We start from the raw sequence: 72,089 nt of genomic DNA, 5'->3' as shown, positions 1-72,089 counted from the left end.
TGAGAGAGTTCAGTAGACTGCTTTCTATAATCTCTGTTTAGCCAGGACCAGGTAAAGAGTTAGAAGGGATGAGGGTTCTGAAAATGGTAAGGAGCTCTCCTGTGTCCAGCACTGGGACAGAGTATGGCCAAAAAAGTACTTTCTGCTGTGCAAAAAGGGTGGGGTTGAGCCAGTCCACTCTGTTGTTCCCAAAGCCCACTCTGTAGGCTCTGGGTGAACTGGTTCTAGAAGGCAGGCAGGCCCAGAACTGTCCATCCTGAGCCCTCCTACTCTCTTTTTTATAGAGGGAAACCACTGGAAAACACTCACCTCCAGAGAAATTGATGGAATGGAGAAACTGTACACCCTGCAGAACTCAGATTAGGCTATCTCCTGCCTTAGTGCTGGGTATGCTCCGTGGGCCAAAGCAAGCTGCCGCCGCCTTCACTTTTAGTGAATTAGGAAACTATTTTCACACTAGCATTTAGAAAAAAAAGTCCAGAAAGCCTAGGTTATTAGGTGCCCAACTGTTTTCTTTTTTTCCCATTCTCTCCCTTCCCTATGCAGTATGTCCCTAAGGAAAGTTCTTCACTGAGGAAAATCAGCTCACTGGAGCCCTGGGGATGGAGTCATGGGAAAGCTGGAGAAACTTTCAGCCCTTCTCTCCTGAGGCTAATCAAGTTTTGAAACTCTTAAAAGTTTTGGGTAAGGGGTAAAATGGGAAACTACCTCATCAAGAGTTATTCAACATCCAGGATGCCTTCCTCCCAGGTTTCAAGTCCTGGTTATCTACAACAGTTGAAGTCAGCCTCTGCTCTCATGGTTACCTGAAGGACTGACAGAACGCACTCATGGTGAGAAGTGGCAAGCACTGCTCAAGATTGTTGTAAAGCGAAGTAAAATCCTGTAACTCAGTGCAAAAGTTTACTATTGAGACAAAACAGGCTGTCTAAAGCGTCAGGAAAAGTTGGGGAAAGTTTCTTAGGGAAATTACAGGATTCAAAATATACTGGGGAACTTAGAAAATCACACACATGTCCAAGAGAAGATGCATGCTCAGAACAGGCCTGGAAAGACTCTTATTCTTTACTTCTGGGCTCAGTGCAAGCCTAAGTGTTGGAGAAGTGTCCAAGCACAGAATTAATCTGCAAAGATGAGAAGTGTTTGGATTTTTTTTTTGTTTGTTTTATTTTCTTATTATAACTTTTGGATTAGTTTTCGGGGTTTCATGTTTGGATTTTTGTTCCTGGTACTCAGTGAAATTCAGTCAACCCATTAGTTGGACACAACCTAATGGGACAGAGATTTCAGTGACCACGCATGATCAGAAATTTAGATTTTGTAACAGTGTTCAAAAGTCACTAAACAAGCAGATGCTTGTAGCCATCAGCAAACCAAACCAAACAACAACAAAATTACAAAACAAACAAAATACCTTAGGAAAGGGAGAATTTGGTTTCAAGAGTTATGATACAATACTGTCTGAAGGTCTGGCTTTCTATAACAAAAAATCACAAGGCATATGAAGAAACAGTAAATATGGCCCATTCAAAAAGAACAAAATAAATGGACAGTAACTATCTCAATGAAGGGTAATGATATTTTGATATTTTGGTGACTAAACAAAGACTTTAAAACATTAGCTAGAACATATTCCAAGAATATAGGTAAACATGGATCAAGAACTAAAGGAAATTAGACAATAATGTATAAACAGATGAGAATGTCAATTATAAAAATGGAAACACACACGCAAATAGAAAAATCTCAAGCTAAAAAGTGCAAATGAAATGGAAAATTCACCAGAGAGGTTCAACAGCATATTTAAACTAGCAGAAGTAATTGATGAAATAGAAGATAGAACAATTGAAATTCCCCAGTTTGAGGAAATGAAGCAAGACCTAAATGGCTGTTAGGACACCATCAGCATTTCATCCTACACATATGGAATCTCAGGAGAAAAACAAAGAGAAATGAGCAGTAAAGATTATTTAATAAATAAAGGTCTAAAACTTTCTTAACTTGTTACAAACATGAATCTACACACTGAAGTTACCTCACAATCTCAAACTGGATAAACTTAGTGAGAGCTACACCAAAACACATTATAATCAGTCAAAAGACAAAGCACCCTGAAAGGAGTGAAAGAGAAGCACCTTGCCACATACAAGAAATCTTCATAGGATCAGTGTTCAATTTCTCATAAAAATATATAGGCCAAAAAGTATCAAGGTGACATACTTTAAGTGCTGAAAGAAACAAAAATGTCAACCAAGAGTTCTGTATGCAGCAAAGCTGCCCTTCAAAAAAGAGGAAAGTATTAATACCTTAAAAGATAAATGAAAGCCAATGGTGTTTTGTTGTTTATGTTATTTTTTTTGTTTATTTGCTTTTAAAGCAATAGACCTGTTCTAAATGAAATGCTAAAAGGAGTCCTTCAGATTGAAATGAAAGGACAAAAACTTCAAACCATATTAATATATAAAGATCTCCACTAAAGATAGCATATGAAAACCAATTTTATTGTGGTTTTGGTTTTGGCTTTTGAAAAAAATTTCCTACATAATTTAAAAAGCAAGTGCATTAAAAATTATAAATCTGTTTTATGAAGTGCATGACATATATGATTTGTGATGACAACAGCAACATAAAGGAGGGGGATGGAGCTATGCATTCCAGAGTTTTATATACTATTGAAGTTAATTCAGTACCATCTTAATCCATATTGTTATAAATTTACTATAAGAAACATAATATCTGTTTTAGTTAGCTTTTTTGCTGCTGTAACTAAAAGACCCAACCAGAACAACTGTAGAGGAGAAGTTTATTTAGGGTCTCACAGTGTCAGAGGTCTCAATACATACACAGCTGACTCCATCCCTCCAGGCTCAAGGCGAGGCTGAGCATCATACTGGAAGAGTGTGGTGGAGGGAAGTGGCAGCTTCAGGGTACAAGTCCCAACACAGTGAAAGTCTGTAACTTAAGAAAACCATTCCATTTACAATAACAACCAAAATAAATACCTTAGGATAAAATTAAAGAAGGAGGTGAAAGAATTATACACTGAAAACTATGAAAAATTGCTGAAAGAAATTAAAATAGACTATTATATAAATGAGCCAGAGAGATGGCCTTTTGTGTATTGGCCCTTAGTTTCCTTCTTTATTAACTACAGATTGAGACTTGTTAACCCAAAAGTCTGCTGGCACCAGATTGCTTTTTACCTGGCCAGTTATTAAAAAAATCCTATCTTTGACCATTTTGTTTCTTTATTTTTTAAGAATAGAGGTTTATTTAGCTGATGGTACTGGAGGCTGGGAAGTCAGTGAACATGGTGGTGGCTTCTGGTGAGTGCATTCTTGCTGTGTGGTAACATGCAGAAGGCATGGCATGGTGAGACAGCAAGCATGATACTCTTAGTGTCACTTTCTCTTCGTATAAAGTCACTAATGCCATTATGGGGGTCCCCACCCTCATGACCATCTCAAGCCTCCATCTGCAAATATCATTAACATGTGAATTTGAGGATTGAGTTTCCACCACACAGTCTTTTAGAGGACACATTCAAACCATATCAGTCTGTTCCTTGTCCCACAGATCGATGCTCTTCTCACTTACAGTGTACATTTATTTCATCATAGCCTGAAAGTCTTAACTCCTTCCTGCACCAACTCAAAGCCCAGGGTACCATCTGAATCAGATATGGATGAGACCCAGGGTAGGATTCATCTTGAGGTAGATTTCCTTCAGCTGTGAGCTTACGAATTCAAAACAGTTATTTATTCATTCCAAATTAAAATAGTAGAACCAAAAAAAAAAAAAAATGAGCAGCTCTCTGTTGCTGCCTTTAGCATTTCCTTTTTAATAAAAAATAATTTTTTTCGAAAGAAATACGTTCTTTTTATTTTTACAGACTGCATTTTGAATAAAAATTAAAATTTTGACCTTGCCAAAAAAAAAAAAAAAATAGTGGAACCAGCATAAGATGGACATTCCTTTTCCAAAAAGGAGAAATAAACAAGAAAAGAGGAACAGTCCAAACCCAACGGAGGAAAATGTATTGTTTTAAAGCTGGAGAATAATCTTTCCTGACTCTGTTTTGCTTCCTGTGCACAGTGGTGTAGGGGATGGGCCCACAAACACTCAGGCAATCCCACCTCCATGGCTTTGCTGGGCTCAGATTAGACTTCACCTCTCTCAGGTGAGCTTTGCCTCTTGGTAGCTCTACAGCTCTGGGTGCATGGCAGCAACCCTGCTCCCATAGTTTCACTAGGCATTGCCCTACCAGAGACCCTTTCTGGTTGCTACAACTCTATCCCATGTTTCCACACAGCATTACCTAGGTGGGGACTCCCTGGGGACCCCTGAAACAAGTCTGCCTTGTTTTAAGAATAGAGGTTTTATTTAGACCATCCCCAAGATCTTGTGAATTCTGATTTGGAAGCCCTGACTGTATAGCTCTTTCATCCTACAGGCCTGCAGAATTAATGCCACATGGATACCATCAAGTTTTAATATTTTTTCCCTCCGAAGCAGCAGGTCAAGCTGTAGGTGGAGCAACTGAGGAATGCTGTATCAGAATGCAGGGAGCAGGCTCCAGGTAGTACTGAGCATCAGCCTGTGCAGAGTGCCTTGGGCTGTCTCCTGAAACCCTTCTGTTCTTCTGGAGCTCTGGTCCTATGAAGAGAAAGGTTGCTTCAGAAATTTCAAAAATGCTTTCAGGGTCTTTCTTCCATCATTGTCTTGATGATCCCTTTTGACTATACTAACCTCCTTAGCAGAAGTCACTTGGTCACACCCTTTAATTTCTTCTCCTAAACATGTTCTTTCATTATCTAGTATATATCCAGGCTGAGAAATTTTCAAATCTGCTGTTTCCTTTTTAATTATAAATTCCATCTTTAAGGCATCTCTTTTTCCTCTAGTTCACTCTTAGTTAAAGTGACCACTACCATCCTGAATGTTTTGTTGCTTGGAAATTTCTTCTGCCAAGTATCCTCATTTATTACTCTTAAGGTTTGAATTCTGTGTAGTCCTAGGGCATGGACAAGGGTTGTCTTTACTTCAGTCTCCAGTACCTTGTTTCTTAGCTCCATTTGAGACCTCATCATAATGGCCTTTACTGTCCACATTTCTATCAATAGTCTGGCTGTGATCATTTAGATAATCTGAGAGGTTCCAGATTTTTCCCTAGGTTTTTTTTTTTTTTTTTTGCTCTGAGCTCTCACCACACCCTTACTTCTGTGTTCATGGCAATTTACTTCAAAACTGTTCCAGCCTCTTCCCATTACCCAGTTATAAAGTCACTTTCACATTTTTAGGTATTTGCATAGTAACAACCCCACTTCTTAGTACCAATTTTCTGGCTTTGTACATTTTCTGTTGCTATTATAAAATACTTGAGCTTGGGAACTATATAAAGCATATTTGGCTCATAGTTCTGGAGATTGGGAGATGATAGAGCATGGTGCTAGCATCTGCTTGGTGTATGGTTAGGGTCTTCTTACTGTATCATAACATGCAGAGGGTATCACATGATGAAGCAGAGCAAGAATTCAGCTTAGATCCCTCTTCCTAGTCTTATAAAGCCACTAATGCCATCATGGAGGCCGTACCCTTATGACCTCATCTAGTCCTACTTTTGTCCCAAATCCCAAAGACCCTACCTCTAAGTACTATTATTATTTTTTCTTTTGGTACAGGGAATTGAACTCAGGGGCACTCTACCACTGAGATATATCTCCAGTCTTTTTTATTTTTTATTTTAATACAGGGTATCACTAAGTTTCTGAGGGCTTCACTAACTTGCTGAGGTTGGACTCTAACTTGTGATCCTCCTGACTCAGCCTCCTGAGTTGCTGGGATCACAGGTGTGCACCATGGTGCCCAGCCCCTAAATACTGTGAACGTGAATTTGGGGACTAAGTTTCCAACACAGGAAATTTGGGAGGACATACTCACACTATAGCCCTAAATATACTCTTTCCATGCAATCCAATGACTATGCTTTTTGTTACATACTAAATGAGTTGAAAATTTATGATAACACAAAAACCTGTATATGAATATTTACAGCTGCTGTGTTCACGATTGCCAAAAATTGGTGACATCCAAGATGTCTATCATGGGTTGAATTATGTCCTTCAAACTTCATATGGCCAATGCATTCTCAGTCAAGTTCTATCAGATCTTTAAAGAAGAAATAATACCAATTCTTCTCAGATTATTCCATGAAATAGAAAAGGAAGGAACACTGCCAAATCCATTTTATGAAGCCAGTGTCACGTGAAGGCCATCAAGGAAAGAAAACTTCAGGTCTATATCCTTGATGGATAGAGATACAAAAATTCTTAATAAAATATGGGAAACATACATTAGAAACACATTAAGAAGATAGTGCACCATTATCAAGTGGGTTTCATACCAGGGATGAAAAGTTGGTTCAACATATGCAAATCAATAAATGTAATTCACCACATAAATAGACTTAAAGATAAGAATCACATGATTATCTCAATAGTTACAGAAAAAGCATTCAACAAAGACCAGCACCCATCACATTTAAAACACCAGAGAAACTATGGATAGAGGAAACCTACCTCAACATTGTAAAGGCTGTACATGACAAATCCAAGGCCAGCATCATACTAAATGGAGAAAAATTCAAAACATTTCCTTTAAAAATAGGAACAAGAGAAGAATGTCCACTGTCACTACTACTATTCAACATAGTTCTTGAAACTCTGGCTAGAGCAATCAGGCAAGAGAAGAAAATTAAAATAATACAAATAGAAAAAAGAAGTCAAATTATCTCTTGTTTCCTGATGGCACAAATATATTTTGAAGACCCCAAAATCTCCATCAGAAGACTTGTAGAGCTGAAAAATGGATTCACCAATGAAGCAGGATACAAGATTAATGCTCATAAGTCAATCACTTCCCTATAGTTCATTAATGAATCTGCTTAAAAAGAAATTAAGAAAACTATCCCATTCACAATAACTTCAAAAATACTTGTGAATTAATCTAACAAAGGAGATGAAAGATGTCTGTAATGAAACTCATAAAACACTGGGAGAGAAAATTGAAGAAAACCTTATAAGATGGAAAGAACTCCCAGATTCTGGGATAGGCAGAATTAATATTACCACAATGGCCATACTACCAAAAGTGTTATACAGATTCAAAGTAATCTCCTTTAAAATACTAATGACATTCTTCACAGAACTAGAAAAATAAATTGTTCTAAAATTAATTTGGAAGACCAATAGACCCAGAATAGCCAACCAATTCTGAACAAGTGGTGTGATTCTAGAGGTATCTTAATATCAGACCTCAAGTTATAATGCAGAGCTATATAGCAAAAACAACATGGTATTGGCACCAAAACAGACATGAAAGCTAATGGAATAGAAGATATGGAGGCAAACCCACATAGATAAAGTCATCTAATATTCAACAAAAGTGCCAAAAACATACTTTGGAGAAAAGATAGCCCTTTTGACAAAGGGTGCTGGGAAAACTGGGTATCTACATGTAGAGGAGTGAAACTTGATGCCTATCTTTCATCTTGTACAAAAGTGAACTCAAAGTAAATCAAAGACCTAGGAATCAGAAACTCTGCAACTACTAAAAGAAAATGTAGGCCCAACACTACAACATATTGACACAGGTATTAACTTTTTTAAAACAAGTGTCCTACTAAAGTGCAAGAATACAACTAAGAATTAGTATATGGGATGGTGTCAAATTAAAAAAAATTTGCACAGCAAAGGAAACAAGAGCAAGAAGGGAGAGATTACAGAATGGGAGATCTTTGCCACCACCTCCTCAGATAGGTTATTGATATCCATACTATATAAAGGATTCAAAAAACTAACCCCCAAATAAATAACCCCATTAACAAATGGGAAAAGAACTAAACAGACATTTCATAAAGGAAATAAAAATGCGGAACTGGGGTTGTGGTTCAGTGGTAGAGCACTTGCCTAGCACGTGTGAGGCACTGGGTTCGATTCTCAGCACCACATAAAAATAAATAAACAAATAAAGGAAATGAAAATGTAAATAAATATATGAAAAATGTTCAACATCTCTAGCAGTCAGGGAAATGCAAAGCAAGACTACATGGAATTTTTTATATCACTCCAATGGCAATTATTAAGAATATAAATAATAATAACTGTTGATGAGGATGTGGGGGAAAAAGGTACACTCATGCATTTTTGGTGGGACTGCAACCACTCTGGAAAGCAGTATGGAGATTCTTCAAAAAACTCGAAGTAGAACCACCATATGATCCATCTTTCCCACTCCTCAGTATACATCCAAAATATCTAAAATCAACATGCTACAGAGATACAGCCACATCAATGTTTATAGCAGCACAAAATTCCAGGCTAGGAACCAACCTAGGTGCCCATAAACATGAATGTAATAAGAAAATGTGGTATATACTTACAATATGGCACAAAATTTGTATATATACAAAATGTGGTGTATATACACAATATGGTATACATGCACAAAATACTTCTGTTTTTTTCTTATATCCATAATACCATTTTAGTCTAGTTCTATATTTTTTAAAAAATTTTAACTATTAATAATTTTTGACACATTATTTCATCATAATGTATTACTTTTTCCTTTTTTTCTATTTTATATGATTTTGTGTACATGTATGTAGGTATGTGTGTGTGTGTGTGTGTGTGTGTGTACTCACTGCTTGAATAAGTTTTAAAAAAAGTATATTCTTATAATTTTACCTTCACATTAATCGCTTCCTTTTACACTTGTTTATTATTTAGCCTAGATTTGTGTTAGGTGGGGCTTAAGTATACATAGGTTCAAGTTGATTAGATCTTGTAGTTGCTGATTTATTCATACCTTGGCCCCTTCTTCTTCCCCTTTTCATTCTTTTCCCTTACTAACAATTTTTCCTATTCCTACTTCCTCTATTTCTTTGTTATCACTCTCAGTTAATATTTTATTCCTTCTTTTTTTATAGTCAACGTCTGCTACTTACCTCCTGCCTCGCCTCTGATCACTTAAAGAAAAATTTCAAACTTTATTCCATGTTGCTACCCTATTTTCTCTTTATTTAAGAAACTGTAATCCCACTGAACAATAGAGTTAGGTAGTGTCTGCAATTCATACCCCATCCATGTTGAGAAGATTATTAATACAGTGAATAACATAATACACACTTGATGTTGAAGGCTGGATCTAGTTCACAGTTTCGTATTGCTGTTACTAATGTTAATTATTGACCCCACCATTCTTATTAGGTGGCAATTAACATTACGAACATCCAAGTGGACTCTAGACATTTACCTTTTTATGTCAGTTATAAACATTGGTACTACTCTTAGTTTCCCCTCCCTCTAAGAGGGGATGGAAAGTGACTGGAATACTTCAAGCCTACAGAGTAGAGACCCTGCTGCTGAGGAATTCTTACAACCTAGCCAAAAAATTATAACTCTCACCTACACAAGATTTAACCCCAAACGAGCCTAACATAATTTAAACTCACGGAAGTGGGGAGACAAAATCCTCAAAACAAAAACCAGGATCCAAGGAGGAGCAACCAGGACCAATGACTTGAAGTTCCCCCAACCTTTATATCTGTACATATACACCAAAAACAGAGAAGTCTCAGAATTTCAGAAAATTTTTAAAAGTTACACATGTGAGGACATGCATATTAAAGAGGAAGGGGAATCCATTTAATTGATGCACAAGTGCAGGAACTCAGAAAACATGAAGAAATAGGCAAACAGACCTTTCCCCAAAATTCAGGACACAGAATCCCACACATTCAGAAGTGGATGAGATTCCAGAGAGAGGTTATAAAAACTGATTATTAAAATGCTAAATGAACTAAAAGAAGAGCTAAGAAATAACCAATACAGGAGATAGAGTACCACTTCAACAAAGAAATTAGTGAAGAGAAGTCAGTCAGAACCCCTGGAAATGAATGACACAACAAATCATATTAAAAGTTAACTTGGAAGCATGACTGCAGATCAAATTATGTAGAAAATAAAATTTCAGCCTTTGAAGCCAGAGCCTCAGTTCTTGAAGATAGGATACATGAATTTGAGTATATGGAATACAATAAAGGGAAAAATAGCAGAACATGATCAGAATATATAAGAAGTATGGAATAACATCAAGAAACCAAACGTAAGAATCATTGGGATAGAGGACAACAAGGAGATACAAGCTAAAGGCATTAAAATCACTTTCAATGAGATCGTTGCAGAAAACTTTCCCCACCTCAGAAATGACATAGACATACACATACAAGAAGTTTACAGAACTCCAAATAGGCCAGACCAAAAGAGAAGTTCTTCAAGTCACATTGCAAACAAAATGACTAATATAGAAAATAAGGGGAGAATATTAAAAACTGCAAGAGAGAAACATCAGATTATAGTTAGAGGCAAACTGATGAGGCTCACTTCTGATTTCTTAATATAGACACTAAAATAAAGGAAGGCCTGGGATGAGATATTTCAAGCTCCAAGAGAAAAAAAAAAACTGCCAACCAAGAGTGCTATACTGAGCAAAACTCTCTTTTAGTTTATAAACTAAAGAATACACGACAACAAGGCCAGTACTACAAAGAATCATCAAAGACAAACTGCACACAGAAGAACCCCAAAACAAAACCCAAAACTCTCAAATAAGTGAAGTTCAATGAAGACTAATAAACTAAATAAGAATCAAGACAGAATTAAATATAACAAAAAATCAAAGTGACAGCAAACCACAAATACATATTCATAGTAACACTGAATATAAATGGTCTCAACTCCCCAATTAATAGCCATAGACTAGCAGAATGAATCAAAAAACAAGGTCCAACTGTATGCTATTTTCTAGCGACTCATCTCATAGGCAAAGATGCTCACAGGCTAAAGGTAAAATGATGGAAGAAAAGCATTCCATGAAAAATGGATTTCACAAACAAGCTAAAGTAGCTATCCTCATATCTGACAAAACTAATTTAGAGCCAAAATTAATCAGAAGGGACAGAGGAGGCCATTACATCCTGGTGAAGGGAAAAAGTCCATCAAAAAATATACCAAGAGTAAATATATATGCCTCAAATATCAGTGCACCCAGTTACATTAAAAAATATTTTTTGACATTAAATCTTAGTTAAATCCCAACACAATTATACTGGGTGATTTCCTTATCATCAATAGGTGATATCACACACCCTTCTTATCAAAGCACGCAATCAATAAAGATATATATCCAACCTAAATGCTATTGTAAATCAAATGACATTACATTTAATAGACATTTCCAGAATATTTCACCCCCAAACTGCTGAATTCATTTTCTTCTCAGCAGCTTATGAAACCTTTTCCAAAATACATCATACTCTAAGTCAAAATACAAGTCTTAGCAAATATAAAAAAATTGATATATCAGTTCATAATGGAATGAAACTAGAAATCAACAGTAAGAAAAATAATAAAAACCACATAAACAAATGGAAATTAAACAATGCTTTTTAAAATGAAAAATAAATCAATGAAAAAAATGAGACAAGAAATCAAGAAATTCTGAGAAACAAATGAAAACAAAGATGCAACTTATATCAAAATCTTTTAGACAGTACGAAAACAGTACTAAGAGGAAAATTCATTACTTTGCATGCTTCCATTGAAAAAATAGAAATCCCAAGTAAGTAAGTTTATGCTCCACCTCAAAGCCTTAGAAAAAGAAGAAAAATTAACTCCAAAGTCAGTAGAAGACAAGAGATAATAAGAATCAGAGCTGAAATTAATGAAATTGAGAATTAAAAAAAATACACAGGATCAATGCCAAAAAGTTGGTTCTTTGAAAAGATAAAGAAGATTGATTAACCCTTAGCCAAACTAACCAAAAGAAAGGGAGGGAAGGCCCAAATCAACAAGATTAGAGATAAAAAAGGAGATATTGCCAGAGACATTTCTGAAATCCAAAGCATCATGAGAAACTATTTTGAAAATTTATACTCCAATGAACTACAAAGAAAGAAAAACTACAGGTTGATATATCTGATTAACTTAGAGGTCAAATACTAAATAAAAAGTTAGCCAAAAATAATCCAGCAATTTTCAAAGGAATTGTCCCAGACCTTTCCCAGTAATTTTCCACCAACACTGGTAAGTTTATTTCTGGGATTTATTTGACTACAGAATATTTTTCTCATTATTTAGTATACTATGACAGCATTATACAGTATGGCTTCTTCAGTGTTAGTTTTTTTTATTATAAACAAATGGGGTACAACTTGTTTCTCTGATTGTACACGAAATAGAGGCATACCATTTGTGTAATCATACATTTACATAGAGTAATGATGTTTAATTCATTGTTATTTTTCCTTCCCCCCACCCCTCCCATCCCTCTTTTTCCTCTATAAAGCCCCTCTTTTCTCCATTCTTGCCTCTCTCCCACGCCCCATTATGTATCATCACCCACTTATCAGCGAGATCATTCGTCCTTTGTTTTTTTGGGATTGGCTTATCTTACTTAGCATGATGTTCTCCAACTTCATCCATTTCCTGCAAATGCCATAATTTTATTCTTCTTTATGGCTGAGTAATAATCCATTGTATATATATACCACAGTTTCTTCATCCATTCATCAATTGAGGGGATTCTAGGTTGGTTCCACAATCTGGCTATTGTGAATTGAGCAGCTATGAACATTGATGTGGCTGCATCACTATAGTATGCTGATTTTAAGTCCTTTGGGTATAGGCCAAGGAGTGGGATAGCTGGGTCAAATGGTGGTTCCATTCCAAGTTCTCTAAGGAATCTCTATGCTGCTTTCCAGAGTGGCTGCACTAATTTGCAACCCCACCAATGTATGAGTGTACCTTTTCCCCCACATCTTCACCAACACGTATTGTTGCTTGTATTCCTGATATTTGCCATTCTAATTGCAGTGAGATGGAATCTTAGGGTAGTTTTGATTTGCATTTCTTTTATTACTAAAGATGTTGAACATTTTTTCATATATCTGTTGATTGCTTGTACATCTTCTTCTGTGAAGTGTCTGTTCATTTCCTTAGCCCATTTGTTGATTAGTTTATTTGTATTCTTGGTGAATCAATAGTAACAAAAATGGAATGATATTGGCACCAAAATAGGTAGATCACTGGTGCAGAATAGAGGACAAACCCAAATAAATACAGTTTTCTCATACTGGACAAAGGTGCTAAAAACATGCAATGAAGAAAAGACAGTCTGTTCAACAAATGGTGCTGGGAAAACTGGAAATCCATATGCAGTAGAATGAAACTAAACCCCTATCTCTCACCCTGCACAAAACTCAACTCAAAATGGATCAAGGACCTTGGAATCAGACCAGAGACCCTGCACCTTATAGAAGAAAAAGTAGGCCCAAATCTTCATCATGTCGACTCAGGATCAGACTTCCTTAACATGACTCCAAAAGCACAAGAAATAAAAGCAAGAATCAATAACTGGGATAGATTCAAATTAAAAAGCTTTTTCTCAGCAAAGGAAACTATCAGCAGTGCGAAGAGAGAGCCTACAGAGTGGGAGAATATCTTTGCCACTCATACTTCAGATAGAGCACTAATCTCCAGAATATATATAGAACTCAAAAAACTTTACACCAAGTTTTAGATATTTTTGTTCAGGGTAATGTATCTAAGATCCATTCATTTTGTGTTTATCAGAAGTTCATTACTTTTCCCTGATGATTAGTATTTCCTCATGCAAATATTGTATAGAGTCTTCATGTTGATGACTATTTATTTTAGTCATTATTAGATATAATGAAATTAGGGAACTGTGAACATCACAATACAAGTTTTTGGAAAACACACTTTCTCTATTTTAGGCAACTGCCAAAAAGTATAATTGCTAGATCTTACAGTAGGTGTATATTTAAGTTTATAACAAACACACTTCTCCAAAGGGATTTGTTGTTTTTCATTTCTTCCATCTTTTCCACTTTCTACAATGATCATTTTTGGTGAATAACTTGGAAGGTATCTGGGGAAACTGAACCAGGCCTTCAATGAGGGAGTTTGGATATGTAATAACTGTTTGCAGAGAAAGGTCCTGGACTCCTCAGGTTTCCTCATTTTCCAGCAACCTTCTTTCAAGTTATTGCAGTTATCATCACATTGGTGCCAAACTATCTGAGTGGCTGATAGCACAGTTTCCATGAAAATGAGGACCTGTGAGATGTGTCTTTAGTTCAAGGATGATTATCAACAACTGATGCCGCATCTATTTCCTACCACTCCAACCCTTGACACGGTTCTGTTGAAAGATCTTGGGGGTCATAGGCGTGGCATGTCTCCATGTACAGTTGCTTTTAATACTAATCATCAATATATCCTTAGATTCAGATTATAGAGAATACTGGGGAGATTTCATGGTGCTGGGACACAATACAATAAAGTTTAATATTAATACTTAGATGAAATTATACATAAGCAATTATGATTTGCTCAAATTTGTAAGGAGCCTGTGATTTCTTTAGTATACAAATTCTCTAAAAGTTATATATAGATATATGAGAATGTATTCCTCTGAGCTTTGATGTGGTGTTTGGTCTTCATTACTTTCTTAGTGTTTATGATTAAATTTAAGGATTTTTTTCCACTTAATAAAAAAAATAGGTTAATCATAAGTACAATTTGTATTCTTCCTATGTCTAGTTTTTTTGTTTTTTGTTTTTTTTTTGGGTGCTGGGGATCGAACCCAGGGCCTATGCTTACAGGGCAAGCACTCTACCGACTGAGCCATCTCCCCAGCCCCTTCTTCCTATGTCTAGTTCTTTAAAGATCAAAATAGAGTTTTAGTTTGCCATTGAGTACATGAAATAGAATAAATATTAACTAGAAGCTGATTCCTCTATTCTCTGCTAGTTATAACAAAAACTTTCCACTGTTAATAACTAACATTAGAGTTCTTGGAAAGGGTAACTTCTATAGAAACCTAATGACGTATTCTTTCAAGGAAATTAAAAGTAACCAGAGCATGGTGCCCTCTACCTTGTTGGGAACTGTTTTTTTATTTTTATTTTTTATATAAGCTATCATACAGTAAAAACATGTTTCTTGAATGAGATCATTAATTATACTCCTGAGGATTTTTTAACTTAACATTTCATTGTATTAACCATGAAATGATGTAATTAATACCAAAGAAAAAACATACAAAAAGATTCTATGAACAATAAAGACTCAGATTCAGCCTCAGAACACTTGGTGTCTCTATGTGCTGTTTCTCCACCATGCCGATGCCTCCCATCCACCTAGGACCCCCGACTGCTGCTAGGGCTTGACCCCAGCAAACTGACATGTTAGTTTCAGTTCTATGCTGTACACAGGGCTAATGCTGAAATATTCTGCCAAGAGGCTGGGGCTAGTCTCTATATAATCTCATTTAAAGAGGTTATAAATTATTGCAAATATTTGAAGGGTCATTTGATAAGAAAAAAATTTAATATAATTATTTAAAAAAACATAGCAATACAAATGTACAGACTTAGATTTGAGGATATTTAATGCAGTATCACTGATGGTCTATTCTGGAAAAAATAAAATGTTCATCAGCAGCATACTAATTAAGAACATAATTAGTATAGTCATAATATACCAATATTTATTAAGTAATCACTTAAATGTGATTGATATGTAATTGCTAATTTGGAAAGGTTTAATGCACACATGCTTACAAACACACACATGTTTGCATATATAGTTGTCTATTGGTGTCTGCAGAGGATTGGTTCTAGGACTCCTGGAGAGATGATGATTCTCAGATGCTCAAGTGTCTTATGATACGTATAGAATTTTTATAATCTATATGAATCCTCCCATACACTAAATCATCTCAGGAGTATTTATAATACCTATTATTATGTAAATGTTATGTAAATAGTTGCTAGACTGTGTTGTTTGGGGAATAACGACAGGGAGAATTATCTGTATATGTTTAGTAAAAGTATAATTTTCTTCAAATATTTTTGATCCATACTTAGCTGAATCTGTGGATGTGGAAACCATGGATATAGTTACATGATTATCTTGATGTACCTAAAAAGACTGCATAGAAATAATCATGCATATATACAGAAAACCTTAAATAATATTTAGTTCAAGGGACAGATCAGGAGGATCAAGCAGATAGAGGTATATTTACATTTTGCATTGCATTGTCTTAATTTTATTTTCAAAATATGACCTGTGCTAATCTTAAGATAAATGACTTCTTTCTCAAAATATGAAAGTAAATATTTTACATGTAATTTTGCCACTTTACTCAGCATCCCGATCATTCTCACTTTCATGTATTTTGTGTCACTCCCAATATTGGTTCTTCGTTTTAAACCCTTGGATTCAATCATCTTAGAGAGGTGGAGCGCTTGAAGACTTACAAGGAAAACTTATGGCTGAGCAGCTGCAGTTGGAATGGGCTATGTGAAGCTGGAGTAGTGGCAAATCTCCTCTCATTTTTCTTGCACTGTGAGTCATGCAACTATAGACTGAGGACATCTGATAAGAAGAGTGCAGATATCACGTGAGAAGATAGATTTTATAAAAGCTTGGAGATGCAGAGAAGTTTTGAGACCTATTCATCTGGTAGTGTCTACATTTTTTTTTTTTTTTTTTTTTTTGCAGTACTGGGGATCGAACTCAGGGCCTTGTGCTTGCGAGGCAAGCACTCTACCAGCTGAGCTACCTCCCCAGCCCAGCGTCTACATTTTTGATATTTGTCTTGAAGTCCCAAGTAGGGTACATCAGCTTGGGTAGCATAGGTTATGTAGGATTGAATCAGGGGAGGCAGATTGGATGGTTAGCACTCCAGCAGGGTTGTTTGGTGGTGGCTTAGAGCCTGAAAGGAAGGCAAAGCCTGGGTATTGAGAAGTTCCTGACATGGGAAATCTAGTTTGCTGATTAAGCAACTTTTCAGTGTTCTTAGACTTGATTAGCCTCAGGAGGGAAGGGGGAAAGTTTTGTTCATCTTTTCCTTCACTACATCCCTAGTGTGTCTCTGAACTTGCACAAATTGTTCCTCAGTGAATAACTATCCTTGGAGACAGATAAAGGGGAGGAAGAAGGAAGCAGAGAATAAGAGAGAGAGAGAGAGAGAAGACTGAGCTTCCCCCAGCACTAGAATTTCTGGACTTTGTCCAAAACTCTGAGCGTGGGCAGTGTTCTCCACTATGAATGGAGACAGCAGCAGCTTCCCTGTCTCCTGACCACAGCTCTGTGCTAGCCAGGCAAGAGACAACCTAAGGGAGATCCCCCTTCTCTGGAGGTGAGTGTCTTTCAGGGGTTCCTCCCTGTGAAGAAGAGAGTTGGAGAACATCACACTGTGAGGACTGGGCTTGACGGCCTTCTGGAATGAGGCACTTGCAACCTGTAGAGAGGTTGAGGGAAGCTGCATACAGGGTGAGCTCTATGCCAGCTCCTCCGCAGCAGAGGACAGATCGGCCCACTCTCTGCCTCGTGTGGCAGGCGCAGTGCTCTGCCTTTACCTGTTTTCCTGCCTCTCACTTCTGCCTGTTGTTCCGGTGTCTGTTTGCCATTTTGTAGGGGATCTTCAGCAACAGAGACTGCAGGTTGATGGGACAGCACTTTTGAGAGGAGTGAACGGAAGAAAGCCTGTCAGGCTGAGTAATCTCTGTTCACGCTGATTTTTTAATCTAAATTTTTCATTGATGTATTCATTTAAAATATTTATAGAGTGCTTCTTGACATTGGTGATACAGGAAAGACAAAGTGAATGAGATAGAGAAGAATCTGTGAGGTATTTTAATTAAATTTGGGATTTTGAATATAAATTAATAAACAAGTATATGATTTGAGATATTGATGAGATCCAGAGGTAAGAAAAATACCATGTAATAGAGGTCAGAGAGTGAGGGTGAGCTATGTTGTGGAGAGGATGAGGGGGGATGGGCTATGAAGAGGAAGCATTTGTGGGAAGGCCTGAATGAGGTGAGGGAAGGAGCCCAGAACGCTAAGGAGCTTGGGGCCCTTGTTTATGTTTTCTCATACTCTTCAGTTTTCCAAGAATTCTGGAGAAAATAGGTGGTCACAGAAGAGTTGGTGTGGAATTTTACAAGTTGCTCTGTGGGACTGAGATGAGAAGCAGCGTTCTCTCTGTCTTGCTCTAGATTACATGAGGAACCAGGACTCAGAACTAAATGTTGGGGAATAATTCTAGTGCCACGATGTTTTATCTACTTGGCTTCCCTGGCTCTGAAGACCTACACCATATCCTTTTTGCTATCTTCTGCTTCTTCTACTTAGTGACGCTAATGGGAAACATGGTCATCATCACGATTGTCTGTGTCGACAGACGTCTCCAGTCCCCCATGTACTTCTTCCTCGTCCACCTCTCTGTCCTGGAGATCCTGGTCACAACCATAGTTGTACCTGTGATGCTTTGGGGACTGCTGCTCCCTGGGATGCAGACAATATCTCTGACGGGCTGTGTTGTCCAGCTCTTCCTGTACCTTGCGGTGGGGACCACGGAGTTTGCTCTGCTCGGAGCCATGGCTGTGGACCGTTACGTGGCTGTGTGTAACCCTTTGAGGTACAACATCATCATGAGCAGCCGCACCTGCAGCTCTGTGGTCATTGTGTCGTGGGTGTTTGGGTTCCTTTTTCAAATTTGGCCAGTTTATGCCACATTTCAGGTTACCTACTGCAAATCAAATGTGGTGAACAATTTCTTCTGTGATCGAGGGCAATTGCTCAAACTGTCCTGCGATGATACTGCGTTCACAGAGTTTGTCCTCTTCTTAATGGCCATTTTTGTTCTTTTTGGTTCTTTGATTCCTACAATTGTCTCTTACACCTACATCATCTCCACCATCCTCAAGATCCCCTCGGCCTCTGGTCGGAGGAAAGCCTTCTCCACCTGCGCCTCCCACTTCACCTGTGTTGTGATTGGCTACGGCAGCTGCCTGTTCCTCTACGTGAAACCCAAGCAAACGCAGGCGGCCGAGTACAACAGGGTGGTTTCCCTGATGGTGTCCGTGGTGACCCCTTTCCTGAACCCTTTCATCTTCACCCTCCGCAACGACAAAGTTAAACAGTCCCTTCGGGACGGAGTGAAACATTGTTGTCAACTATTCGGGCACTAGCCTTACCCTGGGGCATTTCACATGGCGAACACTTACTGTGGACTCTAGCACAATGTAGGAGGGATTTACTTATCTTTGAACTGCATCATGATCATTATCATTATTAAATAATCCGTGTTTAATATAAGACTTCTAAGTTATGACTTTTTAACATGGTTAGTTGTCATTTGAAATTTATTATTTTTGATATATATATACACATATATACTTTCTCCAAGTTACATTTAACATGAAACATTAAATATTTTAATATAAAACTAATATGTGTGATTTCTAAACAGGAAAGATAAGGAACAGTATTCTCTGACTGCAGAATTGAATGACTCCTTGATCCCACATTCCTGAATCCGCTTCCTGAAATCGTTCTTTGCTTCGGGTGGACCGTGTAAAGCTTCTTATGCCTTTTCTGCTCAAGCATGCTCTCTTGATTTTGTTCTAAACGCCCTCTACCTGTAGTACTACTCGTTTCCTTGGCTGGTAGGGTTAAGAGAGTAAAGCCATTCCACAATTCTGGACATTTTTACAATACCAGAGGTGGTCGTTTTTGAGTATCTACACACCTCTAGGGCGTGGGCTTTCTCAGACTTTTGGAGGAGGAGCTAGGTCGGGAGGTAGTCCTTTGTCTTCTAACCCCAGAGTCATGCTGCTGCCACAAAGCCTGTGGGCGATGGAGTTGTATTCTGGGAGCTGAAGGGAGAGCTGGGCTTGCTGTGTCCCCAGGCTGAATAGGGCAGTGTGAGGGCAGAGGAAGAGGCAGCCTCTGGTCCCTCTCCCTGTTTCCCAGTCTTCCGTCTCCGGAAAGTCCACGACACTTCTTTGCTCCCTTCCCATTTGCTTGTTCCCTCCTGCCCACTCTCTTTCCTGATTTCTCTTTGTGTTGTTCTTTTGGTGGCTCCAACTCTGCAAGGGGTTCCTGGGCTCTTCTTTTCCTTCCCTCCTCACAAGCCCCAGGCCTCTGTGCCATGGTCCAGCTTTCCAGTGCTGCTCTTTCCAGCATGACCCAGTCTCACCCTTCCCCCGGTTCAGTTCATGGTGTTCCCAGTCAGTGCTTCCATTTCTTATGACACAGACACAGTTTCATCCAGTACAGCATCTACTAACGGCCACATATTGATACTGAGTGAAATGTCAATATGTGACTGTTTAAAAAGTATTTTATTCATATGTTGAAATTGTAAGCAGCTGTAACAGGAATGAGTATTTTTTCTGCAGTGACTAGAAATGATCTCCAGGTTATACTGTTAAGTGAGAAGAACGAGTACATTGAATTTAATATTCAAACTTTTATGTTAGGGGTAGAAATGAGTTGCATATTCATAGATGCCGTGTTTGCTTGCGGAAGGTAGGTTAAGAAAGTAATAATTGATTGCCATGGGATTGTGGTAGTGGGAGTGGGCGGGGTGGGGGCAGCAGTGAGGTTTTCATTGTATGCCTTTTAATATTCTTATTTTTGTAACTATATGTATGTATTTCCTATATGAAATAAAGAATTGCATCTCTTACACATCTTAAAAGATGAATTCATTCAATTTCCCACTTGCTTTAAAGACCCATAAAGACTTATTTGATTATACACATATATTTCTCCAACTGGGGAAATATTTGGTTAAGTGGAGGCTAATGTGAAATCCAAACGTGTTGGGAAATCTCTTCAGCGTTTAACATAGAAACTGGGAGCTCAAGAGGAATATTAATTTAGGCACAGTGGTGCACACCTGTAATCCCAGTGGCTTGGGAGGCTGAGGCAGGAGGATAGAGTTCAAAGACAACCTCAGCAAAAGTGAGGCACTAAACACTTCAGTAAGACCCTGTCTCTAAATAAAATACAAAATAGAGCTGGGGATGTGGTTCAGTGGTTGAGTGCCCCTGAATTCAATCCCGGATACCCATCCTCCCCCAAAAGAAGAATATTAAGAAATGGAAGTGTGTGTATATGGGACTATGTACTAACATAACCTTATTACCTAAGTTACAATGTCTGATATGGAGAAAATATCACTCTTGGAAGAGGAGAAGTAGGAAGTCTGTTCTGACATACAGTACCTACTTTATTTGTGTACTAGGAACCAGTATCTTGACTCTCTTACCTTCAGCTTTCAGGGCAATAGTTTCTTACTTCTCCATAATTCCCTAAATTTACTAAGTAAATACTTGTTTAGTATAGTACAAAACTAGAATGATATTAGCAAATGATATTTCATATTATTCCCAGAAGCACCTCTAACATCTGGCCCTAGGCCTCCCCTTTTGACTTCATCAAAAAGGACCCACTTGACATCCAAGCCCATGCTTGAACAACCCAGAAATTCTGGGGAGTTACTAACCATTGGGTAAATTCTTGAAAGTAGAAGACAGTAAATAATTTTTCCCTTTAGCAGAACAGTCATGAGATACAATTTATACATATCTTAGAGTAGGTAGACCCAAAGATCAAGTAGTAAGTTTCACTTAGTAACATCAAGTTTACAATGCAAACTTTTATTGGTTTTATAGGCTTCTCAGCTTCGCATCCTTTGTCACTCATACCCGCTCTCATGCAATGTATTTACTAATGCAGTGATGACTCTTAAGTTCTTGGCCTGCTGGGAACCTAACTTAAAAAATAATGTTTAAGTATGGTACTTAACTTTTTATTTGTAAACAAAGAAGAGATCATTTCAGCCATAAAACATCCGTATATACATGAATGGCGTGAAAATACATTGTGTACAACCACAGAAATGAAAAGTTGTACCCCATTTGTGTACAATGAATCAAAATGTATCTGTAAAAATAAAAAAATATTTTAATAAAAAAGGAAAAAATCTATATAGGTTATTTCTATTACTACCCTAGTATCTGTGAATATAGATGGTAACCGACTTACTCAAGATTGCATTGTTAGTACAGAGGTCTCTAGAGTTCATCCCTTAACTGCTATCCTAAACAACCTATACTACTAACTCATGAAATGCTAATTGCATATCTTTGTCTGAATTACTTGTTATTCATTCTTGTATTAGTCAGGATAGGCTAGTTATGTTACAGTAACGACCAACCTTAGCATCTTTGTGGTTTGTGACAACAAATGTTTATTTTTGTTCCCATTATTTTTCTACAGGGTCAGTTGCCCCTCTGCTCCTTGTAGTCTTTAGTATAGCCCAGGCTAACGGGGCAACCTCTAACAGGGTATGGACTGGTTTCAAGGCAGTAGGAGAAGAGTGTAATCAGCTGTTGTCAGATTTCACTGGGCAGAACTTGTCATGAAGCCAAGACTGCTGTGCTTCCATAATGAATTAAAGAATGGAAAAAATTCAGTACAACAGTACTTTAAATCATGTGTTTAAAAACTCGGCACCTGGTGAAACAGGGTATCTATATGAAAAAGGATATTTTTCAAATCTTACTAAGCAAAAATTATTTCAAAATGACTTAAAGACCTAGATATGAGACAAAACTATACTACTCTCGAAGAAAGCAAAAGTGGAAAATTTCATGACATTGAACTTGACAATGATTTCATGACTATTATTCCATAAGCATAGGGAGCAAAATAAAAATAAATAAATTGGACTTCATTAAAATTAGAAATGTTTGTATATTAAGGAAAACGTCAAAAGTGAAAAGGCAACTGACAGGATGAGAACCCTGTATCAATAAGAGAGTTTATCCAGAGTATTTAATTCATTCTTACAATTCAATTATAATAAAAGACCATGTAATTTTTAAATGAGCAAAGTATCTGAATAGATATTTCTCCAAGGAATATATACAAATCAGCAACAAATTCATTAATGACAAAATTAATCATTAAGGAACATGCAAATCAAAATCTTGATAAGATACCAGTTGATACACAGCAGGATAGCCAGAATCAAAAAGTTAAATCATGGCAAGTGTTGGCAGAGATGTGGGAAAAAATTGCAAAACACATGCGCTACTGATGGGAAGGTATATTGGTGCAGTTGCATTTCCCAAACTGTCAGTTCCTCCAATAATTTATCATAGAAGTACCATATGACCCAGAGATTCTACTCCTAGGTTTATTTCCAAGAGAATCAAAAATATATACTTAAAAACTTGTTCATAAATGCTTATAGTGGCATTATTTGTAATAGTCAAAAGATGGAAGCCACCCAAATGCCCATCAGCACACACAATAGAGAATTAATCAGCCACAAGAAGGGTTACTAGTTATGCTAGTTAGCTTTTTGCCATTATAATACATATCTGAGAGAATCAACTTCTAAACAAAAAGGTTTTATTTTGGGTCATAGTTTTGGAGGTTTCAGCACCCCCCTATCATCAGTTGAACCCATTGCTTTTGGCCTTTGGTGTGGCAGCACATCATGATGGAAGCATATGGTGGAGAAAAACCACTCACCTCATGGCTAGAGAGCAAGAGAGGAAGAAGAAGGGTTAGGGTACCACAATCACAATCAAGGTCATTACCCCAGTGACCTAATGACTTCCCACTAGGTGCTGCCTCTTATAGGCTCTTCCCTCTCCCAATACCACCATCACGGGGACCAGCCCTTTAACACATGGACCTTTGGGGGACACTTAAGACCCAAACTCTAACCCCAATACGTGCTATGATATTGATGAACCTTGAAAACCTTATTCTAAGTGGAAGAAGGCAGTCAAAAAAGACTACGTATTATGTGACTCTCTTCATATGAAATCCAGAATGGGAACATCTATGGAGACAGAAAGTTAGCCAGTTGGTTGCGCAGGGTTGTTGAATACAAGGATAGGGCAGTGATAGACAATGGTACAGGCTTTCTTTTGAGGTGATGGTTGCACATATAACTGTGAATATATTGAAAAACACTGAATTATGCATTGCAAATAACTGCATTGTATGGTACATGAGCTATATCTTAATAAAGTTATTAAAACTAGATGTAGTATGTTAGATGGTAGGAAAGTGCTAAAAGGAAAGAGAAATAGGAATGAAAGAAAATATCTGTTAGGGGGAGTGTTGAAATTTTAAGTAAGGCTATCCAGGAAAGGTTGAGAGGCGCAAAGTAGTGAGATACTTAGAAATCTGTTAAAGAACATTCCAAGCATAGTGAGTAATAAGTGGAGAGATCCTAAGGAAGATATAGGAAAAGATGCTGGAATGGAGCCAACAAAGGAGAATGTAAGGGAAAATGAAAATGAAAAGAAGTAACTGGAATGTAGTCATGTTCAGCCTAGTCAGTCTTTTTTAAAAACTTGTACTTTTTTAAATAGTGAGTTGGAAAACTTTTGATGTGTAAGAGACAAACACAAAACTCCAGTGGCATAAAGAAATAGTTTTTTCAAATTATATGGATATTTTTTGTTTTCATTAGTTATACACGACAGGAGAATGGAACACAATGTAGAATCCCACCATTCGTACAGTTATATATGTATGTGGGGTAATAATGTCTGATTCATTCTAAACTTTTATTTCATGAATTAGTGTTTCAGTCAATCTAGGCTAAGCTCAGCTGGTGGCGCAGATGACCTCATACAGGTTCAATGACGAGTCTAAGGGTTGGGTGGGAAGTGACTGACTACACCTAGGCCCACATTTGTAGCAATGAAAAGAATGGCTTTGATCTCTACGTGGATTGACCACAGAATTCTTTTTTTTTTTCTTTCTTTTTTTATATTTAAAACTTTTTAAAATTTATTTTTATTGTAAACAAATGGGATACATGGAGTAACAGCATACCATTTGCATAATCATACATTTACATAGGGTAATGATGTTTGATTCATTATGTTATTTTTTTCCTTCCCCCCCTCGCCCCCCCTTTTCCCTCTACACAGTCCCTCCTTCCTCCATTCTTGCACCCCTCCCACCCCTCATTATGTGTCATCATCCGCTTATCAGCGAGATCATTCGTCCTTTGGTTTTTTGAGATTAGCTTATCTCACTTAGCATGATATTCTCCAATTTCATCCATTTGCCTGCAAATGCCATAATTTTATTATTCTTTATAGCTAAGTAATATTCCATTGTATATATATACCACAGTTTCTTTATCCATTCATCAATTGAAGGGCATCTAGGTTGGTTCCATAGTCTGGATATTGTGAATTGAGCAGCTATGAACATTGATGTGGCTGTATCTCTGTAGTGTGCTGATTTTAAGTCCTTTGGGTATAGGCCGAGGAGTGGGATAGCTGGGTCAAATGGTAGGTCCATTCCAAGTTTTCTAAGGAATCTCCACACTGCTTTCCAGAGTGGCTGCACTAATTTGCATCCCCACCAGCAGTGTATGAGTGTACCATTTTCTCCACATCCTCTCCAACACCTATTGTTGCTTGTGTTCTTGATAATCGCCATTCTAATTGGGGTGAGATGGAATCTTAGTGTAGTTTTGATTTGCATTTCTCTTATTACTAGAGATGTTGAACATTTTTTCATATATCTGTTGATTGCTTGTAGATCTTCTGTGAAGTGTCTGTTCATTTCCTTAGCCCATTTGTTGATTGGATTATTTGTATTCTTGGTGTAGAGTTTTTTAAGTTCTTTATATATTCTGGAAATTAGTGCTGTATCTGAAGAATGAGAGGCAAAGATATTCTCCCACTCTGTAGGCTCTCTCTTCACATTACTGATAGTTTCTTTTGCTGAGAGAAAGCTATTTAGTTTGAATGTATCCCAGTTATTGATTCTTGCTTTTATTTCTTGTGCTATGGGAGTCCTGTTAAGGAAGTCTGATCCTAAGCCAACAAGGTAAAGATTTGGACCTACTTTTTCTTTTATAAGATGCAGGGTCTCTGGTCTGATTTCAAGGTCCTTGATCCATTGTGAGTTGAGTTTTGTGCAGGGTGAGAGATAGGGGTTTAGTTTCATTCTGTTGCATATGGATTTCCAGTTTTCCCAGCACCGTTTGTTGAAGAGGCTATCTTTTCTCCATTGCATATTTTTGGCACCTTTGTCTAGTATTAGAAAATTGTATTTATTTGGGTTTGTGTCCGTGTCCTCTATTCTGTACCATTGATCTACCTGTCTATTTTGGTGCCAATACCATGCTGTTTTTGTTACTATTGCTTTGTAGTATAGTTGAAGTTCTGGTATTGTGATACCCCCTGTTTCATTCTTCCTGCTAAGGATTGCTTTAGCTATTCTGGGTTTCTTATTCTTCCAGATGAATTTCATAATTGCTTGCTCTATTTCTGTGAGGTACATCATTGGGATTTTAATTGGAATTGCATTGAATCTGTATAGCATTTTTGGTAGTATGGCCATTTTGACAATATTAATTCTGCCTATCCAAGAACATGGGAGATCTTCCCATCTTCTAAGGTCTTCCTTAATTTCTTTCTTCAGTGTTTTGTAGTTTTCATTGTAGAGATCTTTTACCTCTTTGGTTCGATTGATACCCAAGTATTTTATTTTTTTTGAGGCTATTGCAAATGGAGTTGTTTTCCTCATTTCCCTTTCAGCTGTTTCATCGCTTGCATATAAAAATGCTGTAGATTTATGCGTGTTGATTTTATAGCCTGCTATTTTGCCGAATTCATTGATGAGGTCTAGAAGTTTTCTGGAGGAGGTTTTTGGATCCTCTAAATATAGAATCATGTCATCCACAAATAGTGACAGCTTAAGTTCCTCTTTTCCTATTCGTATCCCTTTAATTTCTTTAGTCTGCCTAATTGCTCTGGCAAGAGTTTCGAGGACAATGTTGAATAGAAGTGGTGAAAGAGGATATCCCTGTCTTGTTCCCATTTTTAAAGGGAATGGTTTCAGTTTTTCTCCATTAAGAATGATGTTGGCCATAGGCTTAGCATAAATAGCCTTTACAATGTTCAGGTATGTTCCTACTATCGCTATTTTTCTAGTGTTTTGAGAATGAAGGTGTGTTGTTTTTTTTGAATACTTTTTCTGCGTCAATTGAAATAACCATATAATTCTTATCTTTAAGTCTATTGACATGATGGATTATGTTGATTGACTTACGGATGTTAAACCATTCTTGCATTCCAGGAATGAACCCCACTTGATCGTGGTGCACGATTTTCTTAATATGTTTTTGGATACGGTTTGCCAATATTTTGTTAAGGATCTTTGCATCTATATTCATCAAGGATATTGGTCTAAAATTTTCTTTCCTTGATGTGTCTTTTCCTGGATTGGGTATGAGGGTGATATTAGCTTCATAGAATGAGTTCGGTAGGGTACCCTCCTTTTCTATTTCCTGGAATACCTTGAGAAGTATTGGAATGAGTTCTTCTTTGGTCTTGTAGAACTCGGCTGAGAATCCGTCTGGTCCTGGGCTTTTCTTGGATGGTAGGTTTTTAATGGCTTCTTTTATTTCATTGCTTGACATTGATCTGTTTAAATCGTGTATGTCCTCCTGGTTCAGTTTGGGAGGAGCATGTGTCTCTAGAAATTTGTCAATGTCTTCGGTACTTTCTATTTTGTTGGAATACAGATTTTCAAAGTAGCTTCTCATTATGTTCTGTATCTTAGTGGTGTCTGTTGTGATATTTCCTTTTGCATCATGTATTTTAGTAATTTGAGTCTTCTCTCTCCTTCTCTTTGTTAGTGTGGCTAAGGTTTTATCTATTTTGTTTACTTTCTCAAAGAATCAACTTTTTGTTATGTCAATTTTTTGAATGGTTTCTTTTGTTTCAATTTCATTGATTTCAGCTTTGATTTTAATGATTTCCTGTCTTCTACTACTTTTGCTGTTATTCTGTTCTTCTTTTTCTAGGGCTTTGAGCTGTAATGTTAGGTCATTTAATTGTTGACTTTTCATTCTTTTCTGGAATGCGCTCCATGCAATGAATTTTCCTCTTAGTACCGCTTTCATAGTGTCCCAGAGATTTTGATATATTGTATCATCATTCTCATTGACCTCTAAGAATTTTTTAATCTCCTCCCTGATGTTTTTGTTATCCATGTTTCATTCAATAGCATATTATTTAGTCTCCAAGTGTTGGAGTAATTTCCTTTTTTTACTTTGTCATTGATTTCTACTCTCAGTCCATTATGATCTGATAGAGCACAAGACAGTATCTCTATTTTTTTTGCATTTCCTAAGGGCTGCTTTGTGGCATAACATATGGTCTATTTTCGAGAAGGTTCCATGTGCTGCTGAGAAGAAAGTGTATCTGCTCGTTGATGGATGGAATATTCTATATAAAGTCTATTAAGTCTAGGTTATTGATTGTGTTATTGAGTTCTATGGTTTCTTTGGTTAGATTTTGTTTGGAAGATCTATCTAGTGGTGACAGCGGTGCGTTAAAGTCACCCAGAATTATTGTGTTGTGGTCTATGTGATTCCTGAAATTGAGAAAGATTTGTTTGATGGACAGGGATGCACCATTGTTTGGGGCATAAATATTTACTATCATTATGTCGTCCTGATTCATGGTTCCCTTAAGCAGTATGAAATGTCCTTCTTTATCCCTTCTGACTAACTTTGGCTTGAAGTCCACTTTATCTGATATAAGGATGGAAACCCCCGCTTTCTTACTGGGTCCATGTGCATGGTAGGTTTTTTTTCCCATCCTTTCACGTTTAGTCTGTGGATGTCTTTTTCTATGAGATGAGTCTCTTGCAGGCAGCATATTGTTGGGTCTTTCTTTTTAATCCATTCTGCCAGTCTATGTCTTTTGATTGATGAGTTTAGGACATTAACATTCAGGGTTATTATTGAGAAATGATTTGTATTCTCAGTCATTTGGCTTATTTTTGGTTTTTAAGTTGGCTTGGTTTCTCCTTTGAGTGGTTTTCTCTAAGGTACTACCTCCCTTTTCTGACCTACATTGTTGTTTTTCATTTCCTCCTCATGGAATATTTTGTTGAGAACATTCTGTAGTGCAGGCTTTCTATTTGTAAATTCTTTTAACTTTTGTTTATCATGGAAGGATTTTATTTCATCTTCAAATCTGAAGGTTAGTTTTGCTGGGTATAGGATTCTTGGTTGGCAACCATGTTTTTTCAGAGCTTGAAATATGTTGGTCCAGGCCCTTCTAGCTTTTAAAGTCTGGGTTGAGAAGTCAGCTGCTATCCGTATTGGTCTCCCCCTATATATAATCTGATGCTTTTCTCTCATGGCCTTCAAAATCCTATCTTTATTTTGAATGTTAGGCATTTTCATTATAATGTGCCTTGGTGTGGATCTGTTGTGATTTTGTGCATTTGGTGTTCTGTAAGCCTCTTGTATTTGATTTTCCATTTCATTCTTTAGATTTGGGAAATTTTCTGATATTATTTCATTGAATAGGCTGTTCATTCCTTTGGTTTGTATCTCTGTGCCTTCCTCAATCCCAATAATTCTTAAATTTGGTCTTTTCATGATGTCCCATAGTTCTTGGAGATTCTGTTCATGATTTCTCACCATCTTCTCTGTTTGGGCAACTTTATTTTCAAGATTAAATATTTTGTCTTCATTGTCTGAGGTTCTGTCCTCCAAGTGGTCTAGTCTGTTGGTGATGCTTTCCATTGAGTTTTTTATTTGGTTTATTGTCTCCTTCATTTCAAGGATTTCCATTTGGTTTTTTTTTTTTTTTTTGAGAATCTCTATCTCTTTGTTAAAATGATCTTTTGCTTCCTGTAGGTGCTCTTTCAGCTTATTGGTATTATCTTTCGTTGCCTGCATTTGCTCTCTTATCTCATCCTTTGCTTCGCGAATCATCTTAATCATGCATAATCTGAAGTCCTTTTCTGACATTTCTTCTAACATACTGTCATTGGATTCTATTACCATAGAATCTAGATTTGTTTGGATCATTTCCTTCCCTTGTTTTTTCATGTTGCTCATGTATCTTCCCCTCTAGCGCTGCAGATCTGGGATATTGCAGATTTCCCCCTATAGGCTTATAGTGGCCATATAGGTTTCCAAAACCCTTTCTTTAAGGGGAGATCAATATTAGCAGTGCCCAATTCAGACACTATGCAATCCTAGACCAAATAGCCCCTGTGAGGACATTAACAATATTGTGATAATAAAAAGAATGAGTTCAAATATTATCTTCAGTAAAAGAGACAGAATTGCAATAAGGTCTGCAGTTTTAAATGGAGGACAAAGAGGATGCAGATGGATGTAGAATGTGGCTGTTAATGGGATAAGAAAAGAATATACAGAAGTTCCAGATAATAGAAATGGTGAGAGTGTCATCGAAAGAAATTGGATGTTAGCATGCAAAAAAGGGAGAAAGAGACTCTGAGGGAACAGGTAAACAAAAGGAAAAGAGAGCAAGAAAAGTAAAGGAAAAGAGAGCAAGAAAAGTAAAGGAATACAAACTTAAATTTTTTCAATAAAAAGAAAAAAGAAAAGCTACAGTATAACAGTCATATAGTAATGAAACCTCCCAGTCTTCAGTAGCCTGATGCATGAGAGGTACGCGGCAATGAGCTTCCAGCCTCCAGCAGGCGTTTCAGGATGGGATTTCCCCCACCTAAAGATCAGAGCTATGGCTTCCAGGATTACCCAAGATGGCCGCTTTGGCTCCCAAATGTGTTGGCAAATGTGGAGGTACTGCTCAGGGTGTGGCCATCCTCAGCAGGAGGTCCTGGAACGGGATGTAGTTGGTCAGGCAGGGGTCCTGGAGGTCAGGTGTGTTTGGTGTGGTTGTGGGTTCCTGGAGGCTGGGTGCAATCAGTCGGTCTGAGGTCCCGGTGATAGGGTGCAGTCAGTTGGTCTGGGGGTCCTGGTGGCAGGGAGCAGTCAGTCGATGTGAGGGCCCCAGAGGCAGGGAGTAATCAGTCGGGATGAGGGATCCTGGAGACGGGGCTCAGTCAGTCCGGCCAGGGGTCCTACGGGGCCTGGCTGTTGTCTCAAAATGGCAGCAGCCACATGTAATCAAACCTGCAGGTACTGTCACAGTGAACTTCCAGGCAACAGCAGGCAGCTGGTGCTCCACTGGCAGTCAGCGATCAGTTTGCTGACTGTTGTCAGACGATTGGGAGGTGAACCTCGTGGGTTGGGTGATGAATAGGTTTAAGGCAGGTGATGGACAGATGAGAGGCAGGCAAATGGCCAACCACAGAATTCTTGAGGTACCCTTCTCTGACTTGGGCAGATTTTATATCCATACTATAAATGAATACACAAGTTCTGAGAAATCAATTGGCTTTCCTACATCAGCTTCTAGCAAATCAAAAAGCTACTTTTTGAATAAAGATCTCAACTTTGAGTCCTGCACAAAGTGCTTCTCCTAATGTTTATTGCTTTTAAGATATATAGAGGGGAGCTTATTTCTTATGTACAAGAATTTTGTGAAATGAGTATCATGGCCCCATTTTATAGGTTAGGAAATTAAGAGATATATACAGATTCACACAGCACATTAGAAGCAAAATCAAAACTCTAACCCAATGATTAACTACATAATCATTTTTTAAAGACCCTACCACTGCTGCCTAATAAAAGTTACATTTATCTACTCTCCTGAGGATCCTGAGACCCCTCTCCAAAAATGAACTTAAATTAATGTCCATGTGTCCCCTGCATACTTTTTAGTCTTACTCCCTATCCCACCTCAGTGGACTTTATCAGAACTTGCAAAGAAGTATCTTCTTATCTTTGGGGAGACTGGGCTTTTACTAGGGAAATTAATAGATGTCTACATTTCCTGATCTTTGAAGTCTGCAATTACTGTGTCATAAAACAGAAGTGTGGCAATTACAGTTCTCTTTTCTCAAAATAGAAGGATTGAGATTTCCTTCCGTTGTCTGAGTTCTGGGACTTACCTCTGCTTAGAAATTCAGTTGATTCTTTTCTTGGCTGTAGACTCAGTCTCTCCTTGCTCCTCTCCTGTGGCACTTGTTTGTTAAAACCACCAGAGAACTTGTATTTCCACAGGATACCAATATAATTTCCATATCTACTCCATTCCAAACTCAGATTATTTCTGGTAACCTCCTTCAAGCAACTTCTCACAACTAGTGTATTATCTCATTTATGAAAATTTTAAATGACTATGCTAATGAACCAACAATTATAAAACCCAGGAATATAGAAACAGAACTTACTGTTGTAATAAAAGATAAATTTTACAATGATTTATTTTGGGTAATCATATACATAGTACTTATTGTGATATGTTGTTCTTAGATGTGAATGGTAATAATTTCCATTAATTTTATATAGTCATCCCCCTGGTTTAACTCTTATAATTGAAACAACAGATGAATCTCTTTTTCTTTTCATGTCTGGAGATGTGTATGTAGCTGATATTTTCTTATGAATACATAGAGAAGCCAAGACTTTTCTAATTTTTTCTTGCTGTTTTTTGTATGGCCAAATGAATGCCATTTCTCTTTTCATGTGATTTCTGTTTATCCCCGGTATGCCCTTCTTCTCTCCACCTTCCCCTTGCCTTCACCCAATGTTTCCTGCATGGCCCTTCTCTTTTTGTACTCTTTGGCCAGCTGGATGAGTGGTGGATCAATAGGTCAACCGGTGCAAGGTTTCTTTGTGTCAGTAGGCTATACCTGGTTATCAGGTTTCTCAAGAATGGAATGGAAGACTATGCCATGATCTTGGGGGCTCAAGTGACATCATAGAAGCTGAGTTCAACCTTCTTCCACCCATTCAGTCCTCTAAATGATGCTAATACCTGCTTAGTCTGTGGGTCTTCCTTGGTAGTATGTCATAACCACTGAGTATAAAACAAATTGTCGACAGGCTAAACCTTGTGGGTCAGTCAGAAGTGCTTAGTTCTGTAAAAAACAAACCTCATTTCCATACCAGCTGTGTTATCTCCATAAAGCTGACCCTGTCTTCTGGAGATGGCCAGCATTCAGTCCCTCAGAATACAGAACATAGAAGTTCATTATCTCAAACAGACAAGGATTTTACTGGTGGACAGATGGATAAAAGAACCATTAACTAGATGTCCTGTGGGAAGCGAAAAGTGTTGCAGGTTCCAATCTCACAGGAAATGTGGTTTGTGGGAATGGCTCAGACACGGGAGTTTTCCTGGTCGTGTGTATGCTAGTGTATGTATGAAAGGGGAGGGTGCATTAGCCCTGGAGCTCTGCCAATAACCTGTCCAAGACTGACACAGTGATTCGATGTTCTGCATTTCCCAGACCAATCCTGATTGTAACCATTCTCTTTTGTTTTCTATTTGTTCACGTCACAGAGAACTGCAATCATTCCGGATTCTTCTCACAGATCCAGCGGTAGCTGATGTCACATAATGCAGCATCAAAAGTCTTTGTTAGGCCTATGGTGGCACAGTTGAAGTTCTGACTCTGATGGGTGATACTGAAGGAGAAAAGAAGGTGTGATCAAGGCTTGTTATTTCAATTTTGCCTTTTACAGATTTCAGAGTCTCATAGAAGTTTGATGGGCTGACCAGTTAGTTCCACATACACTCCTCCTCTGCACTGGGCCTTCCATTTCAACTCAGACCACCTCTTCTAAGCCTCGCTTCCCCAAATCCAGCTCTACACCCACCTTTTCCTTTCAATTCCTCTTTTCTGTGTGTTCATAGATTCCCAGAGTCTTGGACTAACTCACTGGTGTCTTTGGTCAGAAGCATCTCATTGGCTGTCTCTTTTATCAAAGAAATAATGTTTTAAAGAGCATTTGTGTGTGGAAGGAGGATACTAGGGAATTGAACCCAGGGCCTCAGGCATGCCAGGCAACCATTCCACCACTGAGCCACATTCCCAGCCCCAGAAATAATATTTTAGTATTATATGATTGTTTGCAGCAATATGGAAAAAAGGAGGAAAGAAATTTCTCATCCATTCCAAGACTCCAGCTGGCTTTTGGAGAATCTTGGTGGTGGTGTCTGTTGGCCTTTCTTCCACCAATTTTTCTGTCATTTAGACCTCCCAGTCTAACTGCAAGGAGGCTGGTTTCATAGAAAAGGCAGATGAGTTTTGAGCTCAAGCGATCAAACTGTGGCCGTCCCACCAAGTGGCTATGTGACACTCAACACATTTCTAAGCCTTTCTTATCTTCTGTCTGTTGAGCTTTTTCTATGGCATCTTGGTAAATACTTTAGGAAATAACATATATTAAGTGCTTAGCGTAGAGTCGGATATTTAGAAGATACTGAATGAATATTAATTTTCTCTCCTCTTAGGGAAATCCAGCTGCAGGCTTGTTCACGATCTGACTCAGCATTTTCATATGAGCCCTGAGAATATGATGTTCTCTACCAAAGTTTATCCCCATGGAATGATTCATTGGAGATAGCTCTTGGGAGTTAAAGGATCACAGCTTCAAGGGATAGAGAAGTTGCTTATAACCACCTTTATATAGGTAAAGGATCTACATCTAGGGAAACTTGCAAGCACTTAGCAAGAACATATGCGATCAGAGATCAATGAGCTACAGCAAAAAATATTTCTATGTATGTGGATTTGTTTGGCTTTTACTATGAACAAAATTATTTGCTATATGAATACTCTTCTCTCATTTCTTCTATTTTTATTATGCAAAATACTTGATATTTTCCCATAATGAAAAATTTATAGGAAATGTGTTTCTGGGATTAGATGGGTTGGAGGAAAGGAGAAAACTAGAACAAAGAGTTGAGTATCAGTCTTTGAACTAGTCCAGGATGAATCTCAGGTGTGGTCTTTTGAGGCAAACTAAGATCCCCAGAACAATGCAGGATGGTCACATACTTGCCACTGAACACAGAGTTGTTGATCCAGCGCCATTTTTTCTCCACAGAGTGGTATGTTAAGCCAATAAAGTACTTCTCAACATCTGCTATGTGCTGGAGATACTCCTGGAAGTTAAAAAGTAAATAAACAGTTCAACAGCAAGTTCTTTATTGCTGCTTCCTCAAGGAAATCAGACACATGATTGTGTCTGATTCAGGGAACTAGGAAAGCTGTTAGGGATAGGAGACTGGGTTTTACTGGCACTTGCCATAATCCTAGAGAAGAAGTTTTCAAGCTTTGTAGGCATCAAGATCACCTAGGGAACTTATAAACACGCAGATTGCTGGGCTTCTGGTTCAGAAGGACTGGTGTAGAGGATGCAGAATTTATAGTTCTAGCAAATGACCAGGTGATGTTGATATTACTTCTAGAGTCACATTGAGGGAATGGTGAAGGGTGACCTGTACAGTCAAAAACAGCTAATTTCATACACATTTTTCTAAGTTGGCATGCCCCCTGCATAGGATTGTTTTCATGGCCAGAAATTCTATATTCCAAATGAAGCTGAATCAGATGATCATGAAATATGTTGACTTGAGGGTCGCCAGCAAACCACTTGGGTGATGAACATTTTCTGGGGTTAGTGTGGAGTGTAAGCAGTGGACAATGCCAAGGATGGAACTGGGGCAAGTAAAGGGAAAGAGCCATCAGCTTCTGTCTCATTCCTCTCTTTTCTCATCTTCCTTTCATTCCTCTTTTCTCCCCTCTGCCTTGCTCCTAATTTTCTACCTGAAGGTGTCTTTCCTTCCCACTGGGTACTTAGCCCTGGAGAATCTACAGCATTCTGATCCTCGTCCAAAATCAAAAGGCCCTCTTACAAATTCTTCTCAACCACAGGAGAACTTTTCAGAGGAGGGGTGGAGAGGTAAAGGGGAGAGGAAACAAAAATAGTATTTATAGCACAGTGCCTAACACCCAGTAAATGCTTAGATCTGAAGGGAAAGCAATGATAAACTAAATTATAGTATGGTCTAAAGTCAGAGGGATCTGAGTTCAATTCCATGTTCTGTCATTTAGGTGTATGACCTTGGTCATGTTACTTTTCTGTACCTTAATTTCCTCATTTATAAAATATGGATAATAGTACATCCTCAGGATTATTTGAGGTAAAAGGAGATAATAAAACAAAACAATTTGCATATTGTTATTTTGATTCTCACAATAATAATGCAAACCCTATGATCTGATTCTTTGTTTTTCATATTACTAATGTTAATTCATATCTCCCTTTTTCACTGTGTAAACTGGGATGATATATTAATATGTCGTATCTGAAATATTCTGTAATTTAAATATAACTTTGTATATGCATTAGCTCTTTGGTCATTCCCTGCACTTTAAGTGCCTTGGCCCATCCCTAGGATAGCAGCCTACTCTTGTGTCTTATTAGAAAGAAACAGTCTGAGTTTCTAGCTCAGATGAAGCTGAAGAACTTGCCCCATAGCTACTGGGAAGTCTCCCAACCCTAGGTTCAGAGCTTGAACCTCTCATCCAGCCACCTTTCCATTCCTCACCAATCATCCACCCTCTGCTCCACCGCACCATTCCCCAGCCCTCTCACCAGTTTCTCTGGTGTGTTGACAATCGCCAAAGTGGATCCTTTTGTTACACAGTCATCCCTGCTCTTGTTCCAAGACAGTTCAGAGGTGGACAAGAAGAAACATCTTCTTTGATGAAAATCCCAGTCTTTGGGGCAGACTGAAGAGATGTGGGGGGAGCAGGGGAAAGAGAGAGAGAGAGAAAGAGAGAATGAATGAGATTAGTGGACTGGAGTGTGAACCCAGGAATTGAGTTGTAAATTAATGGGACAGTCATGAATAATGTTTTTTTTTTAAATAATAAATATATTGATACAAAAATGTTCTCAGTCCAGGAAGAAATTCTATCCAGTCTTGTCTCTGTCCCTATGGAGAACTCTAAGGGAATGAATTAGAAGGTCTTTATGGCCCCATTAAACAAAAGTGCTCTATTAAGAAAGGAGGCAATGAGAAAAGTGTGTAAGAATACAGTACATAAAAACCTGGTGGGTGGTGAGGAGGTTCAAACCATGAGCTTTACCTGTTCCATATCTGCTTGTGGGAATTAAGCCATTGTTACTATTCCCAAAAGACCGTGGGACTGAAATGGAGAAGAAAACCCAAAGGTTACTGTGTGGTGAATATGACACACAATCATCAGAGTATGAGCTGTTGAGTCCCTATGACTCTTTGTCTATGAACTTTGGAGATGACAAGGGGTTCTTGGTCACTCTGAGGATGTTTCAGATACCTTTTCTCTTTGAACCTTCTATCTAACTAGAACCACTATTTGTTATGCTCAATACCCAGGTCCTATTTCATGCCTGGCTTCCCTTTGTTGGGTGTAGCACTAGGTGTGAAATGCTGGGGGCAGAGGGAGAACAGGAAGTTGAAGAGTAGTGGAGGAATTTAGTATTCCAGGGAAACTCTCACTCTTCGCTTATTTATTGCTTTGACAATGTCATCCCTCAAAAGCTGTTTGGAGCACTTCTACTTCTGACTGCACATGGTGTCTGAAACTCTCTACCAAAATTCTTAATCCTGGGCAACTCTTGGATGCTTCTCTCAACACATCCTCAGCTTTAAGGATAGTGACTCATAGAAACAAGTTTAGGGACCAAGGGGGTGTTAGTAGACAAGAAAGAAGCAGGGAGACATTCCAAAGATTTCCTATAAGCAGAGAAGGGTCCATTATTAGTACGTATTAAATACAACTATGGGAATTGATGGGCTTCCCAGAGGTCTCAGTTTTTCCCTGGGAATACTGGCTGTCTTAGCAAGTAACTACAACGGATTGGAGGCTGGTCAAACCTATTCTCAATGATCCATTATGGATAAAGACTACTTTAGTTTACCCAGATAGCAAATTGTTTACTTAAGATTATATTCATAAAGCAGACATCAGTAGTCACTTTTTATTAGTTCCCTGTTCTATAGACTCTTTGTAATATCTAGTAGTCTGGATTTCATCAGAAACTACTTTGGGATTATAACTGAAGGAACCCAATACATTCTTCTTGAGTATTTTCTTCATTGGGTGCCTCAGGTTATACAAAGACAAATGAGAAATGATCTTTCTCCTAAAGATGTCAGTGGTAACAGGTATCTTAAGAGGAAGCAGAGGGAAGCTTTGGGAACGGCTTCAAGAGGAGGTGGCTTTAATGGGAAGAACTTTGTCTTACTTACTTATCCCGTGTTACTTCTGGCATTGTGTCTTTGCTTGTAGATGATGACCTGTTAGTATCTCCTGTATTTATTATTCTACTATTTTTGGTCTAGCATAATATTTGGCACAAAAAGTTACTTAATATGAAAATTTTGAGGGGCACATGGTTTTTTAATAAACATTTCTCATAGATGTGCACCATTTCAGAGTCGATGAAGCACATTCACATTATATTACAGTGATTCCATGCTCAGGAAGAAAACTGAGAATCATAATTTCTGTCAAGGACTGGGGATACAGCTTAGCAGTACAGTAGGTGCTTTGCATGCATGAAGCCCTAGGTTCAATCCTTAGCACCACAAGAAATTTTTTTTTTTTTTTTTACTGAGTCTGGTTTTGTTTATTTCATCTATAAAAGGAAGAGTATTAGTTAAAAGGCCTTTGTGGACCACTTGTGCAACAGAATTTCTGGGAAAGGAGACCTTGAGGAAATCTCTAAGAATTCAGCACACAGAGGCTGGATGGTAGAGTTTACTACTGTGCACATTACCTGTTCCGTAGCTGCTCGTGGAGTTGAAGCCATCATTACTTGTGCTAAGAATCTGTGGGACTGCAAAGAAAATCAGCTATTGGCTCAGACCAAATGTGGATACACAATGAATGCAACAAACAAGCCCAAGGGCAGGCTAGGACACCATGACCATTAATGGGGAGTACCAAACTGACTCAGGTCAATGGAGATGTGCATGTGCTTTTGAAATGTCTTCACTGACTCGTACTCATATTTCTGTTCTTCTCTCTTAAGTGATAGGAATTACACCTTCAGATTGGGTCAGGAGGAAAACACCTCTTACCCAACTGCAAGGACCTACTCACATTTCCTTCCTCATTTGTTTTCCCCACTGGTGACAGGGACTGGAGAAGATTCTACTTGTTGAATTGCAGTAAAACATTGTGATATGAGGGATTTTTTTTACTAATTAATTCATTTGGATATCTATATATGTATATGTATACAGAGAGAAATTTCTACCCCAGTTAACATAGCCTTACCATTGCATTGAACTGAAACTGTATTTTCAGATTTTAGCAACAATAACAAGCCCTGCTAAGTACTTCAGCTCAGATTACCCAGGTAATACTCTAGTAATGAAAGTTTTATGTAGGTCACTTCTTTATCTCCAAGGCAGACCCAGGAACCTTACCCGTTGTGTGAGCTGGAGAGTAAGAGGGGAATTTCCATTTGTTTTCAGGCTGGGTTAGTTGCCCTCAGGTGGAAACGTTTGGGCATTTAACTTTTACACTCAACCCTGCACTCTAAAAGAAGAGTCAAAGAGCAAAACAATAGGAAGGTCGTGGGTAAGAGCTTGCTCAAATACTCACAATACAGCAGAAATAAGGTCATTCCGACAGATTTAAGCACCACTACAATAAGCGCAGAGATTATCATGTGCCAGTTCATGATGAAGGGGTTTCAGGAGCCTGTGGAAATCAGAGAACACCATCAGAATCTGGGGACAGGCTGTTGTTCTGAAGGGCTGAGCCCAGCTGAGGGAGGCGTGGAAGATAGGCATGGCATAGACAGTAGAAGGAGACCTGGATATACTCAGAACACAGATTGTGCCTTGTGCTGGTTGGGGGCCTTTGACTTTGGTATACTGCCTCTCCTTCACTCATCTCTTAGCTTTGGGCTTTAGCCTTGTCCCTATTTGTGCCTCCTCAACTGTGTCTAATAAGTAAATCTCCTGTATTTCAAGAATTCTTGGTCTTGAAATGATCCTTGCTTCCAAGGATCTTATTTTGTAGCCTTGGCCAAACTGATTTCAGTTGTAGAAACCTCAGTCTTCAATATGTCAGGGATAGATTACAGAACAGGCTTCTCTGAGGTTTTGGCATAGGGGAAGAGCCAACAGTCTACACAGAGGGGACAGAAAAACTTACCTGCTCTCTCCCTGGAAGGCTGGCCTGACTTCCAGGTAAGGATCTTCCTGGTAGCGTAATTCTTGCTGCAGTGGGAAGGAACCCTGTCTTTTAAGAATACATTCCTTCTGCTCAGGCAACGTCCTTCTTTACGGTCTCTCTCTTCCTGGCAGCATCCCTGAGCAAACTCTTCTTCCTGTTCAGTGTTCTTGGTAAAGGGAGCAGGCGGGGCAAAGAGGGGAAGGTAGCTTCTAGTTAGGCAAGAGGAAGATTTCTGCCAGGGGAGTGGTCATACAGAGGGATATTTCTAGGAGAATTTGGAAAGCAAATAAATCGCCTTTCCTCTAAGTCTGAATTCTTTTTCAGTACAGTGTGAAGAAAATACAGCAAATAGGGAATCTGGGTAAAGTATATTTAGAAATTACTTGTACTTGCCTTGCAACATTTCTGAAAGTCTAAAATTATGTCAAAATTAAAATGTTAAGAAAAGAAACTTAGTGGAAGTCACTGATACTAAGCAGGTCCCATGTAGCCCTTTCACCCTGTTCATTGTCTGCTCTGTGAGGTGCCCTTTATCATGGGCTCCTCTTCTTTGGTCTTTGCTGCTCACCTTTCAGGATGTGGTGACTTTTTAGCATTTCTGAGCAGAGATCTCTGCTGGATACAGAGAGTGGGGAAAAAAGAACAATACTCAAGTCTCATTTATCAAGAAGTTGTCCATATTAAATTTGAGGTTTGCCTCTACTATATGTCATGTACCACTAATTAGAACAAATAAAAAATTAATAAAAAAGCTACATTATGGTATATTTTATTATATATATGTGTATATATATGTGTATATATATATATATATTCACACACACACACTCAATGGACTATTACTCAGCTTTAAAGAAGAATGAAATTCTGGCATTTGCTGGTAAATGGATGGAGTTAGAGAATATCATGCTTAGTGAAATAAGCCAAACCCAAAAAACCAAAGGCCAAATATTTTCTCTGATATGCGGATGCTAATTCACAATAAGCAGGGAATAAGGAAGAATAGAGTTACTTTATATTAGGTAGAGGGAAGTGAAGGAAGGGGAGGGGATATGGGGAAGGAAATGATAGTGGAGTGAAACAGACATTATTACCTTATGTATATATATGACTGCATGACCAATGTGATCCTTCAATACATACAATCAGAAAAATGAGAGATTATATTCCACTTATGTATGATCTATCAACATGTATAAATGCATTCTACTGTCATGTACAGCTAATTAGAACAAAAATTCAAATTAGAAAGCTATATTTTCTCATTGCAAAAATAGCTAGAAAATATTGACAAAAAATTGAGAAAATAAAAATATCCGTAAATTTCCGTATTTTTTAATTGCTCTAAATAGTTATACATGGCAATAGAATGCATTTTGACACATCATACATAAATGGACTATAACTTCTCACTCTACTGGTTGTAGATGGTGTAGAGTTACACTGGTCATATAATCATATATGCACATAGAGTAATAATGTCAGATTTATTCTACTATCTTTCCTACCCTCATACCTCCTCTCCCCTCCCTTCACTGCCCTCTGTCTAATCCAAAGTACCTCCATTCTTCCCTAGCTGCCCCACTTTATTGTGAATGAACATCTGCATATCAGAGAAAACCGTTGACTTTTGGTTCTTTGGAATTGACTTATTTCACTTAGCATGATATTCTCTGGCTCTATCCATTTACTGACAAATGCCATAATTCATTCTTCTTTAAGCCTGAATAATATTTCATTGTGTATATATACCACATTTTCTTTACTCATTCATCTGTTGAAGGGCACCTGGTTGGTTCCATAGTTTAGTTATTGTGAATTGACATGCTATAAACATTGATGTGGCTGCATCACTGTAGTATGCCTATTTTAAGTCCTTTGGGTATAAACTAAGGAGTGGGATAACTGGGTCAAATGGTGGTTCCATTCTAGGTTTTCTGAGGAATCTCCGTACTGCTTTCCATAGTGGTTGGACCAATTTGCAGTCCCACCAGCAATGTATGAAGCAATGTATGAAGCTTTGTCCCCACATCCTTACAACATTTCTTGTTACTTGTATTCTTGATAATTACCATTCTGACTAGATTGAGATAGAATCTCAGTGTAGTTTTGATTTGCATTTTTCTAATTGCTAGAGATGTTGAACATTTTTTTCATATATTTGTTAATCAATTGTATTTCTTCTTCTGTGAAGTGCCTTTCAGTTCCTTAGCCCATTTATTGATTGGGTTATTTGGTTTTTAGGTGTTAAGTTTTTTGAGTTCTTTATATATCTGAGAGATTAATGCTCTAAGATGCATGTGGTGAAGATTTTCTCCCATTCTCTAGGCTCTCTCTTCATGTTATTGATTGTTTACTTTGCTGTTAGGAACCTTTTTAGTTTGATGCCTTCCCATTTATTGAGTCTTCATTTTACTTCTTGTGCTTTAGGAGTCTTGTTAAGGAAGTCAGTTCCTATGCTGAAATGGTGGAGATTTGGCCCTGCTTTATCTTCTATTAGGCACAGGGTCTCTGATCCACTTCGAGTTGAGTTTTGTTCAGGGTGAGAGATAGGGTCCATATTTAACTATAGTCACTGTTTACCCATCTGGGTGTATTCTTTCAAGATGACTAGGTAGCTAAAAAGTAGTTAAGGAGATAGATAGAGATTTGTTCATTTAGGAAAATGGAACCATTTTATACATATTGTTTTGCATTCAATACACTATAGATTAAACTAAAACTGTTATAGATATCTTTCCATATCAAACTACAGATTGTGATATCATTTAATACATGCTTAGTCTTCAGTTATAAAAGCATATGACTCATTTAACAATTAGAAAACTGTGAATCTCTATTAAAGTGTAGCAGGTAAGAACAAAAGTTTTGAAATTAGCCCTGTGTTTGATTCTTGAATCTGGCATTCACTAGCTGACTGTCCTTGATGGAGTTGCTTAATCTCTAAGTTTCATCTATCAATAGGAGTGATTTTAGGAAGCGACACATAGGATTGTTGTGAGGAATGACAAAGACAATGCTTATAATTTTAGTAGCATGATATCTGGCATCTTTAATATAAATTATTGTTACACTATCTATTTTCTGCTACAGCTAATGTACAGCAAAGATCTATGCACGTGCATCTTTTTACATATTCCTAATAATCTGCCAAAGTTAATTTTCAGAAACATAAATGCTGGATCCAAGAACAGGTCAATTTTGAGGGGTTTGAAACATTAAAGTTGCATTTTATTTTATTTGGATAAGCCTTTGAGCTTTTTTCAGAAAGAGCTAAATGAACTTGACATCTCTGGTCATAGAAATAATAGCTTGTAGAAAATAGCTAATGAGAAAATTTGAAGATTTTACTGAGATACTAATTCAGAGAAAAAAGAAAAAGAATTCAATTTGAGGAGAAAGAGAGATATTGATGTTAGACCTAATGCACCCTCACATTGCAAAAGAGAAAACATGAAAACATAATAAATATAAGAGCAGCAATAATCGAAGAAATCATGGGAGAAAATGTAAGTGAAAATTAGGCAAAGTCAATGAAAAGGGATCTAAACTTGGGTGATTTCTTTGGAAGAAGAAAATAATTAAAAGCAAAAAATATTCTTGAGACCTCTGAGGAGAAACATGTATGAAGGAAATCAAAAATTAGTTTTCAGATTTTTGTTAAAAACTTCTAAATTCTGTAAGATCAAAGGTCACTATCTAGGGCTGGGATTGTGGCTCAGTGGCAGAGCACTTGCCTAGCATATGTGAGGCACTGGGTTTGATTATCAGCACTGCATACAAATAAATAAATAAAGGTTCATCAACAACTAATAAAAATAAATACTTTTTTAAAAAGATCACTATCTAGAGTTTTGATGAAGAAACACTGTGACTCAGGAACTGGTAATAAAAGTAAGGTACAATATAGAGTTTGATTTAAAATTGCTATGTGCCTGTTAAAAGTATGACTTCATAGCCCAACTTCCACTTCATCTATATCAGATGTACTCAGAGCCTATCTGTGGTCTCTGGACTCCAGGCCTGACTGGTAGGAAGTCTGGTAGGAGGAAAGGTCTGTACTTTTTAGTTTGGGAATTCTGTTCCCTAAGGCGCAGTCTGCAGGGCTTGTGCTTGGCCTGTGTTTCCTCAATTAAAAAATGTTACCAGGATACTCCATCATTATATCCTGGACAATCCTGGACAACCCACATTGCACCTTTAAAGAGTCTATCTCACGGTGCTCTGTTTCAGCTCTTCATCTCTTAGAAGCAGGTGCTCAGAGAAAAAAAACACTTTCTCAGACACCTCATTAGGGAGCGACTTCGAATGGACAGCAGGGTCTTAAGCTTACCGTCTGCAGATCGCCTTCAGCGTGCAACCATATTTAGTCTGATCAGCTTAGTGTTTTAAAAAATTTGGATCAACATTTTGAAATTGGAGGGGTTTCAACAGATATCCAGATATCTGGAAGATCTGACAACTGAGGACACATTCCCATAGGCCAGCAGGCAGCAGGAGCAGAAGTCTGGCTCCTTCAGTGTGTTTCCAGTCTCACATCTCTATGAACAGAATCCATTTGCCAGCTGCTTTCTGTCATGCTCAAGAGCTGTTTTCTCTTAGAGTAGAGCAGGAGTTGCTTAATGTCATTTCTCTATTGAAAGAGGGAAAATAGAAGAATGAAGAGGCCACATGCTTTCCGAGCAATGAGAAAGAGCATTTTTGTGGGTGTGTGAAAAGTAGGCAACATATATTTATTGGAAAATGCAAAATGTGTATTTTCTAAAAAAAATGCAATGAAAATTACTATTAAAAAATTAAAGAGCAACTGCTATATAGAAAAGATACATAATGAAGACTCCATTAGCTAAAAGAAAGAACTAGAATTCCCACTGCAGTTATACAAATGATGTAACTGTGAAAAAGTGACTATACACATTTATGAGATAAGTTTCTCCAAGACTGTCTATGGCACAAAGGAGAAATTATGACTTCGGCAGAATCAAGTATTTGTAAACCTATTCTAGCTACAAATATTTTTTCTGAGAATATTAAACGTGGCTAAAAACTTAGTATACCAACATTAAATATGAAGATATAAGTAACAATTCCAAGTAACTAGCTGTATTTTCTGTGGCATTGATGACAAATTTTATGCAATGAATTTATTAAAATGGTACTCATGATATAGAAAACATCAAGAGATGACTTATTTTTGTGTGCTAAGAAAAGCCTGATATTTTAATGTGGAAAGGTCAAATTAGTAAGCATGACTAGAGAGAAGTTCTGTGATGGTACATCTTAAAGCCAGACTTACTAGTGAACTTAAAACCACTGTGGTAACTTTCACAATGACAGAATTGAAGTCTGTTCGTTGCGTCATTCATCCAGAAACACATTGTGTGAGTATATTTATAGATGTGGTAATGCTGTGTGTGACACATGGCTAAATGTCTAAAATCACAAGAAATCTAGGACTTTGCATGATGAATTGGATTTGAAATGCAATATATATTTTTCTTTTATTAGTGCATTATGGCTATACATAATAATTGGGTTCATTTCAACAAAATCATACCTGCATGGAACTGAATTTACTCCTTTTAAGTCCCTGGTACTCCCACTTTTCCTCTCTTCCTCCTTCCCCCTATTCTCCTTTGTCTACTCCGTTGGTCTTTATTTCACTCATTAATTTCTTTATTTAGTTTTGATTGGTGTTTTATACATAAAGGTGGAATTCACTGTGGTATATTGATACATACACATAGCTTAATATTGTCAAATTAATTCTGCATTTCCTTCCCTTTTTCTTCATTTCTCCTTCTCCTCTTGATCTCCTTTTACTCCACTGATCTTCCCTATACCTTTATATTTTATCTCCTGCCTTTTCCCCATATTCTTCTCTAGCTTCCATCTATGAGAGAAAATATTTGACCCTTGATTTCCTGAGGCTGTCTTATTTCACTTAGCATAATGTTCTCCAGTTTCATCCACTTACCAGCAAATATCATAATTTCATTCTTCTTTATGGCTGACTAAAACTGCATTGTGTATATACACCACATTTTCTTAATCCATTCATCTATTGACCAGCACCTGGGCTGGTTCTATAACTTGGCTATTGTGAGTTATGCTATAAATATTAATATGGGTGTATTGCTATAGTATGTTGATTTTAGTTCTTTTGGATAAATACCAAGGAGTGAGATAGCTGGGTTATTTGGTGGTGCCATTCCTAGGTTTTCGAGGAATCTCTATACTGCTTTTCAGAGTGTGTACTCTGGGAAGTCTCACCAGCAATGTATGAGTGTACCTTTTTTCCTCGTATCTTCAGCAGCATTTATTCTTATTTGTATTCTTGATAATTGCCATTCTGACTGGAGTGAAACGAAAACTTCATGTAGTTTTAATTTGCATTTCCTTGATTGCTAGAGATTTTAAACATTTTTTTTTTTGTGCATTTGTTGGTCATTTGTGTTTCTTCTTTTAAGAAGTGTCTGCTTAGTTCTTCTGCCCATTTATTGATTATGTTACTTATTTTTTTATGTTAAGCTTTTCGAGTTCTTTACATATTTTTGGATATTAATCCCCTGTCAGAGGAATAGCTGGCAAAGATTTTCTCCCATTCTGTAGGCTCTCTGTATATGCTCTTAATCATTTCCTTTGCTTCGCAGAAGCTTTTTAATTTAATTACATCCCACTTATTGATTCTTGGGGCCTGTGCCAATATGATGGAGTACAGTACAGTATACTATTATATTCCACACATGTACTAAGCAAAGTTAGGATGAATAAAAAGAACATAGCACAAAGAGGTTTAAAATAGGCTAGATTTCCTTGATTCTGAAGTACACATTGATTTTTACTTAATAAAAATTTCTGAATTCAGGATATATCCTAATCAGTGATAAGAAAGTATTGTACAATGTGGTTGTCCCTAAGTATCTATAGGGGATTAGCTCCAGTAATCCTCCTCCCCCCACCACATATTCCAAACCATGGGTTTCCAAATGCAGACATTAAATAACATAGTATTTGCATATAATCTGTGAAATCCTCTTGTATACTTCGAATCATCCTTCAATTAGCACAGACACAATTAAAAGATGTATTTTTGATTGGCAATTGAATCCACAAATGTGAAACTCACAGATACAGATGGCTGACTTTTCCATTAGCAGATATTTTTCCCTTAGTGACATATAACACAATGAGTTATCTTACAAGTGATACTTTTTAGATTATGAGACATATGATAATAAAAGAGTACCACAAATTAAGCCACTGTAATTTAAAACTTTATAAAATAGATAAATATCTATACAAATGCAACTTACTGAAGTTAAGAAATGAAGAACTGAGGTGCCCTGGAAAAAAGATGGCCCTAAGATTTTGGAAACTTGTAAGGCTTGATAAGCTGCAGGAAACTGTTAATTGTAAGTGTCAACTTCCATGATAAGTTTACATTTGAAATCACTTTAAATTTTTTAAACTTAAATACAATAAATTCTCATATTTATAGGTATAATGTGTTGTTTTGATTCATGTGAATACCTCCTGACAAACATGTCCTCATCCCTCCTGTACCCCAACCCTCCTAGTCTCTGGTAACCACTGTTCTATTCTACTTCTATGAGAACCTTCTTAGATTCCATGTATGAGTGAGATCATATGGTATTTGTCTTTCTGTGCCTGTTTTTTCCCACTTAATATAATGTCTTCCAGGTTCATCCATGATGTCACAAATGACAGGATTAAGACCTGAAGACTTGAACTATGCCTGCAACTTTGAAAATGTTAGACCTCAGTGAAGCAATGAAGGGGGTACATTTTGTTATTACCAGTGACATCACCAATTTTCGCTTTCTCCTGTCTCTTCTTTTGTCATGGATACCACCGAGGTACACACAGCATATTTGCTGAATGATTAGGAGAAGAGATGATCAGGGATGACAGGGATTTGGGGCTTTCCCTCCCATATAACTGCATATAGGGCCTCATTTGTACAGACAAGTTCAAAGTTAACTCTTCCATCCTCTTCTCATCCACCCAGTTCCCTTTAAAAGAATGTCACCTTCTCAGGAAGTATTTAAGTAAGTAGACCCATTAGTTAACTAAACATTTATTTAAATTTGATCATAAACATTTTAAGTAAAATACATCTTTTAACCAAAATGTGTCTAGATAAATATACCCCACTGTGAAAGAGAGTGACAATATCTCACTTCCTGACTTTTCTGTGACTGTTCATTTTCTTTGTTGTTACTAAAATTAATCCTCCATTATTTAGATTTTCTATTGAGTCTGAGCCAGGCCATTCTAAGAATAATCTTACTTTCCTTTGTCCACAACTAAATTAAGTATTTATGCCTTTCTCTGTGTCTACTCATGGATTTACTGGTTCCATTTATGCGATTTTGTATACTCATTGTATCATAGGTCTTTTGTTGCAAGTGTTAGGACTTTCATGTGGGATTATTAGTGCATGGAATATGATTAAGGGCTGTACAGTGAAGCTGAAGTGGGTGAGGATGCAGGAGGGGACGTGGCTAGGGGAAGACAGCTTGTCTTGCCTGTATGGGGCCCTGGGCTTCATCCCCAGCACCATGAAAAACTCACTCAACAACAACAAAACAGTAAACCAAAGTAGGTGAGGATATAACTGGGCCTCTAGAACATTAGGAACCAAATGAAATTAGGTTTACTGTAACCTCTTTTTGTTCTGCTCATTTCTGCTTGTGGTAGAGAATATGGCAGAGCACATAACCATGAGAAACTGCTGGATTTAACCACTTGCAAATTTTTCTTGGTTCAAGTTAGAAAATCATCAATGATAGGCCTAGAATGAATCCATCAAATATGGTAAAGGGCAGGGTCATGGAAACACCTTGGCTGGAGCTTGAGGAGGAGCAGTTCTAATATCTAATGTGAATTTTAGTTCTTCATTTTCAAAAACCAGCTGGTGTTTTCCAACTATGTAATGTGATATCAATCTATTTGTTTTAACTCCCAAACTGCGTTATCATTTCTCCAAAACCGAAGCCAACTTCCTCTCTTAACTTCTTCATTTTTGTTAGTGATTACATCATACTAGCACTCCACATTGAAATCTCCCTTATTCTTCCTTCTTTTTCAACCACTGTATCAGGAGGCTAGATGACGATGTTTCTCCAAAGGTCTCTCATGTCTATTGGGACTTTTCCATCCCCACTGCAACCTTCCTGGATCAAAACTCCTTCTATTGCCAATGGAGTAAAAACGGCTCAAACCCTTTGCCTCCTGCTTTTCAGATCACTCCTATGCAGTGCCATCATTTGGAACTTTATAAAATCTCTGCTGTGATCATGTTATTTCAGTTTTTATCGTAACCACTAACATGAAAGGCCTCAGCTCCGACCTCCATGTAGCTGTATAGAAAGTACCTGCTCATTCCACTAATTCTTTTTCTATAGTGTTTACATGAATTCTGATCCAGATGCTGTTCACGCATTTTGTTTATGCCAATGTCTTTGATGCCTAATTAACTGTAGCCACTAATTACTATTTAAATTTTTCTGTTTGTTCATATGCATCCTCAATGAAATTGAGAATTTTATGCTAAACAGATTACGTTTTCTTATTCTTTGCATCACCTTTGAGCCTAACTGGAATTTCCTAAGTTTTCTTGGTTGCATTCCCACTGCTGTTCTGCATCCCTCCTTCCCCCTTGTCAATTTCATGAGGATATAAATCTCAGGAGAGGACTGGGGTGTAGCTCAGTGATAGTGCACTTTCCTACCATGTGCTAAGCCCTGGGTTCAATTCCTAGTACTGGAATTAAAAAAAAAAAAAAAAAAAAAAAAACTCAAGGGAGAAACTCATTGAAGTTTTCTTAATAGCAAACCTCAAAGAGGCTTGCCTACCTAGAAAGGAAAAAGATTTGGAATGGCCTTTCGGCCTTTCACCCCAGAACTTCCCCACTGTGGTCTGATTCGACTCAGGAGTGATCCTGCAGAGGGAAGTCTATTGCGGGGAGGGGGCGTCAAGAAGTTTAGCTATCCTACTATTCAGAATAAGTGTTAATACAGGGGCAAAACCAGTGCCACTGGTGTTGTGATCCCAAGATGGGTTCCCTGAAGAATCAGTTTTAATTCTTAATTGAATTAAGAATCAGGAAGACATGAGAGGTGTAAGAGTTGGGTTCAGGGGTATGGGCTAGATTTGGACAATGGATAAATTATCAGAGTAAGTGATCTCTGAGGTCTGCTCAGCCCAGAGGTTCAATTAGGAGTCCAGGCAGGACATGGGCTGATGGAGAACTGGGTCGTTGTGAAAGCCAAGACTTTAGTGCTGAATTGGTTGGCACACATGGTAAAAGTGGGCTTCTTTTCCAGATCCACGATTATCAATCACAGGCAGATTGCCTCCCTTGAAATACACAGGATTTTCAAAAGCAATACTTTTAAAGTTGTTAAAAGTAAAGAAAATATTTAGGTGACCTCATATTAACCTCTTCTCCAATTTTTTGAGCCATCTAATGTCATTGAGGCCTTGGGAGTTCAGCTATAAAATGTAGTAATGAATTGGAGAGGTAGATGAGAAGATGGTAGTGCCTCTTGGGGCCTTGCAAGCATAAGCAATGATTTCTGCAGAGTGCAAGTTGGGAGTTGTGTACAGCTTTTTCCCCAGTAAAGGAAAGTGGTCACTTTTCTGGACAGAGTACTTGGTCGGTCTAGAATCCTGGGGGTGAAGAAGACCCATTTGAAAGGGGATACTGGCACTTCATTTACTTCCTTCTGCCACTTTTCCTTTAGCCTTGTAAAATCAGCTCTTTTTCTACCACTCTGCCATATTTTGTTTTTTTTTTTTAAATTCATTTTTATTGTAAACAAATGGGATACATCATGTTTCTCTGTACATGAAGTAGAGGCATTCTGTTTTGCAATCATACATTTACCTAGGTTAATAGTTTTTGATTCATTCTGTTATTGTTTTTCTTCCCACCCACCCCTCTTATCCTTCTATACAGTCCCTCCTTCCTCCATTCTTGCCTCCCTCCCACCCTCCATTATGTGTCATCTTCCGCTTATCAGCAAGATCATTCATCCTTAGTTTTGTGAGATTGGCTTATCTCACTTAGCATGATATTCTCCAATTTCATCCATTTGCCTGCAAATGCCATAATTTTATTATTCTTTATAGCTGAGTAATATTCCATTGTATATCTATACCACAGTTTCTTTATCCATTCATCAATTGAAGGGCATCTAGGTTGGTTCCACTATCTGGCTATTGTGAATTGAGCAGCTTGAACATTGTGTGTCTGCCATATTTCTTGAACCACTATTTAACACTTGATTTTGCCTTATCGTTATAGTTAATATTAAATATGTCTCCCTTGCACTAAAATTTTTCTTGAGGACAGGATCCAAAGGGCTCATGTGAAATAGTGGTGCATATTCATTTCATTTCTCAAATAAAAAAGTCAAGTTTTCAAGATTACCAGACTCTACAGGATACATACAAGAAACACACAACTAGACACAGTATGGTAAAATTTCTGGAAACTAAATTAGTTAGACGTCTTAGAAACATCCACAGAAAACAAATACATTACAAGTAGGAAAACAGAAAATTGTGATTTTTCTTATCATAAAAGTCTCAAGTGTGGAACACAATGGAATGATAACTTGAAAATGATAAAAGAGACTGTGGGGTTGGAGTTGTGGTTCAGTGGTAGAGCACTTGCCTAGCACATGTGAGGCACTGGGTTCAATTCTCAGCACTTCGTATAAATAAATGAATAAAATAAAGGTCTGTCAACATCTAAAAAGATATTTTTTAAAAAAAGAGAGACTGGATGTGATGGCATATGCCTGTAATCCCAGCAACTAGGGAGGTCAAGGCAGGAGAATCGCAATTTCAAGACCAGCCTTAGCAACTAAGCAAGGCTCTAAGAAATTGAGCAAGATCCTGTCTCAAAATAAATGGTAAAGAGGACTGGGGTTGTTGCTCAGTGGTTAAGCACACCTGGGTTCAATACCTGAACCAATGGGAGAAAAGAGGAAACAGAACAAAACACAAAAAACATGAAACATGTTAATCTGTAGTTCTATATCCTGTAAAAACAACTTTCAAAATTGAGGATTCAATTAAGGCATTTTTATATATACACACAACAATGCAAGGGATTTTGTAGCTAACAGATTTGTCCTACAAAAAATGTTAAAGAAAAATTATCTGACAAAAGAGAAATGACACAAAATAAAAACTTTGATCTATAGAAAGAACTGAAGAGTACTAGAAATGGTTAGTATGTGGAGAGATATAAGTGACTATATCTCTTAGTTGCCCTAGAAGATAACCAACTATTTAAAGCAAAAATCATACGTGGGTTCAAAAGAGCTGAATTCATTGAAGCAGAATATAATAATGGTTCCAGGTATGAGGGGTTTGGGGGCAAAATTTGGTCAAAGGATACAAAATTTCTTTTAGGAGGCAAAAGCTCAAGATCTAATGAACGACATGGTGACAATAATCAGTAACAATCTATAATATTCTTGAAAGTACTACAATAAAAAAATGAAGAAGAAATACTTAAACTACGAGTAGAAGATTTCAAAAGGAACATTAAGAAAATTATTATCCTAAAGGAAGTCAGGAAAGAAGGAATGGAGGACAAAAACAGATGGAACAAATAAATTCCAAAATGTAGATCTACATCTGTCTAACCATTTCAATAGTCACAGGGCTGTCTGTCATCCGAGACTGGATAAAAATAATAGCTAACAGTATTCTTTCCTTAATAGTCTCCTCCTCCTCCTCCTCCTCCTCCTCCTCCTCCTTCTCCTCCATTTAGATGTCTGACACTTCCATTTTACAGAAGCTTGACTATGGTCCAGGGAGATATGAGTCTATTAGGAGTAGCATGGCTTGCAGACCCTGAAGAGAACACAGGTGACCTATCCGTCAGCTGTGCTTTCACTAGAGTGATGACCTATTTTTTCTTCTTTTTTTGTGTTTTCTTCATCTTTCTTTTATGAGTTAAATACTTATTTTATTTTTCTTGTGTTTGTATTGGTAGATTATAGTTGTACATGATGGATCATTGTTACATATTTGTACATGCATACAATATAACAGTATAATTTGGCCAATGCATGGTAAAATACAGAAGACGAAATTTGCCATCTTGACCATTTTGAAGTGTACAGTTCAATGGTGTTAAATAATTTTTAATGTTGTGCAACCATCATCATCACGCATTTCCACAATTATTTACATTTTATAAAACTAGAACTCTGTCCCCATTAATAAATCCCCGTGTCCCTCTCCCCTAATCCCTATTAACCATCATCCAACTCTCTGCCTCTGTGATTTTTAACTACTCTTAATATTTCACCTAGGTGGAATCGTACAATATTTGTCTTTTTGTGACTGGTTTATTTCACTTAGGATAATGCTCTCAAGGTGCATATATTTCGTATCATATTATAATATTTCCTTCATTTTTAAATATGAATAATATTCTGATGTATGTATATACCACATCTGGCTTATCTATTCATTGTTGATGGATATGCTGATTGCTTCTACATCCTAATTATTGTGAAGAATGCTACAATGAACATGGTAATAATTAGTCTCTTCTTGACCCAGTTTTCAATTATTTTGGGCAAATACTTATATATTCCATTATTGGATGATAGGATAATTTTATTTTTAACTTTTTTAGTAACCACCTGCACTAGAAAACCATTGTTTTCCAGGAACTACACATCAATCCATACTGTTTCCCAGTTGCTGTACCATTTTATATTCCCACCAATAGCACACAAGCATTCCTGTTTCTCCACATCCTCAACATCACTTGTTATTTTGTTTTTTAAAAAATTATAATCATTATAAGATGGTTTTTCATTGTAGTTTTGATTTTCATTTTCCTAATGATTAGTGATATCGAACATCTTTTCAAATGTTTATTGGTAATTTATTTATCTTCAGAGAAATGTCTATTTAAGTCCTTCACCCATTTTTGAATTGGAATTTTTTTTGTTGTTGGACTTTAAGAATTCTGGATAAGTACTGGATATTAATCCCTTATCAGGGATATATGATATATGGTTTACAAATGTAAACCTCTCCCTCTGTGAGTTGCCTTTTTACTCTGTTGATAGTGTCTTTCAATGCACAAAATTTAAAAATTTTCATGAAGTCCAATTTGCCTATTTTTTTTTCTCTTGTTGCTGGAACCCCTGATGTCATAGCCAAAAAATTCATTGTCAAATTCAATTCTATCTTCAGACATATGCTTTCTTCTAAGTGTTTTATCATTTTTAAATATCACATTTAGGTTTTGATCCATTTTTAATTTTGTATAAGGCTTGCATAGTGTTCGGTGAGGGTCCAACTTCATTCTTTTGCATGCATCTAGGTTTCCAAGCACCATCTGTTTCAGAGACTGTCCTTTCCCAACTGAATTTTCTTGGCACCATTGTCAAAAGTCATTTGACCATATGTGAGGATTTATTTCTGAACTTGATGTTGTGTTCCATTGTTCATTATGTCTGTGTTTGTATGGATACCATGCCATTTTTGCTTGTTTATTCTTGTTTCTGATTTTTATTTTTCTGTGCTGGGCTACATGCACACTAGTCAAGCACTCTATCACTGAACTATACCCCCAGTCCTCATACTGTTTTGATTAGCTTTGTGGTGAGATTTGAAAGCAGGAAGTGTGAGTTCTTCATCTTTGTTCTGTTTCAAGATTGCTTTGGCTATTCGAGGTAACTAGGAATTCCATGGAAGTTTTTCTTTGATGAGAAGAAATTTTATGGGTGCCTATTAATTTCAGAGTGGTAAGTTTCACTGTGGCATATTCATACATGCATGGCACATCATTTGATCAGATTCACTCCCCAATATCTCCCCTCACTTTTTCTCTCCTACTTATCCCTTTCTTCACCCCAAGGGTCTCCCTGTTACTTTCATGACATCACTTTTTTCTTTTTCTCCCTGTTGCTTCTATGTGTGAGAGAAAAAATGTGACTCTTGTCTTTCGGAGTCTTGTTTATTTTGCTTCTTGTGATGTTCTCTAGATACAACCATTTTTCTGCAGATGGCATAATTTCATCCTTCTTTATGGATAAATAAAACTCCACGGTGCACATTTGTTTTATCCATTCATCTGTTGACAGATACCTAGACTGATCCCATAACTGGGCTATTGAGGATGTGCTGCAGTAAAAATGGGTAAGTATGTATCTATAGTACGCTGACTTCAATTCTTTTGGATAAATAATAATAAGTTACAGCATAGCTAGATCATATGGTAGTTTAATTTTTAGTTTTTTGAGAAAGTTACATACTGAATTCCATAGTAGTTGTACTGATTTACATTCCCCACCAATAGTATGTAAGAGTTCCTTTTACCCATTGATCATTGCCAATATTTCTTGTTCCCTTTTATTTTTTATTTGCTCTTTTCAGATATACGTGAGAGTAGAGTGTATTTGACATATTATACATGCATGGAGTATAACTTCCCATTCTTGCACTTGTACATGGTGTTTCACTGGTCGTGTATTCACATATGAACATAGGAAAGTTATGTCCAATTCATTCTACTGTCTTTCCTATTCCCATTTCCCATCCCTTTTGCATTTTTGGTGTATAAAATGCAACCTATCTTTGCATGTTGACTTTGTATCCTGCAATTTTACTGAACTTATTAGTTTTAACAGGTTCTTGTGTGTGTGTAGTCTTTAGGGTTTTATATGGAAGAAAATATCATCTAAGAACAGAGGCAAATTACTTCTTCCTTTCTGAGTTGGAAGAGTTTTATTTCATTTTCTTGCTTAATTTCTGTGGCTATCACTTTCAGTGCTGTTTTGAACAGAAGTGGTGAGAATGTGCACCTTTGCCTTGTTCCTGATCTTAGAGGAAATGCTTTCAGTCCTTCCTCATTGATACCATGTTCACTGCTCCTTTTTATTAGGGTTAGTTAGTTTCTATTTCCTATTTTAAATAATTCTTTCTATCATGAAAGGGTGTTGAATTTTGTTCATAAGGGCTATAGATCTGTAGTTTTCTTTTCATGTAATGTCTTTGTTTGGTTTTGGTTTCAGGGTAATGCTGACCTCATAGAATGAAATAGGTATTTGTTCATCTTTAACTTTTTGGAAAATTTTAAGACAGGTATTAGATGTTTAAATGTCTGGTATAATGTACCATGATAGCCATCAAATCCTGTGTTTTCCTTTGTCATGGCATTTTGGTTACTGATTCAATCTCCTTATTAGTTACATGTCTATTCCAATTTTCTGTCTCTTTAGGTGTTAGTATTGGTGAGTTTTATGTTCCTAGTAATTTGTCGATATATAATTGTTCATAACACTTATAATTCCTTCATTTCTTTAGAATCAGTAGTAATGTTCCCATTTTAATTTCAGACCTTGGTAATTTATATTCTCTCTGTTGCTTTCTTGACATCTATCTCAATTTGTCACTTTTATCAATCTTTTCAAAGAACCACCTTTTAGTTTCATTGATTTTCTCTATCATTTTTCTATTCTCTATTTTATTTATCTCTACTTAAATTTTTATTATGTTCTTTGTTAGCTTTGTTTTTTGTTCTTCCTCTGGTTTCTGAAGTTGTAAAGTTATGTTGTTGATATGAGATTTTTTTTTTTTAGTGTGAGTATTTATAGCTATAAAATTTCCCTTGAGCTTTTGATTTCCCTATCTCCCATAAGCTTTTTTAGGTTTTGCTTTTATTTTCTTTTGTTTCTAAATATTTTCTAATTTTCCCTGTGATATCTTTGTTCAGTTGGTTGCATAAGAGCATATTCTTTCAATTTCAACAACGTAGTGAATTTTCTAGTTTACAAGCTGTTACTGATTTCTAACTTCATTTCATTGTGGTAAGAAGATACTCTTTATGACATATCTTAAAAAATCTTTTGAGACTATTTGTGGCATAACATGGGTATATTCTGGGAAATGTCCCATGGGCATTTAAGAAAAATGTGCATGCTATCCTTGGATAGAGTGTTCTATAAATATTTGCTAGCTATAGGTGGATAATTGTGTTACTGAAGTTCTTTGTATTGTTTCTTATTGTCTGTAGGGTTGTTCTATCTATTATTGAGGTGGAGGTATTTAAGTCTCCAACTATTATTGTAGAACTATTTCTTCCTTTAATTTGTCCATTTTACCTTTGTGTGTGTGTGTATATACCTGAGGTGTAGGTGGTATAGATTCTCTCCCATTCATATATATGTTTTTTATTTGTTGTTTTTAGATATACATGACATAGGGTATGTTTTGACATTTTATACACAAATGGGGTGCAACCCATTACAGTTTTGATCCTGTTCTTGTGGCTGACCATACACTGGTCGTGTATTCATATATGATCAGAGAAAAGTTATGTCCAATTCATTCTACTGTCTTTCCTATTCCCAACCCTCTCCCTTCCTTTCATTTCCCTTTGTCTAATCACATGAACTTTCCCTCCCTACCCTCCCTTGTTATGGGTTAGCATCCACATATCAGAGAGAACATTTGGCCTTTGGTTTTTTGGGACTGGCTTATTTCACTTAGCATGATAGTCTCCAGGTCTATTCATTTACCGGCAAATGCCATAATATTATTCTTTTTTATAACTTAGTAATATTCTATCGTGTATATATACCAATTTTCTTTATCCATTCATCTGTTGAAGGGCATCTAGGTTGGTTCCATAGCTTGGCTGTTACAAGTATTGATGTGACTGCATTACTATAGTGTGCTGATTTTGAGTCATTTGGGTATATACTGAGAAGTGGGATAACTGGGCCAAATGGTGGTTCCATTCTAGGTTTTCTGAGGAATCTCGGGACTGCTTTCTAGAGTGGTTGCACCAATTTGCCATCCCACTATCAATGTATGAGTGAAGCTTTTCCCCCCACATCCTTGCAATATTCATTGTTACTTGTATTCTTGATAACTGCCATTCTGAGTAGAGTGAGATGGAATCTCAGTGTAGTTTTGATTTGCATTTCTCCAATTGCTAGAGATGTTAAACATTTTTTCATATATTTGTTGACTGATGATATTCTTTTGTGAAATGCCTGTTCAGTTCCTTAGCCCATTTCTTGATTGGGTTATTTGTTTTTTGGTGTTAAGTTTTTTGAGTTCTTTACTATATATAATATATCCCGGAGTTTAGTGCTCTATCTGAGATGTAGGTGGTACAGATTCTCTCCCATTCTGTAGGCTCTCTGTTCATGTTCTTGATTGTTTCCTTTGCTATAAAGCAGTTTTTTAGTGTGATGCCATCCCACTTATTGATTCTTGATTTTACTTCTTGTGCTGTAGGGGTCTTATTGAGGAAGTCTCTTCCTGAGCCAATATAATGGAGAGTTGGACCTATTTTTTCTTCTAATACGCGCAGGGTCTTCGGTCTAATGTCTATGCCTTTGATCCACTTTGAGTTGAATTATATGCAGGGTAAGAGATAGAGGTTTAATTTCATTTTGTTACATGTGGATTTCCAGTTTTCCCAGCACCATTTATTGAAGAAGCTCTCCTTTCTCCAATGTATTTTTATGGTGCCTTTGTCTAATATAAGATAATTGTATTTATGTGGGTATGTCTCTGTGTCTTCTATTCTGTTCCATTGGTCTATAATTCTATTTTTGTCCAATATCATGTTGTTTTTGTTACTTCTGTAGTATAATTTTTTTTTATTGTAAACAAATGGGATACATGTTGTTTCTCTGTACATGGTGTAAAGGCATACCATTTGTGTAATCATAAATTTACATACAGTAATGTTGTTTGATTCATTCTGTTATTTTTTCCCTTCCCCCCACCCCTCCCACCCCTCTTTTCCTTCTATACAGAGCTTCCTTCCTCCATACTTGCCCCCCTCCCTAACCCTAACTCTAACCCTAACACTAACCCTTCCCTCCCCCCATTATGTGTCATCATCCACTTATTAGGAATATCGTTCTTCCTTTGGCTTTTTGAGATTGGCTTATCTCACTTAGCATGATATACTCCAATTTCATCCATTTGCCTGCAAATGCCATAATTTTGTCATTCTTTATGGCTGAGTAATATTCCATTGTGTATATATACCACAGTTTCTTTATCCACTCATCAATTGAAGGGCATCTAGGTTGGTTCCATAGTCTGGCTATTGTGAATTGAGCAGCTATGAACATTGATGTGGCTGTATCTCTGTAGTATGCTGATTATAAGTCCTTTGGGTATAGGCCAAGGAGTGGGATAGCTGGGTCAAATGGAGGGTCCATTCCAAGTTTTCTAAGGAATCTCCACACTGCTTTCCAGAGTGGCTGCACTAATTTGCATCCCCACCAGCAATGTATGAGTGTACCTTTCTCCCCACATCCTTGCCAACACCTGTTGCTTGTATTTTTGATAATCGCCATTCTAATTGGGGTGAGATGGAATCTTAGGGTGGTTTTGATTTGCATTTCTCTTATTACTAGAGATGTTGAACATTTTTTCATATGTTTATTGATTGCTTGTACATCTTCTTCTGTGAAGTGTCTGTTCATTTCCTTAGCCCATTTGTCGATTGGATTATTTGTATTCTGGGTGTAGAGTTTTTTGAGTTCTTTATAGATTCTGGAGATTAGTGCTCTATCTGAAGTATGATTGGCAAAGACATTCTCCCACTCTGTACGCTCTTTCTTCACATTACTGATAATTTCTTTTGCTGAGAGAAAGCTTTTTAGTTTGAATCTATCCCAGTTATTGATTCTTGCTTTTATTTCTTGTGCTATGGGAGTCCTGTTGAGGAAGTCTGGTCCTAGCCCGACATGTTGAAGATCGGGACCTACTTTTTCTTCTATAATCTGCAGAGTCTCTGGTCTGATTCCAAGGTCCTTAATCCATTTTGAGTTGAGTTTTGTGCAGGGTGAGAGATATGGGTTTAGTTTCATTCTGTTGCATATGGATTTCCAATTCTCCCAGCACCATTTGTTGAAGAGGCTATCTTTTCTCCATTGCATATTTTTGGCGCCTTTGTCTAGTATTAGAAAGTTGTATTTATTTGGGTTTGTGTCCGTGTCCTCTATTCTGTACCATTGAACTACCTGTCTATTTTGGTACCAGTACCATGCCGTCTTTGTTACTATTGCTTTGTAATAAAGTTGAAGTTCGGGTATTGCGATACCCCCTGCATCAGTTTTCCTGCGAAGGATTGCTTTAGCTATTCTGGGTTTCTTATTCTTCCAGATGAATTTCATGATTGCTTGCTCTATTTCTGTAAGGTACGTCATTGGGATTTTAATTGGGATTGCATTGAATCTGTATAGCACTTTTGGTAGTATGGCCATTTTGACAATATTAATTCTTCCTATCCAAGAACATGGGAGACCTTTCCATCTTCTAAGGTTTTCTTTAATATCTTTCTTTAGTGTTCTGTAGTTCTCATTGTAGAGGTCTTTCACCTCTTTTGTGAGATTGATTCCCAAGTATTTTATTTTTTTCGATGCTATGGTGAATGGGGTAGTTTTCATAATTTCTCTTTCTGAGGATTCATCACTTATGTGTAAAACTGCATTGGATTTATGAGCATTGATCTTGTAACCTGCCACTTTACTGAATTCACTTATGAGTTCTAACAGTTTTCTGGTGGAATTTCCTGGTTCCTCTAAGTATATAATCATATCATCCGCAAATAGGGATAGTTTGAGTTCTTCTTTTCCTATTCGTATTCCTTTAATTTCCTTGGTCTATCTAATTGCTCTGGCTAGAGTCTCAAGAACGATATTGAATAGGAGTGGTAAAAGAGGGCATCCCTGTCTTGTTCCAGTTTTTAGGGGGAATGCTTTCAGTTTTTCACCGTTTAGAATGATATTAGCCATGGGCTTAGCATAGATGGCCTTTACAATGTTAAGGAATGTTCCCACTATCCCTATTTTTTCTAGTGTTTTGAGCATGAAGGGGTGTTGTATTTTTTCAAATGCTTTTTCTGCATCTATTGAAATAATCATGTGATTCTTGACTTTAAGTCTATTGATATGGTGAATTACATTTATTGATTTCCGGATGTTGAACCAACCTTGCATCCCTGGGATAAAACCCACTTGATCATGGTGCACTATCTTTTTAATATATTTTTGTATGCGATTTGCTAAAATTTTATTGAGAATTTTTGCGTCAATGTTCATTAATGATATCGGTCTGAAATTTTCTTTCCTCGATTTGTCTCTGTCTGGCTTGGGTATCAGGGTAATATTGGTTTCATAGAATGAGTTTGGGAGGGTACCCTCCTCTTCTATTTCATGGAATACTTTGAGAAGTATTGGAATGAGCTCTTCTTTAAAGATTTTGTAGAACTCGGCTGAGAACCCATCTGGTCCTGGACTTTTCTTTGTTGGTAGGCTTTTGATGACCTCTTCTACTTCATTACTTGAAATTGTTCTATTTAAATTGTGTATGTCCTCCTCGTTCAGTTTAGGCAATTCATATGTCTCTAGAAACCTGTTGATGTCTTCGAAATTTTCTATTTGGTTAGAATATAGATTTTCAAAATAGCTTCTAATTATGTTTTGTATTTCTATCGTGCCTGTTGTGATATTTCCTTGTTCATTCCGAATTTTGGTGATTTGGGTTTTCTCTCGTCTTCTCTTTGTTAGAGTGGCTAAGGGTTTATCAATTTTGTTCATTTTTTCAAAGAACCAACTATTTATTTTGTCAATTTTTTGTATAGTTTCTTTTGTTTCAATTTCGTTGATTTCAGCTCTGAGTTTAACTATTTCCTGTCTTCTACTACTTTTGGTGTTGGTCTGTTCTTCTTTTTCTAGGGCTTTGTGCTGAAGTGTTAGGTTGTTTATTTTTTGATTTTTACTTCTTTTATTGAATGCGCTCCATGAAATAAATTTTCCTCTAAGTACTGCTTTCATAGTGTCCCAAAGATTTTGATATGATGTTTCTTTGTTCTCATTTACCTCTAAGAATTTTTTAATTTCCTTCCTAATATCTTCTGTTATCCATTCATCATGTAATAGCATATTGTTTAATCTCCAGGTGTTGGAGTAGCTTCTGCTTTTTACTCTTTCATTTATTTCTAACTTCAATCCATTATGATCTGAAAGAATACAAGGTAGTGTCTCTATCTTCTTGTATTTGCTTACATTAGCTTTGTGGCATAATATATGGTCTATTTTAGAGAAGGATCCATGTGCTGCTGAGAAGAAAGTGTATTCGCTCTTGGTTGGATGGTATATTCTATAAATGTCCGTTAAGTCTAAATTATTGATTGTGTTATTGAGATCTATGGTTTCTTTGTTCAATTTTTGTTTGGAAGATCTGTCCAGTGGTGAGAGAGGTGTGTTAAAATCACCTAGTATTATTGTGTTATGGTCTATTTGGTTTCTGAAATTGAGAAGGATTTGTTTGACATACATGGAAGAGCCACTGTTTGGGGCATAGATGTTTATGATTGTTATGTCTTGCTGATTTATGGTTCCCTTAAGCAGTATGTAATGTCCTTCTTTATCCCTTCTGACTAGTTTTGACTTGAAGTCCACATTATCTGAAATGAGGATGGATACCCCAGCTTTTTTGCTGAGTCCATGTGCATGGTATGTTTTCCCGATCCTTTCAACTTAAGTCTATGGGTATCTCTTTCTACGAGGTGAGTCTCTTGCAGGCAACATATTGTTGGATCTTTCTTTTTGATCCAATCTGCCAGTCTATGTCTTTTGATTGATGAGTTCAGGCCATTAATATTCAGGGTTATTATTGAGATATGATTAGTATTCCCGGTCATTTGGTTCATTTAATTAATTTATTTATTTATTTATTTATTTTGAGACGACTTGGTTCTTCCTTTATTTGACAATTTCTTTAGGATAGTTCCTCCCATTGCTGATTTGTTTCTTTGTTTTTCATCTCTTCCTCGTGGAATATTTTGCTGAGAATGTTCTGTAATGCTGGCTTTCTTTTTGTAAATTCTTTTAGTTTTGTTTATCATGGAAGGATTTTATTTCATCTTCAAATTTGAAGGTAAGTTTTGCTGGGTATAAGATTCTTGGTTGGCATCCATTTTCTTTCAGGGCTTGAAAAATGTTGTTCCAGGCCCTTCTAGCTTTTAGGGTCTGGATTGAAAAATCTGCTGATATCCGTATTGGTTTCCCTCTGAATGTAATTTGATTCCTCTCTCTTGCGGCCTTTAAAATTCTGTCTTTATTTTGTATGTTGGGCATTTTCATTATAATGTGCCTTGGTGTGGGTCTGTTGTAATTTTGTATATTTGGAGTCCTATTAGCCTCTTGTACTTGATCTTCCATTTCATTCTTCAGATTTGGGAAATTTTCTGATAGTATTTCATTGAATAGATTGTTCATTCCTTTGGTCTGTTTCTCTAAGCCTTCCTCAATTCCAATAATTCTTAAATTTGGCCTCTTCATGATATCCCATAGTTCTTGGAGATTCTGTTCATGATTTCTTACCATCTTCTCTGATTGTTCAACTTTGTTTTCAAGGTTAAATATTTTATCTTCAATGTCTGATGTTCTGTCTTCCAGGTGTTCTATTCTATTGGTTATGCTTTCTATGGAGTTCTTAATTTGGTTTATTGTTTCCTTCATTTCAAGGATTTCTGTTTGTTTTTTTTTCAATATCTCTAACTCTTTATTGAAATGATCTTTTGCTTCCTGTATTTGCTCTTTTAACTGTCGATTGGTGCGATCATTCAGTGCCTGCATTTGCTCTTGCATCTCGTCATTTGCTTCCCTGAGCATTTTAATTATGTACATTCTGAACTCCCTTTCTGTCATTTCTTCTGCCATGCTGTCGTTGGGTTTCATTGATGTAACATCTAGATTTGTTTGCAGCATTTTCTTTCCTTGTTTTCTCATATTGTTCAGGTATCAGTTGACCGCTGTGATATTGCAGATTTCCTCTATTGTCTTATAATATCCCTGAAGATTTCTATTATATCCCCTCTTAGTCTTCAGTAGCCTGAAGTCTTGGAGGAATTTGAAATGCAGTGCTCCACAAGGGAGCTGACTCCCTAGGGGTGGTGGCCTTCCGGTGGGGTATATTCCCTGCTAGTGGGCAGAGGTACCTTCACTTGCTGATGATTGGTCATCCAAAAGGGAAGTAGGATGTGGGCTGATGCAAGACCAGTTTGGGCCTGTGTCTCTGATTTTACAGTCCTTTTGGGAGAACCTCACCCGACAGGGAGGAGTCACCCGGTGGGGAGGTCTCGCTGGTCGGTTTTCCTCCCAGAGGTTCCGTTCAATTCACAACTACCGCCTGGGCTGGGCAGCCTTCTTCTGCAATGTTCCCAGGGACCCGGACCTACCTCCTGGGCCTGGAAGCCTCACCCTTCGCAAACGAATCTCCTTAGGCTACCTCTCCTCAGAGAAGCTGCCTGCAGTCCTGGAGCCTTCGCTCTGCTCCTCAGTTTGTCTGTGGGGCTCTTCCACCAAGAAGCCGTCTAGGACCCTGCTCTGCACTTTTCGCCTGGCTATGCGGCCCCTCCTCTGAGCAGCCACCTGGAGCCCCTTACAATCGCTCCGAGTCCCAGTGACCCGCCACACGCCTTTTCCTCCGGCAGCCACCTGTTGTTCCGTGCGGTCGCTGTAAGTCCAAGTGACCCACCACGCACCTCTTTCTCCACCAGGCAGTCACCCAGAGATCTGGTGTGTCACGAGCCCAAGAACTCACTGTGCACCTTCTTGTCCCGACTGCCACCCGTAGCCCTGGTGCAGTCACTTCGAGCCCAAGCACCCCGCCGCGCTCCTCCTCCTTCTCCAGACAACCCCCCTGTGTTCAGGAGCAGATGCTCTGGGACCAAACCACTCACCACGCTGTTCCACCGGATAGCCGCCCAGAGCCCTGGCGCAGCTGCTCCAATTCCAAGCGACGTGCCGAGCCCGTATTTCTCCTTCTCCTCTGGGCAGCCCCCTGTGTTCAGGGGTGGTCGCTTTCAGTCCAAACAGCTTACCGAGCACCTTCTCCTTTGGGCAGCCTCCCAGAGCCCGGGTGGGTTGCGCCGAGTCCAAGCGCTGTGGTGAACAGCCACCTCTCCAATGCTCCCAGTTGTCTGCAATCACTGCTCCGGCGGGGGGAGGGGTGTCTCGCCGGCAGCTCTACTTCAGAAAGTTCCCTGCTTTCGGGGCTACCGCCCCTTCCGGGATGCCCGCCCAGTGGAAAACACTCACCCGGCTGCTTTGAGTTGGTCCCAAGTCTCTCAATATCTCCTCTTCTTGAGTCCTGAGTCCACGCTGCTCCTCCGGATAGCCGCCTGGAGCCCTGGCGCAGCTGCTCCAAGTCCAAGTGATGTGCCGAGCCCATATTTCTCCTTCTCCTCTGGGCAGCCCCCTGTGTTCAGGGGTGGTCGCTTTCAGTCCAAACAGCTCACCAAGCACCTACTCCTTTGGGCAGCCTCCCAGAGCCCGGGTGGGTTGCGCCGAGTCCAAACGCTGTGGTGGACAGCCACCTCTCCAATGCTCCCAGTTGTCTGCGATCACTGCTCCGGCGGGGGGAGGGGCGCCTTGCCGGCAGCTCTACTTCGCAAAGATCCCTGCTTTCGGGGCTACCGCCCCGTCCGGGACTCCTGCCCCCTCCGGGACGCCTGCCCAGTGGGAGACACTCACCCGGCTGCTTTGAGTTGGTCCCAAGTCTCTCTATATCTCCTCTTCTTGAGTCCTGAGTCCTGGAGCAACACGAAACGCAGCCACCCTCTAGTCCGCCATCTTGAATCCCCCTCTGTAGTATAATTTAATGTCTGGTATTGAGATACCTCCTATATTACTTTTCTTTCTAAGGATTGTTTTGGCTATTCTGGACCTCTTATTTCTTAAATGAATTTCATGACTACTTTTTCTATTTCTATTAAAGTCATTTAATCCTTAATAGGAATTGGATTAAATCTGTATAGTGTTTTTGGTAGTATGGCTATTTTGACAACATTAATTCTGACTATCCAAAGAACATGGTAGATCTTTCCATTTTCTAAGGTCTTCTTCAATTTCCTTAGTGTTCTGTAGTTTTCATTGTAGAGGTCTTCTACATCTTTTTTTAATATTGATTTCCAAGTATTTTATTTTATTATTTTGAGGCTGTTGTGAATGGAATATTTTTCCTGATTTCTTTTTCAGCTGATTTTTCACTGGTATATAGGAACACTATTGATTTGTGAGTGTTAATTTTATATCCTGCAACTTTGCAGAATTCATGAGTTCAAGAAGCTTTCCAGTGGCGTTTTTTGGGTCTTATATAGAATCATGTTGTTGGCATATAGGGATAATTTGAGCTCTTCTTTTCCTATTCATATCCCTTTAATTTCTTCTGCCTAATTGCTCTAGCTAGAGTTTCAAGGACTATGTTGAATAGAAGTGGTGAAAGAGGGCATCCCTGTCTTATTCCAGTTTTTAGAGGGAATGCTTTCAGTTTTTCTCCATTTAGAATGATGTTGACCTTGGGTTTAGCATATATAGCTTTTATAATGTTGATGTATATTCCTACTATCCCTAGTTTTTCTAGTGTTTGAACGTGAATGTTGAATTTTTTCAAATACTTTTTTTGCATCTATTGAGATAATCATGTGGTTCTGTTTTTAAGTCTATTGATGTGATGAATTACATTATTTCCATATTTTGAACCAACCCTGCATCCCTGGAATGAACCCCACTTGATCATGGTGCACTATCTTTTTAATATGTTTTTGTATGCAATTTGCCAACATTTATTAAGAATGCATCTATATTTATGAGAGGTATTGGTCTGAAGTTTTCTTTCCTTGATGTATCTTTGTCTGGTTTTGGGTATCAAGGTGATACCTAGCTTCATAGAATGAGTTTGGAACATTTCCTCCTTTTCTATTTCATGGAATAATTCGAGGAGAATTGGTGTTACTTGTACTTTGAAGATCTGGTAGAACTCAGCTGAGAAGCCATCTGGCCCTGGGTTTTTCTTTGTTGGTAGGCTTTCATTGCTTGAAATTATCTGTTTAAATTTTCTATAATTTCATGGTTCAATTTGGATAGGTCATATGTCTCTAGAAATTTGTTGAAGACATCATGATTTTCTATTTTATTGGAGTATAGATTTTCAGTTTTATTGGAGTATAGATTTTCAAAATAGTTTCTGATTATTGTCTGGATTTTAATAGTGTCTGTGGTGATATTACCTTTTTCATCATAAATTTTAGTGATTTGAATTTTTACTTTTTCTTCATAAGGTGGCTAAGGATTTATTGGTTTTATTTTTCAAAGGAAATAACTTTTGTTTCATCTATTTTCTGAATTTTTTTTGTTTCAATTTTATTGATTTTGGCCCTGATTTTAATTATTTCCTGTCTTCTACTGCTTTTAGTGTTGATTTCTTCTTCTTTTTCTAGGGTTTGAGGTGTAATGTTAGGTATCTATCTGGTGGATTTCTGTTCTTTTAAAGAATTCACTCAATGTAATGAACTTTCTTTCCTCTTAGAACTGCCTTGATGGCATCCCAGAGATTTAAATTATTTGTGTTGTGATTCTCATTTACATCTAAGTATTTTTTAATTTCCTGTTTTCTTCTACTATCCATTGGTTGTTCAATAGCATATTATTTAGTCTCCAGGTGTTAAAGTAGCTTGTGTTTTTTCTTTTATCATTGATTTCTAATTTCATTCCATTATGATCTGATAGAATGCAAGGTATTAGCTCTATTTTTTGTATTCACTAAGAGTTGTTTCATGACCTAAGATATGGTCTGTTTTAGAGAAGAAACCATGTGCTGCTTAGAAGAAAGTGCATTCAGTCCTTGGTTGATGAAATATTCTATCTATGTCTATTAAGTCTAATTTATAAGTGTATTCATTAGTTTTGTAGTTTCTTTATTTAGTTATTGTTTGGAGGATTGATCCAGTGATGAGAGAGGTGTGTTAAAGTCACCCAGTATTATTGTGTTGTGGTCTATTTGATTCTTGGAATTGAGAATGGTTTGTTTGATGTACAGAGGTGCTCAACTGTTTGAGGCATAAATATTTATGATTGCTATGTCTTTTTGATGTACAGTCCCCTTAACAGTATGAAATAAACTTCTTGATCCCTTCTGATTCACTTTGGATTAAAGTTCACTTTATCTGAATAAAGTCAGAACCCCCTGCTTTATTTGTTTGATATGTTTTTTCTCATCCTTTTAACTTCAATCTATGGATGTCTTTGCTTATGAGTATCTTGGAGGCAGCATATTGTTGGGTCTTGTTTATCATCTAATCTACCAATCTATGTCTTTTGATTGATGAGTTCAGGCCATTTACATTCAATGTTATTATTGAGATACGATTTTTATTTCCTTTCTAATTTATTTCTTATTTTTAATTTGAATTAATTTCTACATTGATTGGTTATTCATGAATAATCAACAGCTCCTTCCTTTCCTGGTTTTCACTTCTTCTTCATGAAATATTTTATTGAGTATGTTTGATAGTACAGGCTTTCTAGTTGTGAATTGTTTTAAATATTATTTATCATGTAAAGTTTTTATTTCATTGTCACTTCTGAAGCTTAATTTTTCAGGGTATAGTATTCATGGTTGGCATCATTTTCTTTCAGTGCTTGATAAATATTATTCCAAGACCTCTTAGCTTTGAGGGTATGGGTTAAGAAATCTGCTGCAGTTTGGGTTGGTTTCCCTCTTTTACCTGTTCTTTTTCTCTGGCAGCCTTTAAAATTCGATGCTTGTTTTGTATGTTAGGCATTTTCATAATAATGTGCCTTGCTGTGGGTCCGTTGTAATTTTGGGGGTCATGTAATCCTTCTGTATTTGGTTTTCATTTTGTTTTTAAGGTTTGGAAGAATTTCTTTATTATTTCATTGAAAAGATTGTGCACCCATTTGGTTTGTATATCTGTGCCTTCATATGTCCCAATAAATCTTAAGATTGATCTTTTCATGTTATTCCATATTTCTTGGAAGTTCTGTTCATGGTCTCTTAACATCTTTTCTCCATGGTCAACTTTATTTTCTAGACTTATATTTTGTCTTCATTGCCTAAACTCTATCTTCCAAATGGTCCAGTCTATAGGTGATGCTTTTAACAGAAATTTTAATTTGTTCTTTAAATTCATTTTTATTGTAAACAAATGGGATACATCTTGTTTCTCTGTACATGAAGTAGAGGCATACTGTTTTTGTAATCATACATTTACCTAGAGTAATAGTTTTTGATTCAATCTGTTATTTATATTCTTCTGATCCACCCCTCCCACCCCTCTTATCCCTCTAAACAGTCCCTCATTCCTCCATTCTTGTCCCCTTCTCACCCCTCATTATGTTTCATCATCTTCTTATCAGCGATATCATTCATCCTTTAGTTTTTTTGAGATTAGCTTATCTCACTTAGCATGATATTCTCCAATTTCATCCATTTACCGGCAAATGCCATAATTTTATTATTTTTAATAACTGAGTAATATTCCATTATATATATATATAAAATTTTATATATATACACACATATATATATATATATATATATATATATATATATATATCACAGTTTCTTTATCCATTCATCAATCAAAGGACATCTAGGTTGGTTCCACAATCTGGCTATTGTGAATTGAGCAATTAGAACATTGATGTGGCTGTATCACTGTAGTATGCTGATTTTAAGTCCTTTGGGTATAGACCAAGGAGTGGGATAGCTGGGTCAAATGGTAGGTCCATTCCAAGTTTTCTAAGGAATCTCCACACTGCTTTCCAGAGTGGCTGCACTAATTTGCATCCCCACCAGCAATGTATGAGTGTACCTTTTTCACCACATCCTCGCCAACACCTATTGTTGGTAGTATTCTTAATAACAGCTATTCTAATTGGGATTAGATGGAATCTTAGGGTAGTTTGATTTGCATTTCTCTTATTACTAAAGATGTTGAACATTTTTTCACATGTCTGTTGATTGCTTTTGATCTTCTTCTGTGAAGTATCTGTTGATTTCCTTAGCCCATTTGTCGATTGGGTTATTTATATACTTGGTGTAGAGTTTTTTGAGTTCTTTATAGATTCTGGAAATTAGTGCTCTATCTGACGTATGAGCAGCAAAGATTTTCTCCCACTCTGTAGGCTCTCTCTTCACATTACTGATAGTTTCCTTTGCTGAGAGAAAGCTATTTAGTTTGAATCTATCCCAGTTATTGATTCTTGCTTTTATTTCTTGTGCTATGGGAGTCCTGTTGAGGAAGTCTGATCCTAAGCTGACATGTTGAAGATTTGGACCTACTTTTTCTTTTATAAGATGCAGGGTCTCAGTCTGATTCCGAGGTCCTTGATCCATTTTGAGTTGAGTTTTGTGCTGAGTGAGAGATAGGGGTTTAATTTCATTCTGTTGCATATGGTTTTCCAGTTTTCCCAGCACCATTTGTTGAAGAGGCTATCTTTTCTCCATTGCATGTTTGTGGCACCTTTGTCTAGTATGAGAAAATTGTATTTATTTGGGTTTGTGTCCATGTCCTCTATTCTGTACCATTGCTCTACCTGTCTATTTTGGTGCCAATACCATGCTGTTTTTGTTACTATTGCTTTGTAGTATAGTTGAAGTTCTGGTATTACGATACTCCCTGCTTCACTCTTCCTGCTAAGGATTGCTTTAGCTATTCTGGGTTTCTTATTCTTCCAGATGAATTTCATGATTGCTTGCTCTATTTCTGTAAGGTATGTCATTGGGATTTTAATTGGAATTGCATTGAATCTGTATAGCACTTTTGGTAGTATGGCCATTTTGACACTATTAATTCTGCCTATCCAAGAACACAGGAGATCTTTCCATCTTCTAAGGTTTTCTTTAATTTCTTTCTTTAGTGTTCTGTAGTTCTCATTGTAGAGGTCTTTCACCTCTTTTGTGAGATTGATTCCCAAGTATTTTATTTTTTTTGAAGCTATTGTGAATGGGGTAGTTTTCCTAAATTCTCTTTCTGAAGATTCATCACTTATGTATAAAAATGCATTGGATTTATGAGCATTAATCTTATATCCTGCTACTTTACTGAATTCACTTATGAGTTCTAAAAGTTTTCTGGTGGAATTTCCAGGTTCCTCTAAATATATAATCATGTCATCATCAAATAGGTATAGTTTGAGTTCTTTTCCTATTCATATCCCTTTAATTTCCTTGGTCTGTCTAATTGCTCTGGCTAGAGTTTCAAGGACGATATTGAATAGAAGTGGTGAAAGAGGGCATCTCTGCTTTGTTCCAGTTTTTAGGGGGAATGCTTTCAGTTTTTCACCATTTAGAATGATATTGGTCACTGACTTAGCATAGATGGCCTTTACAATGTTAAGGAATGTTTCCACTATCCCTATTTTTTCTAGTGTTTTGAGCATGAAGGGATATTGTATTTTATTGAATACTTTTTCTGCATCTATTGAAATAATCATGTGATTCTTAACTTTAAGTCTGTTGATATGATGAGTGACATTTATTGATTTCCAGATGTTGAACCAACCTTGCATCCCTGGGATAAAACCCACTTGATCGTGGTGCACTATATTTTTAATATATTTTTGTATGTGATTTGCTAAGATTTTGTTGAGAATTTTTGCATCGATGTTCATTAAGGATATTGGTCTGAAATTTTCTTTCCTGGATGTTTCTCTGTCTGGCTTAGGTATCAGGGTGATATTGGCTTCATAGAATGAGTTTGGAAGGGTTCTCTTCTCTTCTGTTTCATGGAATACTTTGAAGAGTATTGGAATAAGCTCTTCTTTAAAGGTTTTGTAGAACTCAGCTGAGAACCCATCTGGTCCCGGACTTTTCTTTGTTGGTAGGCTTTTGATGACTTCTTCTATTTCATTACTTGAAATTGATCTATTTAAATTGGTTCAGTTTAGGTATTTCATGTCTCTAGAAACCTGTTGATGTCTTTGAGATTTTCTATTTTGTTAGAGTATAGATTTTCAAATAGCTTCTAATTATATTTTGTATTTCAATTGTGTCTGTTGTGATATTTCTTTGTTCATTCGAAATTTTAGTAATTTTGGTTTTCTCTCTCCTTCTCTTTGTTAGTGGGGCTAAGGGGTTATCAATTTTGTTTAGTTTTTCAAAGAACCAACTATTTATTTTGTCAGTTTTTTGATTGTTTCTTTTGTTTCAATTTTGTTGATGTTAGCTCTGATTTTAACTATATCCAGTCTTCTGCTACCTTTGGTGTTGCTCTGTTCTTCTTTTTCTAGGGCTTTGAGCTGTAGTGTTAGATTGTTTATTTGTTGATTTTTTTCTCCTTTTATTGAA

The 72,089-nt window shown here is 37.3% G+C and overlaps 2 protein-coding genes across 4 annotated transcripts; one reads left to right on the top strand and one right to left on the bottom strand.

Annotated features, from left to right (window-relative positions):
- The first annotated feature begins 17,005 nt into the window (after nt 1-17,005).
- Nucleotides 17,006-19,270, top strand: OR9A4 (olfactory receptor family 9 subfamily A member 4). The gene is made up of 2 exons (XM_079152533.1): nt 17,006-17,295; nt 17,574-19,270. The coding sequence occupies exon 2, from the start codon at nt 18,188-18,190 to the stop codon at nt 19,130-19,132; it is 945 nt and encodes a 314-aa protein (XP_079008659.1). The 5' UTR covers nt 17,006-17,295; nt 17,574-18,187; the 3' UTR covers nt 19,133-19,270.
- An 11,863-nt stretch (nt 19,271-31,133) lies between these two features.
- Nucleotides 31,134-40,040, bottom strand: CLEC5A (C-type lectin domain containing 5A). Of its 3 annotated transcripts, XM_079150688.1 has the most exons (7): nt 39,864-40,037; nt 39,306-39,404; nt 38,473-38,532; nt 36,798-36,857; nt 36,301-36,437; nt 34,698-34,804; nt 31,135-33,321 (listed from the first exon to the last, which is right to left on the bottom strand). In XM_079150688.1, exons 2-7 carry the CDS (start codon nt 39,382-39,384, stop codon nt 33,207-33,209), a joined length of 558 nt encoding a protein of 185 aa, XP_079006814.1. In that variant the 5' UTR covers nt 39,385-39,404; nt 39,864-40,037; the 3' UTR covers nt 31,135-33,206. The 3 variants fall into 3 exon arrangements, with proteins under 3 accessions (XP_079006815.1, XP_079006816.1, XP_079006814.1); XM_079150689.1 differs by lacking the exon at nt 36,798-36,857 and having other exon boundaries at nt 31,134-33,321; nt 39,864-40,040; XM_079150690.1 differs by lacking the exon at nt 38,473-38,532 and having other exon boundaries at nt 31,134-33,321; nt 39,864-40,040.
- Nucleotides 40,041-72,089: the final 32,049 nt, after the last annotated feature.

This window comes from Sciurus vulgaris (assembly GCF_902686455.1).
Source record: "Sciurus vulgaris genome assembly, chromosome: 8".
NCBI lineage: Eukaryota > Metazoa > Chordata > Mammalia > Rodentia > Sciuridae > Sciurus > Sciurus vulgaris.
This window is presented reverse-complemented; position numbering and strand designations above follow the sequence as displayed.

Excerpts from the sequence above, each read along its gene's own strand:
- OR9A4 (XM_079152533.1), top strand. The coding sequence starts at position 18,188 with ATGTTGGGGAATAATTCTAGTGCCACGATGTTTTATCTACTTGGCTTC.
- CLEC5A (XM_079150688.1), bottom strand. The coding sequence starts at position 39,384 with ATGAACTGGCACATGATAATCTCTGCGCTTATTGTAGTGGTGCTTAAA. Across the intron at positions 36,858-38,472 it reads CACGAGCAGCTACGGAACAG|TCCCACGGTCTTTTGGGAAT; the intron begins GTAATGTGCACA and ends TCTCCATTTCAG. Across the intron at positions 33,322-34,697 it reads AACTCTGTGTTCAGTGGCAA|TATCACCCATCAGAGTCAGA; the intron begins GTATGTGACCAT and ends TTTCTCCTTCAG.